The following is a 71,224-nucleotide window of genomic DNA, read 5'->3' as shown; positions in this document are numbered from 1 at the left end:
CTTCTCATGGATGTTGACTTGGGGACGTGGTGAGACAAAGGTCACTGCAGTGTCTCTGCAGCCTGGTGTGCCATTTGAGAGATGAAATATCAGTGTGGCTGGATACCTTTGGGCTCTCTGTTTCTTCTGCTTGGACCTTTGTGGGATTAAACTCTCTAAACTGCTGCAGTTCACAGACTTCAAGCCCAGTATCAGAAGAAAAAATAAATCAAGTGCCTTGTATTAAATCCTGAGCACATGGCTCCTGCTGCACCCAGGGCTGTGGTAACTCACTGCAGTGCCTGCCTTGAAGCTGGGGAGAAGGGTTTGCTGGCAAAGTGAAAACAGGTTGTGCCCACTCTACAAAAGGACACCCCTTCTTCTTCCTGCCCTGTGGTTATTTTTTCCTGGTGTGTTTGCTGCTGTTGCACTGAAGGCAGAGCAGCCCTCCCAGCAGGGAGGTGGAGAATGGAGCACTTGTTGGAGGAGCTCTTTGCCACAGGAAGCATTTCCCTCTTGCAGCAGCAGCAGCAGCAGCAGCAGCAGCAGCAGCAGCAGCAGCAGCAGCAGCAGCAGCAGCAGCAGCAGCAGCAGGTGCAGCAGGTGCAGCAGCAGCAGCAGCAGCAGCAGCAGGTGCAGCAGCAGCAGCAGCAGCAGCAGTGCCCCCATCAGAGGCCCTGTATTTCCCCCTGGAGCCCTCCTGTCACCCCTCCTTCCCTGAGATCCCTCCTCCCCAGGCTCCTCGCTGGCTTCCACCTTCAATTCCATCACTTCCAGACTTCCCAGGGGACCCAGGCACCTCATGGGAGGGCCACGCTGTGCCCTGTGTGTGACAGACACCCCTCCTGTCCTTGTGGCTCCCCTGCACGGGAGGGATGAGGTTTGGTGTGTGTTGAGCAGGCTCAGCTCTGGGCATGAGGCTGGGCCCCTGGTGTGCCACCACCATCATCATCGTCACCTTGGCTGCCATGGAGGGTGGGTGGCAGTCACAGGGACCTGCTCTGGCACTGCCATGCCCTGCCTGTCCCCATGGCCCTGCCTGTCCCAGGGGCTCGCCTGCCCCTCCTTTCCTCTTGCTGCAGGAGCTGCAGGAGAAGCCAAGTGGATTGGGCAGGCGGTGTGAGGAGGGAGCCCAGCCCAGCCTCCCCCACAGGGTGCCTCTGTTTGAATAGCAGCATTCAGAGCACTCAGCACCCACTGATCAGCTGGGAGAACATAAATCCCAGTGCCACAGGAGAGCCCTGGCTCAGGGAAAAGGGCCAGTTGTGAGCGCCGTCCAGCCCAGTGTCCAAATGGAATGGTGCTTTCACATCTCTTATCAAGGGTTACTTAGTGGAGAGCCCCTTCCTTGTGAGGCTTTGTTCTCTGCTAGCTGTGGATAGAATCACAGGAGGAGGGATTGGATTCTGGCATCATTTTAAAAACGTTTTCATTCTATTTGCTGAGGGGAACAAATTACAGAGAAGACCTCTCAGCACTGTGACAAAAGAGTGGCTCTAAAACCCTTTTCAGCCTAACAAGTGTTTGAGCTGAAGGCTGATGGATGGTGCTTAAAGATGTGGTTACTGCAGCAAGGTTGGCATTAAAAATCACTGGGTGCAAGAAAGTTCTCCCAAGGTTACTGTGGAGGTTGTCTCCCTGTAATCGTGGTGTGAGCAGCCCTTAACACCCTGAGTCCACCCAGTGAGCTCTGTGGCATCAGCCACGGGAGAGCAGCAGCACAGCAAGCACCAGTGGGTCACTTGTCTCTTGCTAAATGAGAAACTGCAATGGGATCAGCCCTTTTGGGGTGGCATCACTGTGGCAGGAGGGCTGGAACTGGATGATCTTTAAGGTCCCTTCCAACCAAACCGTTCCACAGTTCTTTCCCTGTCCCTGTCCAAGTGGGGTTCAAGCAGAAAGCAGTGCTGCTGCTTTGGGACCTGTGAGGAGCCTGGGCAGGAGCACACCTGCTGTTGGGATGTACCAGAACAGGGTGGCTTTGGGGCTTTCTCAGGAGTGCCTTTGCTGCCAGCAGCTGTGCTGGATGTTGGACAGGGGACAGATTCACCCTTGGCAAGCTTGAAAGCATTTCAGATGGCTTCTGTCCCTGCTCCAGTGCAGCACAGAACAAAATCAGATGTTGGAGAAGATGTCATACTTAGACATCACCATTCTGACAGGTTGATTTCCAGGATGTTTATTAACATAGCTTGGAATGTCACAGAAAGGTTTTTCAGATAAACTAGCCAACTGAAGTTCTTACATGAGACTTCCTTGGTTTTATTCAGGTGCTTTGAACTCTTCATTCAATCTCTCAACAATTCATTCCCTTCAGGCCTTTCTGGAAGAGCCTCTACAAGGTGTGTGGCTGGGGGATCAGGCCCTGCCTGCTCCCTGTGTGTCTGGGTGTGGAATCCTTTGAATCCCTCAGGGCAATCCCCAGGGCCTTGCCCTAAATTATGCTATAGAGTCTCCACCTAGGCTGCAAGAGAAAACTTCCCCATGGAGCCTTGCACAACACTATGAACCACTCCAGTTCCTTTCCCATATGTCCCAAACTCTGGTAGTTTCTCCTTTCCCTGTTCCCTCATTGGCTGTGGTATCCCTGGTGGCTGGCTCTGCGTCTCCCCTGTAGGGCAGTGCCCTTTGCCCTGCCCTTTGTGCCACCCCAGTGCCTTTGGACCATTGGCCACTGAGCCCTAATTAACCCTGTGCACACCACATGGCCAGCTCTTTTATCTCTGATTCCCCTTTGGTGTGCTGGAATAAACCTTTGCTGGAATTTGTCATACAAAAGGCCCTTCTGCCTCTCGTGGCTGAACTGGCCATGTTGAGTGTGGTGTGTGGGCTTGGCTGCTCTCCCTGAATGTTCACCCAAGCAGCTTTTCCAAGGAGATGCTTATTGGGAAATAGGCAACAGCACCCACCATCTAAACCACTGTGTTGCTCCATCGGGGTGCCCTGGGAGGCAGAAGGAAGCAGCAGTGCCAATTGTTTGCTCATGCTGTAAGGACAGAACTCCTCTCTTAGGGTTTCCTCTGCAACCCCAGGAAGAGAAGGACATCTCTGTCCTTGTCAGCCCTCTGGGCAATGATCAGACAGAACAGTGCTGAAACCAGGCTGGCAGCACCAGGGCTGGTCGCTCGCAGGCAGAGGCAGCCCAGCTCCTCCAGCCTGAGCTGGGCAGCGCCTGGGAGAGGTGGCACCGTGGCACTGGGCATGGTGCATCACCCCAGGGGTTCCTCCTGCATCCCATCCCCTGCAGAGCCCCTGCTGTCCCTGGTTACCTGAGCAGTGGAGAGGCAGTGCCCAGGCTGGTGCTGCTCTGAGGAGATGCTGCACTCAGCAGGCAGCTCTAGCTCCCCAGCAGTACCGTGGGAGGAGGAGCTGCCCAGGGAGTGCATTTGTAAAGCATTTCTTCCCCAGGAAGAGGAGTTTGTCACAGGAGTTTGTACTTGGGATGTGCACACAGGTGTCTGAGCTTCCTCCCTGCCTGAGGTGGGGAATGCTGGGGGTGCTGGGGCAGCTGCTGGGAGAGCTTCCAGGCCTGGTGCTGTGAAACCTCCCCACCAGCTATCAGGAGGAGGTGACACAGAGCATATTAATGACATTTTCCAGTGGCACTTAATTGGGAGGAGCAGTGAGTATCAGACAGTGAACTAATGCAAAAGGCTATAGCTGAGTGAAGAAGGGAAAGAAAAAGAAAGGAAAGAAAGAAAGAAAAGATAGGAAAGAAAGGGAAGAAAGGAAGAAAGGAAGAAAGATAAAGAAAGAGAGAGAGAAAGAGATAAAGAGAGAGAAAGAAAGAGATAAAGAGAGAGAAAGAAAGAGAGAAAGAGAGAAAAGAAAGAAAGAAAGAGAGAAAGAAAGAGAGAAAGAGAGAAAGAGAGAAAGAGAGAAAGAGAGAAAGAGAGAAAGAGAGAAAGAAAGAAAGAAAGAAAGAAAGAAAGAAAGAAAGAAAGAAAGAAAGAAAGAAAGAAAGAAAGAAAGAAAGAAAGAAAGAAAGAAAGAAAGAAAGAAAGAAAGAAAGAAAGAAAGAAAGAAAGAAAGAAAGAAAGAAAGAAAGAAAGAAAGAAAGAAAGAAGAGAGAGAGAAAAATATATTAATGAGATTCAGGCTCTGGGCCTCTTCTTCCCATGAGTAATCCATCTCATCCTTACCTGTGTCTGTTACATGTCTTCCTTTTGTGTGTAAAAATGTTCTGTTTTGAAGTAACAAACAATCTGGAGAGTGGTAGACTTGCCTTTGTAGGAAAGAAAGGAAAGAAAAACTGAGGCAGGCTTTGCTGCTTCCTTGCTCAGAGCTCTAACCAGAGCTGGGGTCAGGGTGTGAGCTGAGCCCCCAGACTGGGTCTGGCTCCTCTGTTTTCCTCTGAGCACGCTGGTGTGGGACATCCCATCCACCCAGGCACAGCTGGAGTCAAGCACAGTGTCCCCATGTGTCACCAGCACAGGATGCCCCAGCCTCAGCCGGGTCCCCAGCCCTGGCACTGGTGGCTCCTGGAGCTGGGGACGCAGCTGTGGGGAGCTCTGCTGCTCACTGGGATTTGTTTCCTGGTGGTTTTTTAATCATTATTTTATTAAGGGGGAAGTGTGGTGCCATCAGATAACTTATTATGGATGCTCTGGCAGTGTGATTATTTCAGTACTGCAGCACTGCCAGTGTGTTTTGCTGAAACATTCACATATTGATTCCAGATTCCTTTGTTGCCTGTACTAGAAAGAAAGTCCCTTTTCCCTCACTCCTGCGTGGAGAGAAACAAAGAGTAAAGGAAGGGAGATGTTATCTGAGGCTTGCTCACACACCGAGGTAATTTTTGAGAGCTCCAGAGCCACTTACTGACTCATAACTGGGGTTTGTTTTCAAACCCTTGATAGATTTTGAATTCTCTTACAATGGCAAACAAGGATGCTCACTTGGGGACTAGCCAGGAATCTTCCTCAGTGAGCTGGATCACCTTTGTTCTGCTTGCTCCAGCCTTCCCAGGGGACATTCCTGTGCCAAGGGGGCGGGGTGGTGCTGCAGGGGGAGAGTCTCCTGTCCCTCTTGGGCTCCTCTTGATGGGCAGTCAGTGGCTGTCAGCTTTGTCCAAGGGGTGGGGATGGGATGGGATGGGATGGGATGGGATGGGATGGGATGGGATGGGATGGGATGGGATGGATGGGATGGGATGGGGTGGGGTGGGGTGGGGTGGGGTGGGGTGGATGGGATGGGATGGGATGGGGTGGGGTGGGATGGGATGGGATGGGATGGGATGGGATGGGATGGGATGGGATGGGGTGGGGTGGGGTGGGGTGGGGTGGGTGGATGGGATGGGATGGGATGGGGTGGGGTGGGGTGGGGTGGGATGGGATGGGATGGGATGGGATGGGGTGGGGTGGGGTGGGATGGGATGGGATGGGATGGGGTGGGGTGGGGTGGGGTGGGGTGGGATGGGATGGGATGGGATGGGATGGGGAAGCCACTGCCAGGAGTGCAGTGAGTTTCTGCACAACCTTGGTGGGAGGTTTTCAGGTCAGTGTGTGATGTACAACTTGCCAGCCTGTAGCTGTGCAGTGAGCTGGGGCTCAGCCCTGTCCCCATGCTGGAACACAAACCCACTTGTGGAATGTGGAATGATGTGCTGGAAAGGAGCCCAGGATGAGACCTTTCTCCTTTAGTGAGGAAAACACAGCTGGTCATTTGGTTGCTCTAGAAGAAGAGAGATGGGGTTCTTTGGTTATCACTGCGTGCTGCATATTCCACCAGCAGCCCTCTGCTTTTACTAATGCGGTGCACAACGTGCCTGATCCTCCCTCAGTTGTGAGCCTGGTGGAAGCATGTCCTGTTTTCCATTTGTTTATTAATTTATCATGTTTTTAGCCTCTGCAAAGCTTGGTATAGAGCTAAAGATTGGTATAGAGTAAAGATTGGTATAGAGCCTGGGAAAGGTGCACAGAGCAGAGTAACAGATAGTTGTGATTTGGTTACAAGGCAATAATTTAAGTGGACAGGTTTAGCTGATAACATAAAGCACACGAGAGAAATCGCTTTGGTTTATAAATGTCAGCAGAGCCCCTGCGAGGGAGCTGCTGCCTGGTGCTGCTGCTCCAGCCAATATATTATAAGGAGATATAAAGAGATGTCTGAAAAAGTCTGGCTGACCAAGATTAAAAGAATGGGGCTATAAATTAAAGTCTTCCTCGGCATCTCTTTAAGCATCTTTATGGACAGAGTGCATCCAAATGGAGGAGTGCCAGTGCTCAGAGGGACCTGCAGGTGCTTTGGGCTGCAGAGGCAGCACCCAGGGGTGGGACAGCTCGTGGGGACAGCAGTGTGCGTCAGAGCTGGCATGGGAGACCAAAGCCTGTCCTGGTGCTTCTGCAGCTGATAAAGGGATTAAAGCAGGAACAGGAATAACACCATCCCTGCAGTGTCGCCACAGGATCAGTGTCTCCTGTTTGGAAAATAAACGCTGTTGCTCTGCTTTGACATTTATTCCCAATAAAGACCTGTCATTTGTGCAGTGACAAGGGTTTTATCCTTTGGGAGTACTTTTCCCGTTGGACACTGTCTTTTTGGCTGTGAGGCAGCTGAGTGACTGAGGGACAGATGGGAGGCACGTCCCCAGCAGCGGCATTGGGAGCTCTGCTCACACCCTGGGGCTTTCTCCTGATCCATCATCCCAAGGCAATGCAATAACACCTATTCCAACTGAGAGCAGGTTCAGATTGGATATTAGGGAGGAATTTTTCCCTGTGAGGGTGGGCAGGCCCTGGCACAGGGTGCCCAGAGCAGCTGGGGCTGCCCCTGGATCCCTGGCAGTGCCCAAGGCCAGGCTGGACATTGGGACAGTGGGAGGTGTCCCTGCCATGGCAGGGGGTGGCCCTGGATGAGCTTTAAGGTTCATTTCCACCCAAGCCATTCTGTGAGTCTGTGATCTTATTTTTAATTGATTTTTATTTATTTTAGTTGTGGTTAAAAAAATCCCAAGAGTGGGATATTTTTTAATTGGTAAGGGTTCCAAACCAATTGTGGAAGCAGGAATTTGCTGCTTCCCCCTCCACAGCTGGAACCCTTCTGGCAGGTTTGTGGAGGGGATTTCACAGCTATTTCTGCTCACTGGGCAGTTTATTTAGAGCTGGGAAATTAACTAGAATGGAAAATCTTCTTTCCCTTTATGAGGAGCAAGGGATGAGGTCTGGCAGCTCTCAGGGAAGAGGGACAATTCAGTAACACATCTATGCAGTGCCTACCTGTGGATACACATATTTTATTTGTCTGAGGTGTCAAGGAGAAAAAATGTTACGAAATGGCTTAAATGAAAGCGTGGTTTTGTATTTTTTAAATTGAGTTTCATTTCCCAAATGCAACTTAATGCAAACAATAAGTAAAAATTATTTTCTCTCGGGAAAAAGCTATTAACCGAATGGTTCTGTTTTAGCAGCATGTGAAGCTGTGTAATTGCTTACACATGTATTGCTCCAGTGTGTGTTCCCAGTTGTTAAATAGTATCACATTATAGGAATCAAAGAGAATCAACTATTTTTAAGAGAAATGTCTAGAAGCTACATACTGAAACATGATTAAAATTCAGTATTTCCAACTTACTTGTCTAAATCAGCAATTTTAATCACATTATTCAAGCCAACCCACCCTCAAACACACTTTTGACTTCAAAATACCCCAAACTAAATAAGACAGAAGACCTTCCTTGAGCAGCTGTAACATTTTTATGTGTCAGTGTCAATCTTTTTGTTGAAAACAGAGATGTTTTTTGTGGTTTATTTATTAAAGCAGCACATTTGTCCTGTTGTGCCATAAGCCTGGGTCGCTGTGCTGGGTGGGGAGGGGAAATCTCTGGAGCACCAAGAGCTGCTTAAACACATCAGGGCTGTGAGTTTTGCTCTGGGGTTCGGATGCTCCTGGTTAAATCCCATTTAGTGTGCAAAGGAGGAGCAGGAAGGGTTTGTGCCTTGGCTGATGCAGCCTTGGGGATTTGGCTGTGCCGGGGGTGCAGCTCATGAGCACCAGGCTTGGGTTTGGTTTTGTTTTCTGCTTGCTGATTAGACAGATGAGTAATGCCATGGTTGACTCTCACATTTAAAAGGGAAATGTTAACAGAAGTTTAATAGTTGTGTTTTACCCCCTTGTGTTGTTATCAGGGATGCCCTGGGTTTCGGACATTTGGGAGGGTCACTCGTTCATGTGGCAGCACCTGAGCCCCACTCAAGGTGTCAGGAAGGGATTTCCACCCCTGGGCAGGGAAGGAGGAGTCGATGGACAGAACTTTGGGGGGGCTAAAGGGTTAAAAGGTGAAACCTCCCTGGTGTGGGTGAGCACATGGTGGGGAAATCCTCTGCTCCCAGCGCTGTAATATTGTCTCTATTCAGTCTTCTGTTTTATTTTTGATAGGGTTTTAATAAACCTTTTAGATTTTTTGGAAGTGAGTAGCATTTCTCACACTGAGAATAGAGGGCTGGGCCCCCCAGTCCCCCACCCTTCTGGAGCCTGCTCCTGTGCTTTCCCTTTGGGTGATTCCCTCGATGGGATTCCATCCACCTCCTTCCCCTCCCTGGCAGGCTGCTGTGGCTGGATGCAGCTGGAGCTGTGCTGTGCTCCCTGTCAGGGGCCATTCCCGGCTGTGTGACAGCCCAGAGCTGCCACAGCCACTGCTGGGGCTGTGACCTGGCCTGCCCAGCGCTGGTGGCACGGTCAGGAACGCTTTGGGCTTTGGGGGGAGGCAGCCGGGCCCTGGCTGTGTCTGCGGAGGAGGGGATCGTCCTCCCGCCTCCCGTTCAGCCCGCGATGGCATTTCATCCTTCAGAGCCTGGCCTGGAAGGGACCTCACAGCTCACCTTGTTCCACCTCCCTGCTGTGGGCAGGGACGTCTCCCACTAGAGCAGGTCAGCATTGGCTGTGTTTTCCTTGCTGGCAGAGCCCTGTCCTGGTGTTGCCCGAGCCCGGGACAGGAGATGTGATGTTGCCCTTTTCATGGAGATCCTACAAACTCCTTTCTGACCAGCACTCCACCGCCAGCAAGGGGCACACATTGGTGAGGGCACCAAATTCCTGCAGAGCCCGATTTCTCAGCGTGGGAGGATGCTCCCATAGATAGACAGAGATTAAAGGTCCTGTGTATCACAAATTTAAGGAGCAGGAGAAGGTTGGTATCTGTCCATGGAAAGCATTCCAAGTGTGGAGGAGGAACATGTAGCCTATCCTCCCCTAAAATGGGGAGATAATCACACCTGTCCTCTCACATATGCAACCAATGCAGCTTCCAGTGGACAGGACTGATGGAGAGAGAATCTACCAGAAATACAAACCTTGTTTTAATAGGAAATCCTCCAAAATGGATTTTCCTGCATTTTCTAAAAGCATTTATACCTATTGGATGACTACAGGCTTTGAAATGTTTCTGTCTGAATTGTGACAAACATCCCAGTCTTACACAGGAGGGACCAGGTCCTTTGATCAGGGAAATGTCTCTTTGGTCTTGAACAGGGAGGGATCAATCCAGTTGTTCCCAAGACCAGAGCTTTTTGTCTGTGAGTACATGCATTTATTCTACAAAATAATTACCCTTGCCTTCACTTCCCTTTGGTAGGAGATGCTCCCTGTCTCCTGCAAGCTGTTACTCTATCCCAAGTATCTTTTTAGGTAAAAGGAAGAGAGAAAGGAAAGGCTGAATAAGAAATCCTCCTCAGAAGGGGGAAGATGAGAAGCTTTGGTCTGTCTGTCCATCTGTGAGCAGCTCTGTGGCTGTTCACCTGCATCCTTGCTGTCCTGGGCAGGCAGAATTCCTGCATTAGGAGAAGAAGAAATGCCATCAAGAGGTAGCAACAAAATATTGCCTCCCTTGACCCCAAAGGGGCTGGGCTGGCCATTGAGATGTGTTTGTGGTGAAAACCACTCTGAATTTCGTATCTTTTCTGCATTTAAAACTGAAGCTTAATGTATTCTGTGTATTTTTGTTGGCAGATAGTAGTGATCATAAATTCCGTTTAATACAGTATTTCTACACCAGCACAGCCTTGATGTGCAGCGTACCTGGCTGTACTCTGCGGGATGCTTTGATTTCCCTTTGGCAGCTGCATTTTATTCTGTCTGCCCCAATCAGACACAATATCCCTATCTCCATGTAGCCTCCAAATCCACTCCTGGTGTGGAGTTTTAGTGCTCTGCTAGGACCTGGGCTAGAAGGGAGGGAATCAGTGTCTGCTGGGCTCAGGGTTCCACCTCCACTGTGGATCAGAGCCAGCCTGGCAGCGGAGGGACACCTTGGGTGGCTCAGGGTGGCAATTCTGGGAGGGAAAAGCAGCACTTCAGGGCTGCTGCTGCATGGGAGGAGGTCAGTGGTAGATATCCCACTCCTCACTGTGTGGGATGGGGAGGAGCTGCTCCCAAGGAGGAGCACATGTCTCCAGTTCCCAGTTCCTCCCCAAGCTGGAGCCGTGCAGTGCTCTGAAATAACGTGACCTTTGCTTGCAGGTCAGGCTGTTCCTGCAGGGTCACACGTGCGGCTGAACCTGCAGACAGGAGAGAGAGAAGCCAAACTCCCAGACAGAGAATATGGGGAAGGTGACACGAGAGAAGAGAGAAGAAGAAAAAGGTACAGATATACAAGGCTTTGGGTTGGGAGGGCTGTGGGATTCATGCCTTTTATTAGAGGCCAGGTTCCCTGGTACACTCAATTCCTGCATCTTCCAGAGACTTCATTGCTGGGTGAGGAGCTCAGCAGTGCTGAAAGCAGAGGCCTGTCCTTTGTGTTCCATTTGGGATGGCAGTGGAAGTGCCTTGAGTGCACTTTCAGAGCACTTCATGGCTTCTCATGCCACGACATCAAAACAGCTTCCAGACAGCCTGTGGAGTTCGGGCAAAGTCTTTGGGTTGTCCTTGATTCGCTGTGTTTGGAGTGTGATGGTTCTCTCTGCGCTTTTTAGGCCGGGCTACTTCCAGGAGTCTGTCTTTTGGAATTTATCTGCTGCAATCTAAAAACCTTTCTCCCGTACTGCGGTGATGACATCTTGTACTGCAACATGCAAAATGATTTGAGCTTCTGCTCAAACTAATGTTGCCTTAGCTAGGCTGGCATCATGGTGTAAGGATATCCTAATGGTTGATGCTTCGGCCATTTGTGCAGTGGTAGGTTTTGGGGACAGTGACATGAGAGATGAGAGAAAGAGGAAAAAGAAACATGCAGGTCATTGGGTTAGATAGCCTGTGGAATTTATGCCATTTATTGGAGACAAGAATCTCTGGAGCACATAATTCCTGCCTCTTCCCGAGATTTCATTGGTGGGTGAGGAGCTCAGCAGTGCTGAAAGCTGATGCCTGTCCTTTGTGATCCCTTTGGGATGGCAGTGGAAGTGACCTGAGTGCACAATCAGAGGCAACTTCATGGCTTCTCATACCATGACACCAAAACTAAATGTGCAAGGTGACTTCCTTGAATGACATGTAGTCCTTTGAAATATCTACAGGAAGTGGTCCGGAAATGCTTTCTGAGCCTGCTCCTTGGGATCAGCTGTGAGGGGCTGAGGGCTGGCCTGAGCCCGGTGCTGTGTCCCACTGGGAGCAGCCGCACAGGCTCACGTGCAGGGCAGGCACTGCCAGAGGCCCTGGAGATCTCACCTGCCCTGCATCCACCTTTGTCAAGGGTCTGTAAACATCAGCTGGTGCTGACTTTCCCCTTGGACCCTTTGGTTTAGTCACTATGGGGAATTTCTTTCCTGAAGCCCGTGGTATTTCCCCCTGGCAGGAGTGATGGGGATGCTCGGGGAGTGTGGGGCTTTGGGGGCAGCTGCCCGGGCAGGGGCTGAGCTCGGGGCCCTGTTGGGCCCATGGCCCCCAGCAGCAGCAGCAGCAGCAGCAGCAGCCCCAGGGCCCAAAGCCCCGTGCCCCTTGCCCAGCACAGGCTGCCCTGTCCCTGCAGCTGTGACCCGAGTGGGGCCCAGGGGCCAGTGGCCGCTGGCAGCAGCAGGAATGTGGGCAGGGTGAGGATGCCCTGGCCTGGCTTTTGTCTCTGGAACAATGTGGGCTCAGGGCAGTGCAGAGCAGGCTGGGAAGCAGAGCCCAGGGCCTTTGGAGCCTGCAAGGCTTAAAGATCAGCCCCTGCAGCAGCCCAGATGCAGGTGGCCCAGTTGCCAAGGCTTTGGTGGCCTAGAGAGCGTGCAGGTGGATTTTGCAGGGCTGTGGCCTGCTGGCAGCTCTGGGCCCAGGAGTGCCTGTAGCTGCAGCAGGAAGGGTGGCTGAAGGTTTGCTGCCTGCTTTGGTGGCATGGCTGCAGGGGCCAGTGCTGTGAGAGCCCCCTGTGTGAGAGCTGGTGAGAGCTGAGCTCTTGGGGACAGCGCTGTGCCCCAGGCCAGGAAGAGCAGCAGTGCCCAGTGCCAGGAGTGGTGTCAGTGGGAGCCCCTGTGCACAGGGACCCCCAGTCCCGGTGTGGCCGTGCCAGCACCCCCAGGGACCTCCATCCCTGGGAACGCGGAACAAGTGGAACCCACAAGTGTGCAAAGGCTGCCTGTGCCCAAAGGAATGGCCAAGAGAAGTCAGGTTTTAAAAAGAAACAGGATTTATTTGCCGAAGATCGGCAAATCTAGGATTTACCGAACATGTTTCGTTATAACAATTGTTATAACAACAACAACAACAATGTACAGAGCATATTTACATGGGATCCGACGACTAACAATCTTCAAAAAATATTTCCTGAAAACTTCAAACGTAGTGAACGTATTTACAGAAATCTTCAAAACTTTCAAACGTATTTACAATGGCGTGGCATCTGTGCCATCATGTGCATGAGTCCTGGAAGAAAGGAAGCAGCAGAGCTGGACTCAGCTGGCAGCACTGGGCCCAGCAGGGCTGGCAGCTGGGCCCCAGGGGCTGGGCTGGGGCTGGCAGGGCTGGCGTGGCCCCAGGCAAGCGCAGGGCAGGCCGGGGCTGGTGCTTGTGGCAGCACAATCCAGGCCCCCTGCGGGCACCGTGTCCCTGAGCGGGGCCATCCAGCCCAGCCCCAGCCTGGCGTCAGGGGACCCAGTGTGTGTGTGGGCAGGGCGTGGGAAGCATCTGCCTGTCTTACCTGTGGGGCTGCATCTTCATCCAAGGACCATGGGCTCCTCCTCATCATCCTCATCGACTTCCATGTCCTTGATGTTGTCCTCCTCATCCACCTCCATCTCCTCGATGGTCTCCTCCTCGTCTACTTCCATGTCCTCAACAGTGGAGGACATGGAAGTAGAGGAGGAGTCCACCTCCATCATCTCTTCCTCTTCCAGCCCCTGGTCCACATCCATCTCCTCCACAGTGTCTCTGGCAGCCTGCAAGGGGCAGCACAATCTCCCAGTGGGCTTCCTGTCCCACACCATCCATTCCCACATGGCTGCAGCCTGCCCAAGCCGGGTGCCCCCTGCCTGGAATGGCACTGTACCTCCATGGGCACAGCAGAGCACATCCTGCTGGGATCGGTGCTCCAGAGCCGGCGGCAGGGAAAGCCCAGGCAGCAGCAGCACCTCCGCGCTGAGGGTCAGAGTGCAGAGTGAGTGGCAACTGACCCTTGGCAGCCGGTGAGGTGTCTGCTGTTCTCGTTTCCAGGTCCTGGACGTTCCACCTGGAACCCTCTGTGAGCTTTGATGTCACTGAAGTTTCAGGGCCGCTGTGCAGCAGGAGATGGGGATGGCAGAATGATCAAATCCTTGAATGGTTTGGCTTGGAAGGGACCCTCAAGATGATGTGGTTCCAAGCTGAGCAAGCTCCCAGCAGAGCAGGTTGCTGCGGCCCCTGTCCCACCTGGCCTTGGATGTTGCTGGGGATGGGGCATCCACAGCCTCTGTGCACTGGTCCCTGTGTCAGGGACAAGCACCCTTAGAATAAAGAACTTTTTCCCATCATCAAATCTGTTCTGCCTCTTACAGTTTGATCACATTCCTCCGCGTCCTGTCACTACATTTCCTGACCATAAGTCCTCTCCCACTTCTCTGGGTCAGGCTCTTCCTGCAGCGTCACATGTGTAGTTGAACCTGCAGAGAGGAGAGAGAGAAGCCAAGTACCCAGTCAGATAAAGTGGGGAAAATTGCATGAGGACTGAGAGAAGAACGGTAAAGAAGAAACATACAAGGCTTTGCGTTGAGTGTTCTGTGGGATTCATGCCATTTATTAGAGGCCAGGTTCCCTTGTGCACTCAGTTCCTGTGTTCCAGCCTTTCCACAGCCAGCCGCTTTGAGCGACCTGCACTTCCAGAGCTGGGAGCTTGCTTGCTTAAGCTGCTAGTGAACGAGGTGAGAGAGGGATCTTTGTGTGGAACTGCAAACACTTCAGTGGATTACACTGAAGAGGGTCCAGGAAGGGAGATAAAATGGGGCTGCGCACACAGTGGGAAAATGGGGGGGCGAAATCGGGGTAGCATTGCAGTAAGCCAGGTCCAAAATGGTATAAGAGAGGGGAGAACATTCTCGAGTGAGTACATATAAGAAAAATACTGCAGTTGAACTGGGTGATACCAACAAAACGGGCTGCATCACCATGAGCCTGCAAATGCCCATGGGCGAGACCGTTGCATTCAGAGTGATGTCTCTCTTTTACCTTGGTCACTTTACCCAGAGGTATTACAGCTCCAATGGTCAGCCCCTCGGCCACCAGAACTTCCCCTTTTTGTTGTCTATAAAGAAGGCTTCATCCATAGAGTTTTGCAGGCATTTAGCATAATGGATAAAATAACCAACACAATGAATACAATAAACAAAGTCCACAAAACAGTCTTTACTAAACATGAAAGTAAGCCTTTTATCCCCCAGTGTTTGAAAAGTCCAGTGAACCAGTCGTAGTTGCCTTCCATCTGGATCTTGTTTCCTTGCTCTTTTAGGAGCTGGATGCCCTGATATACGGACTCCCTATGTGACAGCAGGTTGAAAAAACACATGCCTTCAAATGCCTGACAGCCATGGCCATGGCCATGAAATTGTGGCGTGTCTGTGGAAGCACCCAGCTGAAGGCATGTGGCTCAGTGAGGAGCATCCAGATTCCTGCTGCAGTGGCAACCAACGGCAGCATCCTCTGACTTTAGCTAATTTAGTATCTGGAGGCTTGGGTGTCCTAAAAGTAAACAGATAAAGTGAGTCGAAGATGAAACATAAGTTCAGGTCCCACTAAACTTTCTCTTCTGTAAGGCAAGGGTGTGAACACAGCTTATTAGAAGAATCATGTATCAATACTAAAATATAATTTTTACAAATGTTAAGACACAGATCCTGGTTAGTGGTGTCTGAGCTATCTTGGTCTTGGTGTGTGTGGTCAACGCTGCTTAGGAGATCTTCTTCTGTCCTTCTCCTTGTTCTTTTCCAGGCTGCTGCTGTCTCTCTTAGGCTTCCATTCTGTTATTCTGATGGTAGCTCTGGTGTTTGCCTCACTGTTCCCAGAAACAGTTTTATGTATTTTGCTGGAATCCATTTTAGGAGTGTTGCTGTAGCGACAAGGGCATCTTCCCTTTCCCTCGTAATTAATGGGTAGGTGCCCATAAATTGTTTAGATTCAGGGTCTTTGCTCAACACAGGTGGCTTTTCTTTTAATTGTGCTGCAGTTGAATTAGTAAAATGCCTGATGACTGGGGGAGTTGTCTCCATAAATGAGTTGTTCGAAAAGTGGAGTACGTAAAAGGACTTGGCCAGTTTGTCAATGGAAGATAATATCTGGATTACCCCTCTCAGTTGATCAAGGATCCTTTTGATGGATCAGTGGGCCCTCTCGGCTTTGGACTGTCCTGTGGCAGAGTGTGGTATGCCTGTGACATGTTTTATACCCCAGCGGTCAGAAACTTATTGGAATCAGTACAAGGTATAAGTAAGAGCATTATCAGTTTTAATTTCCTGTGGAATTCTTAAAGTGGAAAAAACGAAGAAGTAATGTTTTATAGGATCTTTTCATTTTTCAACAGCATGGACAGAGCCAAAAAACACACTGGTAAAGGCGTCGATTGAGACGTGGATGTATTATAGTCTGTCAAAAGGAGCTTAGTGTGTGATGTCTGATTGCCAGATGTGGAGACTCTCTAGTCCTCTTGGATTGACTCCAGCTCTGACAGAAGCAAGGGCATGTTCCTGGCAATTTGGGCAGGTGGCTACAATGGATCTTGCCAGGTCTGGGGTAATTTTAAACATCCTGAGCAGCACAGGAATGTTTTGATGGTAGACTTGGTGGCTGATATTTGCTTGTATAAAGACTGTCTAAGGCGTATTGCAATGTTTCAAATGTTTGAAGTAGACAATTGAGATGCTCCTGAGTGAGAAGTAAGTATATATTCATAAGGTCTGTTCCTGCAACGGAACACAGATGCACTCTAGCTTTCCTGATTAGTTGTGCAATAATTTTCTGTGAGGTTGTTATCATTTTAGTAGGTTGGTGTCATCTGAAAATGCATTCAATTTCTATGAGAGGACTTGAGATAGTTGAGTGCCCCCGAAAAAATAATGTATGGAACATTGGACTTGCACCAAGCATTGCCAGGAAGAAAGGAAAATTAGGGTGGTATCTGTGTGACTGTTAATTTGAATCACCCAGGACACCTCTTGTACAGCTGCTTCTGCCTCCGGTGTCAGTGATCAGGGGAATAGAGTCCTTCTCTGCCTTTAAGGAACAGGAACAGTGGCGTGAGATCTTCTGTGGTGATTCCCAGCAGTGAACGTACCCAACTGATGCTTCCACAGAGCGTTTGGAGTTCTTGCAGAGTCTTTGGGTTGTCCTTGATTTGTAGTGTTTGGGGTGTGATGGTTCTCTCTGTGCTCTTTAGCCCGGGGTACTTCCAGGGGGCTGTCGTATGAACTTTATCTGCATAATCTCAAAACCTTTCTGCTGTACCACAGTTATGACATCTTGTACTGCAGCGTCCAAAATGATTTGACCTTCTGCACAAATGACTGTATCGTCCATGTAATGAAAAATGATAGCATTAGGATGTTGTTTCCGTCTGGGCGAGAGAATTTGGGCTCAAAGCCATTGACAAATAGTTGAGCTACCCTTCTTTATTTGAGGCAATGCAGTCCACTGGTACCTCTGTCAAGTTGTTTGTCTGTTTAGGGGCGGAAAAGGCAAACCAGGGGCGTGTTATTTGGATGCATGTGGGGATCAAAAAAGTAGTTATTAACATCTATAACAACCCTCTGCCAATAACTGTGCAATAAAATTACAATTGGACTAAACCTCCCTGAACTAGCCTTCCTTCACATCTCAAGCCACCCAATCTTCAAAGCAATGCTCTTCCTATGCTCAGGCTCCATCAATCACAGCCTAAATGTCGAACAAGATATCCGAAAAAAAGGAGGACTCCAAAAACTGCTACCCACAACTACGTCATGGTGCACCATCGGCAATCTCGAGGTAACATGGAGGCTGAGCACAGGCTGGACTGGAGGGCACCCATGTCCTCAATGACCTCACTGATTTTCCTGAGGTCCTGCAGGAGCCACCTCTTGTCTTTGCCAGGCTTTCATATGATAATGACAGGTGCATTGCAGGGGCTAGTAGATGGTACTATGTGGCCCACAGACAGCTGCTCCTGCATGAGGGACTGCAGGGCCTTTAACTTTCTGCCTGGGAGGGGCCACTGATCCACCCATATGGGGTCGTTGGTCTTCCAGGTTGACTGAAGTGTGGCATGCTGCTCAGTGGCCCCGTCTAGAAATCGTGAGGTGTTGATAGGATTGCCGGCCTTGTCCCCCTTTGGGACAAGAGGTCTTCTCCTCAATTTATTATTGGTGCCTGGGTGACAAAAGATCTTACTGTTGCAACTGTGCCCTCAGGACCTTCCATGCAGATGGTATCTCGACTCCAGAAGATGGTAGTGGCTCCCCTGGTAGCTAATAATTACCCCAGCAGCTGGAACCAGGGGTCATTCTTTTAACCAATCGGAGCAGGAAATTATGGTGGCATCAGCTCTTGTATCTAATAGTCCTGAAATACATCGCTATCTCCCTTTTCCTGAGATAGCACACTTTAGAATGGGTCTATTTGGGCCCGCAATCTGTGCCCACATCACCATTGGATCAGCTGGTGTGGTGATCATGTAAACTAGGAGGTTGGCTCTGGCTATAACTGTTCCTTTTGGAATGAAAAGGGGAGAGTCTAAGCATAGAGCCTGGACAGTTATCTCCCGCAAAGATGTCAAGGCGAGTACTTCAGGTAGTAGAGTGAGTGTCTCCATCCCTTCCCTGGTGTTGGTTAAAATCAAAATGTCTCTGGCCTGTTCTTCAGGCCCGTATTTGCTGTGGGAATATGGTGAACATAAATATCGTGGATTGGAATTGAAAAGGCTCTTACCAGCTGCCTTTGGGTTCCAGGGCAGAGCTGTCTTCTGTCAAATTTTCCGCAGCGATCGAGCTGTCCCGCTGGATCTGAGAAGGTCGCTGTGCTGGTTCTCCACAGTGTTGGGGAGAGTAGGGCGGAACGGCCTCACGTTTGGTGTCATTGTGCGGGGCCTTTCTGTGTCTGTGTGGGGTTTCCCGCAGGCCACCGGTTTTGCTGGTGTTGGAAAGCATGTGGACGAGGGGGGCAGTGAGGACAGTGGCTGTGACACCTAGAAGGTCGCCGGTAATAGTCTGTATTTTTGCAATTGTGTTGAAAATGCCCCATCTCCCTACACTTAAAGCCAGGTCCTTTTTCATGTCTATGTCAGGGAATAACTTGGGAGGCTACTAGCACCTCTACTACACCCTGAATGGTAGCCTTAGCTTGGCTGGCGTAACAGTGTAGGGATGCCCTAAGTGTGCATGCCTCAACCATTTGTGCAATGGTAGGCTTTGGGTTAAGGGGTAGCGAAGGAAAAATGTCTTTACAGGTGTTGTTAGCATTTATTTCAGCAAGTTTAGGAGGCAGTACCTTCCTGGCTTTTGGATGTTCACCTTGCTTCTCTATTGCTTGTTTAAAGTGGTCAATAAATTTTAGAAAGGATTGCCCAGGTTCCTGAAGAATGTCTATGAAATCTAGAGTAGGTGTTTTTCCATTGGGTGTCTGCTTGAGAGCTGTGTTTACAGCACTTTTATCTCTTCTAACAAGGCTCATGGAAGGTCTATTGAATGAGGTTTAGTGAAGTCTTCCTCACTGGCTAGATGGACTAGTGTTAGGTGTGCACATATTTCTTCCCTAGTATAGTCTTTTAATAATTGTTTTATTGGTTTTTTCCCCATTCCTTCCCACCGAAGAATTTCATTGGGAGAAAGTAGGATGTGCATAAAATGGAGCAGATCGTGAGGCACCATAACATGTGCCGTGAATATGGCATTTAAGAAATTATTAAAGTACGGTGAGCCCCTCCCATGCTCTTTCGCTGCTTTAAAAAGGTCTTTGATCTCCCCGTGTGGGACAGCTTCCCATCAGGTGTTAGCCCCCCTCTGGTACTGCACCGGTGCTGCTCGTATTTTAGCTACCAATTCCCAGTCCCCCTCTTCAGCCGCCAGCTTCAGCATCCTTATCCAAGAATCCTCAGGCTCATGCTGAAGGTGGGATGAACCTTCCCTCTCCTCTCCAGAAGAGGGAACTTGTTCTTTGGCAGAGGAGCGGGGCCTTGGGGTGACTGGCCAGGCCCGGTGTTGTGGGCCTTTGGTAGCCAAGATGGCGGCCTTCCGGTTACCGCCCCTCACACTTCCGGCTCTGACAGTGTGGGATCCGCAAGGGGCTGAATTGGAGGGGGTAGAGCAGCGGGAGTAGGCAAGGAAGCGCTGGATCCCAATGCAGAGGTGGTTCCTGATGCAGGGGTAGGACCCAAACAGGGGGAAGACCCGATGAGAGAGCTGGGGGTGGGAGGGAGTTTGATATTGACAACCCCTTCCAGAGGAGGGACTCCATTTTGTGAGCTATCTGAGGGGGATCCAGTGAGGAGAGGTACTGGAGAATGGGTTAGGGTAGAATCCAGGCCTGTGTGATCAGTACAGACGTGGGCAGGGGGTAGAGAAGGAGGGGAGATGGCAGACAGCAGGTGGCTTGTCTGTGCTTTACAGCAGTTCCTGTCTCTCATCCTAATGGTGTCTGTGGGTTCAGGAATGCTGGGGGCAGAACTCCAACTCTGGGTTGAATATTAGAACTTTGAACCCTTGAGAAAACTCCATAAATCATATGAAAAATTGGGTAAAATGTTGCGACTCTTATCACTCTCTGAGTTTGCAAAAGATAGAGTCTTTCCCTAACTCAGTCTCAAAATGCTACATGACAAACAGAATCAACAGACATGTCTGGGAGCTCCTTAAAAAGCCAATGAACAAATGACTTTCAACTTCCCTTAGTAAAAGTCTTCCACTCTGAAAGGAGAGACTACCAAACTGGAAGTTATATATCCCTCTAAGGATGGGAGAATTTGTTACCCAGAGCTGCCCCTGAAATAATGGTTAGCCCACCCACAGGACTAAAATATCACCCAAGGATCCTGCACTGCAGGCCGCTGTCCCCAAGCTCACTGCTCTGGTTGCTCTGGATGCAGGTGTTTCAAAATGTCCCTGGGCTTCACCAGCTGAGCCGGCCCTGTTGCTGCTGGAGGGTGCCAACGCTGCCTTCTGCAAGCCCTGATAAAACTCACGTCCCAATCCAGGGTGCTGGCTGACCCGAGGCGTCTTCTGTCCTGTGACGGTGGAAGAGCCGGATTCTCACTGGAGTGGCTCTCAGGAATTCTCAAAGAAGGTCCCTGTTTGGGCAGCCCTTGTGACGTGCCCACAGCCAGCCTCTGTGAGAGACCTGCACTCCCAGAGGTAGGAGCAGACTTGCTGGAATGCATGATGGATGAGGCAAGAGAGGGAACTATGTGTGGAACTGCAAATACTGTGGATTGCGCTGGAGAGGGTCCAGGGAGGGAGACAAAGTGGGGGTGGGCACACAAGGATTTCCATGGGGGAAAAAAGGACCTTGTATGCAGTAATTCAGGACTAACAGGTGTTAAGAGAGGGGAGAACATCCTAGAGGAGTATATATAAGGAAAGGAGAAAGTTCATGATACCAAGAAAATGTGCTGAATCTGCATGATCCCACAAAAGACAATGAGCAAGATCATTGTATTCAGAGGGGTTATTCAACTTGCTTTAATTCCATATCATTGTCATCAGGTATTACTATTCCAGTGGTAGGCCCCCCAGCCTGCAAAACATTGCCTCTGCCTCAGACTTCATTGCTGGGTGAGGAGCTCAGCAGTGCTGAAAGCTGAGGCCTGTCCTTTGTGATCCCTTTGGGATGGCAGTGGAAGTGCCCTGAGTGCACATTCAGAGGCACCTCCATGGCTTCTCATGCCACAACACCAAAAATAAATCAGACGTTTGGGTTTTTGAATGATATTTAGTCCTTTGAAATATCTGCAGGAAGTGGTCTGAAACTGCTTTGTGAGCCTGTTCCTTGGGATCAGCTGTGAAGGGCTGAGGGCTGGCCTGAGCCTAGTACTGTGTCCCAATGGGAGGACCCCACAGGCTCACGTGCAGAGCAGGCACTGCCAGAGGCGCTGGAGATCTCACCTGCCCTGCAGCCACCATTGTCAAGGAGCTGTAAACCTCAGCTGGTGCTGACGTTCCTGGTGGACCCTTTGGTGTAGTCACTATGGGGAATTTCTTTCCTGAAGCCCGTGGTATTTCCCCCTGGCAGGTGTGATGGGGATGCTCAGGGAGTGTGGGGCTTTGGGGGCAACTGCCTGGGCAGGGGCTGAGCTCAGGGCCCTGTTGGGCCCATGGCCCCCAGCAGCAGCAGCAGCAGCAGCAGCAGCCCCAGGGCCCAAAGCCCCGTGCCCCCTGCCCAGCACAGGCTGCCCTGTGTCTGCAGCTGTCACCCGAGTGGGGCCCAGGGGCCAGTGGCCGCTGGCAGCAGCAGGAATGTGGGCAGGGTGAGGATGCCCTGGCCTGGCTTTTGTCTCTGGAACAAAGCGGGCTCAGGGCAGTGCAGAGCAGGCTGGGAAGCAGAGCCCAGGGCCTTTGGAGCCTGCAAGGCTTAAAGATCAGCCCCTGCAGCAGCCCAGATGCAGGTGGCCCAGTTGCCAAGGCTTTGGTGGCCTAGAGAGCGTGCAGGTGGATTTTGCAGGGCTGTGGCCTGCTGGCAGCTCTGGGCACAGGAGTGCCTGTGGCTGCAGCAGGAAGGGTGGCTGAAGGTTTGCTGGTTGCTTTGGTGGCATGGCTGCAGGGGCCAGTGCTGTGAGAGCCCCCTGTGTGAGAGCTGGTGAGAGCTGAGCTCTTGGGGACAGCGCTGTGCCCCAGGCCAGGAAGAGCAGCAGTGCCCAGTGCCAGGAGTGGTGTCAGTGGGAGACCCTGTGCACAGGGACCCCCAGCCCCGGGGTGGCCGTGCCAGCACCCCCAGGGACCTCCAGCCCCAGGAACACGGGACAAGTGGAACCCACAAGTGTGCAAAGGCTGCCTTTGCCCAAAGGAATGGCCAAGAGAAGTCAGGTTTTGAAAAGAAACAGTATTTATTTGCCGAAGATCAGCAAATCTGAGATATAGAGAATATGTGTCATTATAACAATCGTTATAACAACAACAACAACAACAATGTACAGAGCATATTTACATGGAATCTGGTGGACTAAAAATCTTCAAAACGTATTTACAGAAAACTTCACACCTAGTGAATGTATTTAGAAGGAACTTCTAAACTTCAAACGTATTTACAAACGCGTGGCATCTTTGCCATAATATGCATGAGCCCTGAAAGAAAGGAAGCAGCAGAGCTGGACTCAGCTGGCAGCACTGGGCTCAGCAGGGCTGGGAGCTGGGCCCCAGGGGCTGGGCCAGGGCTGGCAGGGCTGGCGTGGCCCCGGGCAAGCGCAGGGCAGGCCGGGGCTGGTGCTTGTGGCAGCACAATCCAGGCCCCCTGCAGGCACCGTGTCCCTGAGTGGGGCCATCCAGCCCAGCCCCAGCCTGGCGTCAGGGGACCCAGTGTGTGTGTGGGCAGGGCGTGGGAAGCATCTGCCTGTCTTACCTATGGGGCTGCATCTTCATCCAAGGACCATGGGCTCCTCCTCATCATCCTCATCGACTTCCATGTCCTTGATGTTGTCCTCCTCATCCACCTCCATCTCCTCGATGGTCTCCTCCTCATCTACTTCCATGTCCTCAACAGTGGAGGACATGGAAGTAGAGGAGGAGTCCACCTCCATCATCTCTTCCTCTTCCAGCCCCTGGTCCACATCCATCTCCTCCACAGTGTCTCTGGCAGCCTGCAAGGGGCAGCACAATCTCCCAGTGGGCTTCCTGTCCCACACCATCCATTCCCACATGGCTGCAGCCTGCCCAAGCCGGGTGCCCCCTGCCTGGAATGGCACTGTACCTCCATGGGCACAGCAGAGCACATCCTGCTGGGATCGGTGCTCCAGAGCCGGCGGCAGGGAAAGCCCAGGCAGCAGCAGCACCTCCGCGCTGAGGGTCAGAGTGCAGGGTGAGTGGCAACTGACCCTTGGCAGCCGGTGAGGTGTCTGCTGTTCTCGTTTCCAGGTCCTGGACGTTCCACCTGGAACCCTCTGTGAGCTTTGATGTCACTGAAGTTTCAGGGCCGCTGTGCAGCAGGAGATGGAGATGGCAGAATGATCAAATCCTTGAATGGTTTGGCTTGGAAGGGACCCTCAAGATGATGTGGTTCCAAGCTGAGCAAGCTCCCAGCAGAGCAGGTTGCTGCGGCCCCTGTCCCACCTGGCCTTGGATGTTGCTGGGGATGGGGCATCCACAGCCTCTCTGCACTGGTCCCTGTGTCAGGGACAATCACCCTTAGAATAAAGAACTTTTTCCCATCATCAAATCTGTTCTACCTCTTACAGTTTGATCACATTCCTCCGCGTCCTGTCACTACATTTCCTGACCGTAAGTCCTCTCCCACTTCCCTGAGGGTCAGGCTCTTCCTGCAGGGTCACACATGTAGTTGAACCTGCAGAGAGGAGAGAGAGAAGCCAAGTACCCAGTCAGATAAAGTGGGGAAAATTGCATGAGGACTGAGAGAAGAACGATAAAGAAGAAACATACAAGGCTTTGCGTTGAGTGTTCTGTGGGATTCATGCCATTTATTAGAGGCCAGGTTCCCTTGTGCACTCAGTTCCTGTGTTCCAGCCTTTCCACAGCCAGCCGCTTTGAGCGACCGGCACTCCCAGAGCTGGGAGCTTGCTTGCTTAAGCTGCTAGTGAACGAGGTGAGAGAGGGATCTTTGTGTGGAACTGCAAACACTTCAGTGGATTACACTGAAGAGGGTCCAGGAAGGGAGATAAAATGGAGCTGCGCACACAGTGGGAAAATGGGGGGGCGAAATCGGGGTAGCATTGCAGTAAGCCAGGTCCAAAATGGTATAAGAGAGGGGAGAACATTCTCAAGTGAGTACATATAAGAAAAATATAGCAGTTGAACTGGGTGATACCAACAAAACGGGCTGCATCACCATGAGCCAGCAAATGCCCATGGGCGTCATCGTTGCATTCAGAATGATGTCTCTCTTTTATCTTGGTCACTTTACCCAGAGGTATTACAGCTCCAATGGTTGGCCCCTCAGCCCTCAGAACTTTCCCTTTTTGTTGTCCATAAAAAAGGCTTCAGCCATAGTGTTTCGCAGGCATTTAGCATAATGGATAAAATAACCAACACAATGAATACACTAAACAAAGTCTTAACTAAACATGAAAGTCAGCCTTTTATCCCCCAGTGTTTGAAAAATCCAGTGAACCAGTCGTAGTTGCCTTCCATCTGGATCTTGTTTCCTTGATCTTTTAGCAGCTGGATGCCCTGATATACTGACTCCCTATGTGACAGCAGGTTGAAAAAACACATGCCTTCAAGTTCCTGACATCCACGGCCATGGCCATGAAATTGTGGCTTGTCTGTGGAAGCGTCCTTGATTTGCAGTGTTTGGGGTGTGATGGTTCTCTCTGTGCTCTTTAGCCCGGGGTACTTCCAGGGGGCTGTCGCATGAACTTTATCTGCTGCCATCTCAAAACCTTTCTGCTGTACCACAGTTATGACATCTTGTACTGCAGCGTCCAAAATGATTTGACCTTCTGCACAAATGACTGTATCGTCCATGTAATGAAAAATGATAGCATTAGGATGTTTTTTCCGTCTGGGCGAGAGAATTTGGGCTCAAAGCCATTGACAAATAGTTGAGCTACCCTTCTTTATTTGAGGCAATGCAGTCCACTGGTACCTCTGTAAAGGTGTTTGTCTGTTTAGGGGCGGAAAAGCCCCTAAAAACCAGGGGGGTGTCATTTGGATGCATGTGGGCATCAAAAAAGTAGTTATTAACATCTATAACAACCCTCTGACAATAACTGTGCAATAAAATTACAGTTGGACTAAACCTCCCTGAACTAGCCTTCCTTCACATCTCAAGCCACACAATCTTCAAAGCAATGCTCTTCCTATGCTCAGGCTCCATCAATCACAGCCTAAATGTCGAACAAGATATCCGAAAAAAAGGAGGACTCCAAAAACTGCTACCCACAACAACGGCATGGCGCACCATCGGCAATCTCGAGGTAACATGGAGGCTGAGCGCAGGCTGGACTGGAGGGAGCCCCCTGTCCTTGATGACCTCATTGATTTTCCTGAGGTCCTGCAGGAGCCGCCTCTTGTCTTTGCCAGGCTTTCATATGATAATGAAAGATGCATTGCAGGGGCTAGTAGAGGGTACAATGTGGCCCACAGACAGCTGCTCCTGCATGAGGGACTGCAGGGCCTTTAACTTTCTGCCTGGGAGGGGCCACTGATCCACCCATATGGGGTCGTTAAACTTCCAGGTTGACTGAAGGGTGGCACGCTTCTCAGTGGCCCCGTCTAGAAATCGTGAGGTGTTGATAGGATTGCCGGCCTTGTTCCCCTTTGGGACAAGAGGTCTTCTCCTCAAATTATTATTGGTGCCTGGGTGACAAAAGATCTTACTGTAGCAACTGTGCCCTCAGGACCTTCCATGCAGATGTTACTGTGACTCCAGAAGCTGGTAGTGGCTCCCCTGGTAGCTAATAATTACCCCAGCAGCTGGAACCAGGGGCCATTCTTTTAGCCAATCAGAGCAGGAAATTATGGTGGCATCAGCTCTTGTATCTAATAGTCCTGAAATACATTGCTATCTCCCTTTTCCTGAGAAAGCACACTTTGGAATGGGTCTATTTCTGCCTGTTGTCTGTGCCCACATCAGCATTGGATGAGCTGGTGTGGTGATCATGTCCAGTAGGAGGTAGGCACTGGCTATAACTGTTCCTTTTGCAATGAAAAGGGGAGAGTCTAAGCATAGAGCCTGGACAGTTATCTCCTGCAAAGATGTCAAGGCGAGTACCTCAGGTAGTAGAGTGAGTGTCTCCATCCCTTCCCTGGTGTTGGTTAAAATCAAAATGTCTCTGGCCTGTTCTTCAGGCCCGTATTTGCTGTGGGAATATGGTGAACATAAATATCGTGGATTGGAATTGAAAAGGCCCCTACTAGCTGCCTTTAGGTTTCAGGGCAGAGCTGTCTTCTGTCGAGTTTTCTGCAGCAATCGAGCTGTCCCGCTGGATCTGAGAAGGTCGCTGTGCTGGTTCTCCATGGTGTTGGGGAGAGTAGGGCGGAACGGCCTCGCGTTTGGTGTCATCATGCGGGGCCTTTCTGTGTCTGTGTGGGGTTTCCCGCAGGCCACCGGTTTTGCTGGTGTTGGAAAGCGTGTGGACGAGGGGGGCAGTGAGGACAGTGGCTGTGACACATAGAAGGTCCCCGGTAATAGTCTGTATTTTTACAATGGTGTTGAAAATGCCCCATCTCCCTACACTTAAAGCCAGGTCCTTTTTCATGCGTATGTCAGGGAATAACTTGGGAGGCTACTAGCACCTCTACTACACCCTGACTGGTAGCCTTAGCTTGGCTGGCGTGACAGTGTAGGGATGCCCTAAGTGTGCATGCCTCAACCATTTGTGCAATGGTAGGCTTTGAGTTAAGGGGTAGCGAAGGAAAAATGTCTTTACAGGTGTTGTTAGCATTTGTTTCAGCAAGTTTAGGAGGCAGTACCTTCCTGGCTTTTGGATGTTCACCTTGCTTCTCTATTGCTTGTTTAAAGTGGACAATAAATTTTAGAAGGCATTCCACAGGTCCCTGGAGAATGTCTGTGAAATCTAGAGTAGGTGTTTCTCCATTGGGTGTCTGCATGAGACCTGTCTTTGCAGCACTTTTATCTCTTCTAACCGAGCTCAGGGAAGGTCTATTGAATGAGATTTATTGAAATCTTCCTCCCTAGATGGACTAGTGTTAGGTGTGCCTGCCTGTCTCCTCTAGCATAGTCTTTTAATAGCTGTTATATTAGTTTTTCCCCCATTCTTTCCCACAGAATAATTTTAGTGGGAGATAGTAGGATGTGCATAAAATGGAGCAGATTGTGAGGTACCATAACATGTGTAGTGAAGGTGGCATTTAACAAATTATTAAAATATGGTGACCCCCGACCATGGTGTTTGGCTGCTTTATAAAGATCTTTCATCTTCCGTGTGTGAAAGTTTCCCATCGAGGGTTAGCCCCCTTCTGGTACTACACCGGTGCTGCTTGTATTTTAGCTACCAATTCCCAATCTCCCTCTTCTGCTGCCAGCTTCTGCATCCTTATCCAAGAATCCTCAGGCTCATGCTGAAGGTGGGATGAACCTTCCCTCTCCTCTCCAGAAGAGGGAACTTGTTCTTTGGCAGAGGAGCGGGGCCTTGGGGTGACTGGCCAGGCCCGGTGTTGTGGGCCTTTGGTAGCCAAGATGGCGGCCTTCCGGTTACCGCCCCTCACACTTCCAGCTCCGACAGTGTGGGATCCGCAAGGGGCTGAGTTGGAGGGGGTAGGACAGCGGGAGTAGGCAAGGAAGCGCTGGATCCCAATGCAGCGGTGGTACCTGACCCAGAGCTGGAACCAAAATAGGGGGAGGACCTGATGAGAGAGCTGGGGGTGGGAGGGAGTTTTACATTGATGACCCCCTCCAGAGGAGGGACTCCATTTTGTGAGCTATCTGAGGGGGATCCAGTGAGGAGAGGTACTGGAGAATGGGTGAGGGTCGCATCCAGGCCTGTGTGATCACTACAGACGTGGCTAGCGGGTAGAGAAGGAGGGGAGATGGCAGACAGCAGGTGGCTTGTCTGTGCTTTACAGCAGTTCCTGTCTCTCATCCTAATGGTGTCTGTGGGTTCAGGAATGCTGGGGGCAGAACTCCAACTCTGGGTTGAATATTAGAACTTTGAACCCTTGAGAAAACTCCATAAATCATATGAAAAATTGGGTAAAATGTTGCGACTCTTATCACTCTCTGAGTTTGCAAAAGATAGAGTCTTTCCCTAACTCAGTCTCAAAATGCTACATGACAAACAGAATCAACAGACATGTCTGGGAGCTCCTTAAAAAGCCAATGAACAAATGACTTTCAACTTCCCTTAGTAAAAGTCTTCCACTCTGAAAGGAGAGACTACCTAACTGGAAGTTATATATCCCTCTAAGGATCGGATAATTTGTTACCCAGAGCTGCCCCTGATGTAAAGGGTGGCCCACCCACAGGACTAAAATATCACCCAAGGATCCTGCACTGCAGGCCGCTGTCCCCCAGCTCACTGCTCTGGTTGCTCTGGATGCAGGTGTTTCAAAATGTCCCTGGGCTTCACCAGCTGAGCCGGCCCTGTTGCTGCTGCATGGTGCCAACGCTGCCTTCAGCAAGCCCATATAAAACTCAGGTCCCAATCCAGGGTGCTAGCTGAGCCGAGGCGTCTTCTGTCCCGTGACGGTGGAAGAGCCGGATTCTCACTGGAGTGGCTCTCAGGAATTCTCAAAGAAGGTCCCTGTTTGGGCAGCCCTTGAGAGGTGCCCACAGCCAGACACTGTGAGAGACCTGCACTCCCAGAGGTAGGAGCAGACTTGCTGGAATGCATGATGGATGAGGCAAGAGAGGGATCTATGTGTGGAACTGCAAATACTGTGGATTGCGCTGGAGAGGGTCCAGGGAGGGAGACAAAGTGGGGGTGGGCACACAAGGATTTCCATGGGGGAAAAAAGGACCTTGTATGCAGTAATTCAGGACTAACAGGTGTTAAGAGAGGGGAGAACATCCTAGAGGAGTATATATAAGGAAAGGAGAAAGTTCATGATACCAAGAAAATGTGCTGAATCTGCATGATCCCACAAAAGACAATGAGCAAGATCATTGTATTCAGAGGGGTTATTCACCTTGCTTTAATTCCATATCATTGTCATCAGGTATTACTATTCCAGTGGTAGGCCCCCCGGCCTGCAAAACATTGCATCTCCCTCAGACTTCATTGCTGGGTGAGGAGCTCAGCAGTGCTGAAAGCTGAGGCCTGTCCTTTGTGATCCCTTTGGGATGGCAATGGAACTGCCCTGAGTGCACATTCAGAGGCACCTTCATGGCTTCTCATGCCACAACACCAAAAATAAATCATCAGTTTGGGTTTTTGAATGCCATTTAGTCCTTTGAAATATCTGCAGGAAGTGGTCTGAAACTGCTTTGTGAGCCTGCTCCTTGGGATCAGCTGTGAGGGGAAGAGGGCTGGCCTGAGCCCAGTGCTGTGTCCCAATGGGAGCAGCCCCACAGGCTCACGTGCAGAGCAGGCGCTGCCAGAGGCCTGGAGATCTCACCTGCCCTGCAGCCACCATTGTCAAGGTGCTGTAAACATCAGCTGGTGCTGACTTTCCCCTTGGACCCTTTGGTTTAGTCACTATGGGGAATTTCTTTCCTGAAGCCCGTGGTATTTCCCCCTGGCAGGAGTGATGGGGATGCTCGGGGAGTGTGGGGCTTTGGGGGCAGCTGCCCGGGCAGGGGCTGAGCTCGGGGCCCTGTTGGGCCCATGGCCCCCAGCAGCAGCAGCAGCAGCAGCAGCAGCAGCCCCAGGGCCCAAAGCCCCGTGCCCCCTGCCCAGCACAGGCTGCCCTGTGTCTGCAGCTGTCACCCGAGTGGGGCCCAGGGGCCAGTGGCCGCTGGCAGCAGCAGGAATGCAGGCAGGGTGAGGATGTCCTGGCTTGGCTTTTGTCTCTGGAACAATGCGGGCTCAGGGCAGTGCAGAGCAGGCTGGGAAGCAGAGCCCAGGGCCTTTGGAGCCTGCAAGGCTTAAAGATCAGCCCCTGCAGCAGCCCAGATGCAGGTGGCCCAGTTGCCAAGGCTGTGGTCGCCTTGAGAGCGTGCAGGTGGATTTTGCAGGGCTGTGGCCTGCTGGCGGCTCTGGGCACAGGAGTGCCTGTGGCTGCAGCAGGAAGGGTGGCTGAAGGTTTGCTGGTTGCTTTGGTGGCATGGCTGCAGGGGCCAGTGCTGTGAGAGCCCCCTGTGTGAGAGCTGGTGAGAGCTGAGCTCTTGGGGACAGCGCTGTGCCCCAGGCCAGGAAGAGCAGCAGTGCCCAGTGCCAGGAGTGGTGTCAGTGGGAGCCCCTGTGCACACGGACCCCCAGCCTCAGGGTGGCCGTGCCAACACCCCCAGGGACCTCCATCCCTGGGAACGTGGAACAAGTGGAACCCACAAGTGGACAAAAGCTGCCTGTGCCCAAAGGAATGGCCAAGAGAAGTCAGGCTTTAAAAAGAAACAGTATTTATTTGCCGAAAATCAGCAAATCTCAGATTTACAGAAGAAGTTTTGTTGTGACAATCGTTATTACAACAACAGGAATAACGTACAGAACATATTTACATGGGATCTGATGGGCTAACAATCTTCGGAACATATTTACAAAGAACTTCCAACACAGTCAATATATTTACAAGCAACTTCTGAATTCTCAAACGTATTTACAAAGGCATCGGAGCAGTGCCATCATGTGCATGAGTCCTGGAAGAAAGGAAGCAGCAGAGCTGGACTCAGCCGCCAGCAAAGGGCCCAGCAGGGCTGGCAGCTGGGCCCCAGGGTCTGGGCCAGGGCTGGCAGGGCTGGCGTGGCCCCGGGCAAGCACAGGGCAGGCCAAGGCTGGTGCTTGTGGCAGCACAATCCAGGCCCCCTGCGGGCACCGTGTCCCTGAGTGGGGCCATCCAGCCCAGCCCCAGCCTGGCGTCAGGGGACCCAGTGTGTGTGTGGGCAGGGCGTGGGAAGCATCTGCCTGTCTTACCTGTGGGGCTGCATCTTCATCCAAGGACCATGGGCTCCTCCTCATTCTCCTCGTCCACTTCCATGTCCTCGTTGTCATCCTCCTCATCCACCTCCATTTCTTCGATGTTGTCCTCCTCGTCTAATTCCATGTCCTCAACAGTGGAGGACATGGAAGCAGAGGAGGAGTCCACCTCCATCATTTCTACCTCATCCAGCCCCTGGTCCACATCCATCTCCTCCACAGTGTCTCTGGCAGCCTGCAAGGGGCAGCACAATCTCCCAGTGGGCTTCCTGTCCCACACCATCCATTCCCACATGGCTGCAGCCTGCCCAAGCCGGGTGCCCCCTGCTGGCATGGCACTGTACCTCCATGGGCACAGCAGAGCACATTGTGCTGGGATCGGCACTCCAGATCAGGCGGCAGGAAAGCCAAGGCAGCAGCAGCAGCTCTGTGCTGAGTGTCAGAGTGCAGGGTGAGCGGTAACTGACCCTTGGCAGCCGGTGAAGTGTCTGCTGTTCTCGTTTCCAGGTCCTGGATGTTCCACCTGGAACCGTCTGTGAGCTGTGATGTCACTGAAGTTTCAGGGCCGCTGCGCAGTGGGAGGTGGGGATGTCAGAATGATCAAATGCTTGAATGGTTTGGCATGGAAGGGACCCTCAAGATGATGTGGTTCCAAGCTGAGCAAGCTCCCAGCAAAGCAGGTTGCTGCGGCCCCTGTCCCACCTGGCCTTGGATGTTGGTGGGGATGGGGCATCCACAGCCTCTGTGCACTGGTCCCTGTGTCAGGGACAAGCACCCTGAGAGTAAAGAACTTCTTCCCATTATCTAATCCCTTCTGCCTCTTGCGGAAGTTTGATCCCATTTTTCCTTGTCCTGTCTCTAAATTTCCTGACAAAATGTGCTCCTCCACTTCTCTGTGGGTCAGGCTGTTCCTGCAGGGTCATACGTGTGGCTGGACCTGCAGACAGGAGAGAGAGAAGCCAAATTCCCAGTCAGAAAAAATGGGGAAAGTGGCATGAGGACTGAGAGGATAAGGAAAAAGTAGAGACATGCATGTCTTTTCTTTGGTGGGTTGCGGTATTCGTGCCTTTTATTAGAAGCCAGATTCTCTGTTGCACTCAGTCCCTGCTTTGCAGCCTGCCCACAGCAACGTCTGTGTGTGACCTGCACACGCAGAGCTGGGAGCACGCTTGCTTAAACTGCTGGTGAACGAGGCGAGTGAGGGATCTTTGTGTGGAACTGCAAACACATCAGTGGATTGCCCTGAAGAGGGTCCAGAACGGAGACAAAATGGGGCTTGGAACTCAGAGGGAAAATTGGGGGGAAAAGCTGGGGAGCAGTGGAAAGAGCCAGGACTGAAACGGTACAGGAGAGGCGAGGACATCCTAGGGGAAATACATATAAGGAAAATACAGCAGTTGAACCGGGTGATACCAATAAAACACCATGAGCCTGCAAATGCCCATGGGTGACATCATTGCATTCAGAGCGGTGTCTCTCCTTTACCTTGGTCACTTTGCCCTGAGGTATTACAGTTCCAGTGGTTGGCCCCTGGGCCCTCACATCTCCCCCTTTTTGTTATCTATAAGAAAGGCTTCTGCTATCGAGTTTTGCAGGCATTTAGCAAAAAAGGACAAAACAACCAACACAATGAATACAAAAACAAAGCCCACACTACAGTCTTAACTAAAGATGGAAGCCAGCCTCGCAAACCCCTGTGTTTGGAAAGTCTAGGGAACCAGTTGTTGTTGCCTTCTATCTGGATCTTGTTTCCTTGATCTTTTAGCAGCTGGATGCCCTGGTACTCTGACTCCCTATGTGACAGCAGGTTGAAAAAACACATGCTTTCAAATGCCTGACAGGCATGGCCATGGACAAGAATTTGTGGCTTGTCTGTGGTGGCACCCAGCTGAAGGCATGTGGCTCAGTGAGGAGCATCCAGATTCTTGCTGCAGCAGCAACCAATGGCAGCATCCTCTGACTTTGGTAATTTAGTATCTGGAGGCTTGGGTGTCCTTAAAGTAAACAGATGAAGAGATTAGAAGGTGGAACTTAAGTTGTGGTCCCACTAAACTTTCTCTACTGTAAGGCAAGGGTGTGAACAAAGCTTATTAGAAGAACCATATATCGATGTTAAAATATAATTTTTACAAATGTTAAGTCATATATCCTGGTTAATGATGTCTGAGCCATCTTGGTCTTGGTGTGTGTGGTCAGCGCTGCTTAGGAGATCTTCTTCTGTCCTTCTCCTTGTTCTTTCCCAGGCTGCTGCTGGCTCTCTTAGGCTTCCATTCTGTTCTTCGATGGTGGCTCTGGTGTTTGCCTCGTGGTTCCCAGAAACAGTTTTATGTATTTTGCTGGGATCCATCTTGCCAGTGTTTCTATAGAGACAAAGGCATCTTCTCTTCCCCAAGTAATCAATGGGAAGGTGCCAATAATTTGTTTAGATTCAGGGTCTTTGATCAACACAGGTGGCTGTTCTTTTATTTGGGCTGCAGCTGAATTAGTAAACTGCCTGATGACTGGGGGAGTTGGCTCCATAAATGAGTGTTGTGGTGTGCTGTAATGTCCCATTTTGGCCTTCCAGGTCATCCCCCCAGGTGTGGCTATGTCTCTCTCCCTTCCCCCTTGCCCCCATGCTGAGTGAGTCCTGTCAATCAGGCTTAACATTGCAGCAAGGCGTCGTGTGATTGGTCAAGTTCAAAGGATGCCCCTATGCCCAGAGGTCATTGGCCTTTCTGGGTGTCATCTTCCCCTGAGACCCTGCCCCTCTCACCTGGTTGGTGGCTCACCTGTACCTCCCCTCCCCCTGTCCCTGAGCTTAAAAAGGTGATCAGACCATGCGGCTGAGGTTCTGTTGGAGCAGTTGCTCACGTTCGGACCTCTGTAACCATGGAATAAACCTCTGGACATTAAACCCTCCAGCAGAATCCTCTCCTTTTTCTCTTCACCATCGCCTGAAGCTATTCCTCCTGAGGTAAACGGGGTTCCTAACAAGCCTGGACTTGTTCAGTGCCCAGCTGCAACCACCAGCAAGCCAAGGTATCTCTGGGGTGATACACCGCAGTTGCTGCCTTTGGCCTAGCAGCGAGGGTCAGACTGGCCCAGGCACAATCTAACTGGTAATATTGGGAGCCTTTTTCCAATATTTGGCGTCTCTGGGTGGGCTAAGCGACTCTGCAGCCCGAGACAGACCCGCAGCACCTCGGAGAAGCTTCTGGCAGCCGTGCATCCAGCTGAAAGAGGCTTTGGTTGCATCGCCCTCAGCTAGAGACTTTGGGAATATTCCCAGAAGAAGTTTCGTGGACTGTTCGGCACCTGTGGAAAGCCCAGCTCCTTTCTGGTGAGCAGATTTTCCAGAGGGAGGAGAGGGTAGCCTCTCTCGCCCACAGAGAGGTCCTGTCCTAGTGAAGAGACCTGCCTGAACCCAGCCAGCTACAGCTTCCATTTCGGGTGAGTATCTCTGCTCTCGGTAGAGCCGGAGCTCAAAAACAGACTCTGCCGTGAGTTCTGTTCCTTTTTGCCTTTGCATTTTTGGCTGCGCAGCCCCACAGACGGGAATTCATTGCATTCTCACTTTTAGCTTTCTGCTGCGTGTGTTACTCTCTTTTGAAATTCGCGCCGGAGTGGGAGCTCTCTGCCCTTCCCCCCGGCTTTGCAGCGCAGCGTTCTCGGCTCTCTCCACGTGGTCGGGAGATCTTTCTCTCTCTCTCTCTCTGTGCGGAGGTGGGGGGGCTCTCGGCTCTCTTGCCGCGGGGGACTCTCTTTCTCTCTCTCTGTGCGGGGGAGGGGGGTTCTCTGCACACGCGGCGCGGGGGGCCCCGGTTTCGGCTTGCCACGTGGCGTGGCTGCTCTCTCTGCTCCGCGGGGAGGCTGCATTCCACGGCGGGGGAGGCTTTGTTTCCACCTCAGCTCGGCAGGGCATGCCCTGCTGCTGCTGCCCGGGAATTTTAAAAGCAGTATATACAGCTGCATTGTGAAGCTTTTGTCGGCTCGTTATCGCTTTCCTATCTGTGTTTTTTTTTTTAGAAATCGGTAGCTGATTTTAGCTTTGTTTTTGGTCAGGCGGGATTTAGTACTTTGCTTTTTACATCTAACATGGGTTTGAAACTCAGCATTGTACAAAAAGGAGTGTTTTATAATATTGTTAGCATTTTAGACAGTGGTAATGTGAAGTTCTCAAAGGGATAATTGAAACAGTTTATAAGATGGCTTTTCCTCCACTTCCCACAAATCTCCCCTGAAGAAATCCACATTATTCAATTCTGGGATAAAGTTGGGAATGAATTGATAACCTTAGGACAATCTGGCAATGCACCCTCAGCTAAATTTGTGTTTTGGAGTTTACAAATTCGAACAGCATTGCTCAAAAAAAAGGAAATGGAGAAAAAGCCAAATTTAAAGCCATGTACCTCTGCTCTCCCTGTTTCTCCCTCTCCTAGCTCTAAAACCCCTAAACCTCTTTCCCCAAAACTTGGTATTTTAAACAGATCAAACTCATTGGGAAGTCGACTCCCGGAGTCTGTTGAAATGCCTGAGCTGCCCTGTCCACAAGGCCCTGGCCAGGCTGCGTGGAACCTTTCCCAATCCCCTGTGTCCCCTCCTCTGAAACCCACAGCACGTGTTAGCTTTCCAGAGAGCAGTGATGCCCAAAATGGCCCCCAGTCCCTAGGGGGTCCACAAGATGGTGGATGCCACGTGGCATCTTCCCAAACCTGGTCTTCTTCTTCCCAAAATCCTCTTAAGCATCCCGAAACTCCAGCCCCATCCCCCTCTCCTCCTGTTCCTCGTGACACTTTCCCCCCTCCCCCTCCCTTTCCTGCAGTACCCTCAGCTCCACCCCTCTACTCCTCCCAGGGGGCGTCTGCTGACATGATGTCACCAGGTGTCCCCGCCTCCTGCCTGCCCCCTGACCCCGCCCCCTGTTCCCATGGTTTCCCTGCCCCCTGCTTGCCCCCTGACCCCGCCCCCTGTTCCCATGGTTTCCCCCCCCCTTGCTGGCCCCCTGTCCCCGCCCCCTCCCCGGGTTCCCACGGTGGGGACACACCCACTGCCATTCCCCAAACCTGTATCTGTTATCCCAATGCTTCCAATTCAAGGGACACAGAGCAGGGAACAGCAGATTCAATGCATAGTCCCATGCTGTCACTGGCTCCTGTTACCTTTCAGCCTGCTGCTCAGGGGGGAGCAGCTCCAACTGCTAATTGGAGTTCTTTTGGACGACAATTGATTAAAGAGATCTGTAAATCTCATCAAGAATATGGTCCACACAGTCCATATTTCCGTGGCCTTTTAAATTCTGAACTGAGTAGGACTGTAGTGATCCCACATGATTTAAAACAGCTTTTTTCCTGTCTCATGACCTCCACGGAATTCAAATTATGGGAAATAGCATGGAAACAAATGCTAAAAGATGCTCTCCCAGGCTTGCATGCTGATCCAAACACAGCCAAAGACAACAGTGGTAACCCTATCACCAATGAGCACCTCTGTGGTGAGGGCCAATGGTCTTCTCCCTCAATCCAAGCTACTGCAATTGCTGCAGAAACACTCGAGAAAGTAAAAGAAGCAGCTGAAAAAGCATTCTTTTCCCTACAACCTGAGGGGCCTTTTGAGCCCTATAGTAAAATTAAACAGCTACCATCAGAGCCTTTTTTGAAATTTGTAGAAAGGTTAACTAGAGCTATTGAAATACAAGTTAAAAAAGAGAAGGCTAGGGAAGCAATTTTAGAGGAAATGGCATTTACAAATGCAAATGAACAGTGTCAAGCGGCAATCCTAAGCCTTCCTTTAGAACCTTCGCCAACCATCAAAGATATGCTTCTAGTGTGTAACAGGAAAGTGCCTCCGATGAGTGTGGCTGAAGACACCAGACCAAGGCTGCTGCCAAGACCACCTCAGCGTGTCGCCGTTGCCAGCCCTGCGCCTTTCCCCTCAGCACATCAGTACCCTGGGCAGCAGCGGAGACCAGCAATGGCTGAGCCCACAAAACCATGCCTGCTTTGTAACAACCTAGGGCACTGGAGTAACCAGTGCCCCCTGAAAAGGGAATTTGATGAATTTAGAAATGGCAGGGGAGGAGAACTACAAGCCCTCCCTGGGGGTCAACAACAACAAAAAAACTGAAAGGGGAGCGCCGGCCTGCCAGGCGCACAGACACAAAAAGAGCAGGCCAAGGGAATAAGGGTAGCAAAACAAATCAAGCGCGCGATAATATTAATGTTTGTGTAAGTGAAGCAGGTGCTTCAAAGACTGTGTATGATTTAAGTGATCCTGTGTTAACCATGTCTTCTGTCAATGAGCCTTACAGGTTGCAGCTGACTGAGTCACTCCATCTGGAGGACACTGATTGGCATTTTGTGTCTGTAAATCCTGAACAGAAAGGTACTTGGAACCGGATTCGTTGTAAGTACATCGTCATTGGGGACACCAAACACACACCACAAGACATCAGAATTGCTCCGGGAATGACAACATCAGATCCTGAGCAATTCGTTCTTGTCCTGCATTGTTTCCACCCACTCCTGTTTCTTCCCAAGGGACAAATTGTTGCACGAGCTATCCCTGTGCCATCTTTACCTGAAAATATCAAAAAACAAGGGCCCACAGTCACCCGAGTACAAGTTATTGGGAAAGACAAACCCAAATTATGGTGTAATGTCAGTGGAGGTGGGGAGTCTAAATGCTTTGAAATGCTTGTAGACACTGGTGCAGACTGCACAGTGATTCCAGTACAAGACTGGCCAGCACATTGGCCTTTGCAAAATGTTGCTGGTCATCTTCGAGGTGTAGGAGGCCTGCAATTGGCAAGATAATCCAAAAGCATTATTCAATTTGAGGGACCAAACGGACAATTGGCAAATATCCGTCTATTTGTGTTAGATTATTCAGAACCTTTGTTAGGGAGAGATTTAATGGCCCAGTGGGGTGTCACAATTGATATTCCAGACTCTCCGCAGCATATTTGTACAGCAGTCATTGAACAACAGCGCCCCACCCAAAAACTGAAGTGGAAAACAGACAAACCAGTTGATGTGAAACAGTGGCCGCTCAGTAAACAAAAAATAAAGGTGCTTGAGGAACTAGTGGAAGAGCAACTAAAAAAGGGCCACATTGTGGAGACCATGTCCCCATGGAACTCCCCAGTGTTCGTCATCCAAAAAGCTGACAAAAAGACATGGCGACTCCTCTGCGACCTCCGACAAATTAATAATGTAATTGAAGATATGGGTTCTCCCCAACCTGGTATGCCATCCCCAGCAATGCTTCCCCAAGATTGGAAATTAGCTGTTATTGATATGAAAGATTGTTTTTTCCAAATCCCCTTGCACCCTGATGATGCACCGCGTTTTGCATTCTCAGTTCCTTCTATTAATATGGAATCCCCTATGAAAAGGTACCATTGGACCGTTCTTCCTCAGGGATTAAAGGTATCACCAGCTATCTGCCAGTGGTATGTGTCTTCCCTGCTTTCCCCAGTACGTGCAGCCGCAGAGAAGGCCATTATCTATCATTATATGGATGATATCCTTGTGTGTGCCCCCAATGATGATTTACTCACGCATGCGCTTGACCTAACGATCGATGCATTGATTGTTGCAGGGTTCAAGCTCCAGGAAAAGAAAATTCAAAAGATGCCACCTTGGAAGTATTTGGGTTTAGAAATTGGAAATAGGACCATTGTTCCTCAAAAACTAGAAATCAATCCAAGGATCAAGACCCTTGTGGATGTCCACAAGTTGTGTGGGTCTTTGAATTGGGTAAGACCATGGCTTGGTCTGACTAACGAAGACCTTGCCCCTCTTTTCAATTTATTGAAAGGGGGAGAGGATCCAGGTGCTCCTAGGTCCATTACCCCAGAGGCACAGAAAGCTCTAGAAAAGGTTCAGATTGCAATGTCCACAAGACAGGCCAACCGATGTCGGCCTGACCTGCCATTCAAATTTATCATCCTAGGTAAGTTGCCACACCTCCATGGAATTATTTTCCAGTGGGAGGAAAAACAAACACCTAAGGCAAAGAACACACCAAAAAAGGACCGGGACCAGAGGGACCCTCTCTTGATCATAGAATGGGTTTTCCTCAGTCACAAAAGGTCCAAGAGACTGACAAAGCCTCAGGAGCTGGTAGCAGAACTGATTCGAAAAGCAAGGACCCGGATCAGGGAGTTAGCAGGATGTGATTTTAAGTGCATTCACATTCCAGTTGAGTTAAAATCAGGTCAAAATACTATGAAAATACTGGAACAATTGTTTCAAGAAAATGAAGTGTTGCAGTTTGCTCTGGATTCCTACTCAGGACAAATTTCGGTAGCGCGGCCCGCTCACAAATTGTTTGAACAAGATGTTCAATTTACCTTAAAACTGAGAAGTGCTCTAAGTAGGAGACCTTTAAAAAGGGCTCTAACTGTCTTCACAGATGCATCCGGGAGGTCCCACAAGTCCGTTATGACTTGGAAGGATCCTCAAACCCAGCAGTGGGAGACAGACATTGCTGAGGTGGAAGGTTCACCTCAGGTTGCTGAATTGGCTGCGGTTGTTAGGGCCTTTGAAAGGTTCTCAGAATCATTTAATCTGATTACAGACTCTACATACGTGGCAGGAGTAGTATCCAGGGCAGATCAAGCAATACCGCAAGATGTGTCTAACATCGCACTTTTCGAATTGCTCTCAAAACCGGTAAAGTTAGTCACTCACCGAGAGCAACCATTTTATGTGATGCATGTCAGGTCACACACTGACTTGCCAGGGTTTATCGCTGAAGGCAACAGAAGGGCAGATGCTCTTGCTGCACCTGCAGTGATGGCCACTCTCCCAAATGTTTTTGAACAGGCAAAAATCAGCCACCAGCTTTTCCACCAAAATGCACCTGGCCTGGTTCGTCAGTTTAACATCACTTGAGAACAGGCCAAAGCAATTGTGGCCACATGCCCAAATTGCCAACAACATGCACTCCCTACAGTGAGTGAGGGAGAAAACCCAAGGGCACTGAACAGTTGTGAACTGTGGCAAACAGATGTAACACACATACAGTCTTTTGGACGGCAGAAATATGTTCATGTTAGTGTAGATACCTTTTCTGGAGCGGTCTATGCTTCTGCCCACACAGGAGAATCATCTATTGATGCAATTAAGCACCTCTTACAGGCTTTTTCTTTTATGGGCATCCCCAAGGAGCTGAAAACTGATAATGGGCCTGCTTACAAATCCAAGGAATTAGGGAGCTTCCTGCAGCAATGGGGAGTAGAGCACAAAACTGGCATCTCCTACTCCCCTACAGGTCAAGCCATTGTAGAAAGAACTCACCGTGATATTAAAAGGGTCCTGGACCAGCAACAACAGGTTCTGAAGGTGGAACCTCCCCACATCCGGTTATCCAGGGCACTATTCACAATCAATTTTCTGAATTGTTCTTTTGACAGCCTAAACCCACCCATCCTACGCCACTTTGGGGGGAGCAATCGTAGGTTAATGAAAGAAAAACCTCCAGTTTTAGTAAAGGACCCTGAGACTTGGAAAATGGTGGGACCCTACAAATTGGTTACTTGGGGACGTGGATATGCCTGTGTGTCCACCCCCTCTGGTTTAAGGTGGGTTCCTTTCAAATGGGTAAAGCCCTATGTTCCCAAGGTCTCAGAGAAATCTACAGAAGCGCCCCAGGTTGCTCATGCTGCCTGGAGAAGAAAACGCCGCACACGTTCTCTGGAGGAAATTCCATTTAAGCCTCCTATCTGGAATAGTTTATAATATATGTTTGTTTCAAGTTTTTGTACCAGTTTAGATCCCACTGTTCGTGTGTAGCCTCGAGACGCCATGAGACCGAGCCTGCTTCTCGTCCTACTCGTGATCATCCCACCTGTGACCTCCTGCATAGTGCCTCCGCCCAAACCACATATGGACTACCTTGACAAAGGCTCCTGGACATCAACAGAGAAACTGACAACTGGCTGAATGGACTGTTCAAAGGCTGGGGACTCTCGGGGTGGTTGGGACCTATTCTGAAAACTGTGTTTTTAGTGCTGTTTATTTTAGTTATTGTAGTTGTTAGCATTGTTTTTGGACTAATCAAACGCATGGTCCTCAAGTTAATTTCAAGCTCATCTCCCCCTCCTGAGGTCTACCATTTGGAAGCCCTCAGTGCTCCAATGGATGACCTGGAAGCCTCAGTGGAAAACACTGACCCTCCTGTAGAGGAAGAACTGATTTACCAACCATGGTTTGGCAATCATTCTGCACCACAAACACAGTCCTCTTCTTTTTAAACAAAACTAGGGGGAGATGTTGTGGCGTGCTGTAATGTCCAATTTTGGCCTTCCAGGTCACTTCCCCAGGTGTGCCTATACCTCTCTCCCTTCCCCCTTGCCCCCATGCTGAGTGAGTCCTGTCAATCAGGCTTACCATTGCAGCAAGGCGTCGTGTGATTGGTCAAGTTCAAAGGATGCCCCTATGCCCAGAGGTCATTGGCCTTTCTGGGTGTCATCTTCCCCTGAGACCCTGCCCCTCTCACCTGGTTGGTGGCTCACCTGTACCTCCCCTCCCCCTGTCCCTGAGCTTACAAAGGTGATCAGACCATGCGGCCGAGGTTCTGTTGGAGCAGTTGCTCACGTTCGGACCTCTGTAACCATGGAATAAACCTCTGGACATTAAACCCTCCAGCAGAATCCTCTCCTTTTTCTCTTCACCATCGCCTGAAGTTATTCCTCCTGAGGTAAACCAGCAGAATCCTCTCCTTTTTCTCTTCACAATCGCCTGAAGCTATTCCTCCTGAGGTAAATGGAGTTCCTAACAAGCCTGGACTTGTTCAGTGCCCAGCTGCAACCACCAGCAAGCCAAGGTATCTCTGGGGTGATACACCGCAGTGGCTGCCTTTGGCCCAGCAGCGAGGGTCAGACTGGCCCAGGCACAATCTAACTGGTAATATTGGGAGCCTTTTTCCAATAAATGAGTTGTTCAAAAAGTTGAGTACGTAAAAGGCCTTGGCCAGTGTCTCAATGGGAGATAATATCTGGACTCCCCCTCTCAGTTGATCAAGGATCCTTTTGATGGATCAGTGGGCCTTCTCAGCTTTGGACTGTCCTGTGGTGGAGTGTGGTATGCCTGTGATATGTTTTATACCCCAGTGGTGAGAAACTTGTTGGAATCAGTGCAAGGTATAAGCAAGAGCATTATCAGTTTTAAGTTCCTGTGGATATGCTTAGGTGGAAAAACTTAAAAATTAATGTTTATAGCGTCTTTTTCACCAGCATGGGCAGAGGCAAAAATCCCAGTGGAAAAGGTTTTGATTGAGAGGTGGATGTACTTTAGTCTGGCAGAAGGGGCTTGGTGTGTGGTGTCTGATTGCCAGATGTGGAGACTCTCTAGTCCTCTTGGACTGACTCCAGCTCTGGCAGAAGCAAGGGCATGTTCCTGACAATTTGGCCAGGTGGCTACAATGGATCTTGCTGGGTCTCGGGTAATTTTAAACATCCTGAGCAGCGCAGGAATGTTTTGATGGTAGAATTGGTGGCTGATCCTTGCCTGTCCAAAATCTATCTAAGGCATATTGCAGTGGTTCAGATGTTTGAAGTAGGCAATTGAGGTGCTCTTGAGTGAGAAGTAAGTATATATTCACAAGGTCTGTTCCTGCAAGGGAGCACAGACGCTCTCTAGGTTTCCTGCAATAGTTCTGCAATAACTTTCTGTTGGGTTGTTATCATTTTAGTAGGTTGGTGTGCTCTGAAAACGCATTCAATTTCTATGAGGGGATCTGAGATAGTTGATTCCCCTTGAAAGAATAATGCATGAAATATTGGACTTACACCAAGGATTGCCAGGGAGAAAGGAAAATTAGGGTGGTATCTGTGTGCCTGTTTAGTTTGAATCACCCAGGATACTTTTGTACAGCTGCTTCTGCCTCTGGTGTCAGTGGTCGCAGTTGAGTCCTTCACTGCCTTTAAGGAGCAGCAGGAACAGTGGCGTGAGATCTTCTATGGTGGATCCCAACAGTGAACATGGCCAACTGATGCTTCCACAGAGTGTTTGGAGTTCTGGCAGAGTCTTTGGGTTGTCCTGGAATTGCAGTGTTTGTGGTGTGATGGTTCTCTCTGCAGTTTTTAGGCCGAGACACTTCCAAGGGGCTGTCCTTTGAACTTTATCTGCTGCAATCTTAAAACCTTTCTCCTGTACCACAGTGATGACATCTTGTACTGCAACATCCAAAATGATTTGAGCTTCTGCACAAACAACTGTGTTGTCCATGTAATGAGAAATGATAGCATTAGGATGTTCATTTAATGGTCCATATAGCGAAAAGCGATTAGCATTAGGGCAAGCGAATTTGGACATCAAGCTATTGACAAATATTTGGTCTCCTCTTCATTCGTTGAGGCAATACAGTCCACTGGTACCTCTGTAAAGGTGCTTGTCGATTTAGTGACGGAAAAGGCAGCCCAGGAGGGTGTCATTGGGTTGCATGTGGGCATCAAAAAAGTAGTTATTAAGATCTATATCAACCATCTGCCAATAACAGTGTAATCATAGGTACAATTGGACTAAACCTCCCTGAACTAGCCTTCCTTCACATCTCAACCCATGCAATCTTCAAAGCAATGCTCTTTCTATGCTCAGGCTCCATCAATCACAGCCTAAATGGCAAAGAAGATATCCGAAAAATAGGAGGACTCCAAAAACTGCTACCCACAACTACGGCATGGCGCACCATCGGCAATCTCGAGGTAACATGGAGGCTGAGCGCAGGCTGGACTGGAGGGAACCCCCTGTCCTTGATGACCTCATTGATTTTCCTGAGGTCCTGCAGGAGCCGCCTCTTGTCCTTGCCAGGCTTTCATATGATAATGAAAGGTGCATTGCAGGGGCTAGTAGAGGGTACAATGTGGCCAACAGACAGCTGCTCCTGCATGAGGGACTGCAGGGCCTTTAACTTTCTGCCTGGGAGGGGCCACTGATCCACCCATATGGGGTCGTTGGTCTTCCAGGTTGACTGAAGGGTGGCACGCTACTCGGTTTCCCCATCTGGAAATCTTGAGGTGTTGATATGATCTCTAGCCCTGTCCCTCTTTGGGACAAGAGGCCTTTCCTCAAATTGTTATTGGTGCCCGGGTGACAGAAGATCTTACGGTACCACTGTGCCCTCAGGACCTTCCATGCAGATGGTACCTTGACTCCAGAAGCTAGTAGTGGCTCTCCCGATGCCAATTATCACTTCAACCCCTGGAACTAGGGGCCATTCTTTTAACCAGTCAGAGAGGGAAATTACAGTGACATCAGCTCTTGTATCTAATAGTGCTGAATGACATCTCTTTCTCGCTTTACATGACCAAGCACACTTTAGAATGGGTCTATTTCTGCCCGTAATCTGTGCCCACATCAGCATTGGATGAGCTGGTGTGGTGATCATATCCCGTGGGAGGTAGGCTCTGGCTATAGCTGTTCCTTTTGGAATGAAAAGGGGAGAGTCTAAGCATAGAGCCTGGACAGTTATCTCCTGCAAAGATGTCAAGGCGACTATCTCAGGTAGTACAGTGAGTGTCTCCATACCTTCCCTGGTGTTGGTTTAAATCAAAATGTCTCTGGGCCATCCTTCAGGCCTGTATTTGCCTTTTGGAATATGGTGAACATAAATATCGTGGATTGGAATAGAAAAGGCGCTTACCAGCTGCCTTTAGGTTCCGGGGCTGAGCTGTCTTTTGTCGAGCATTCTGCAGTGATCAAGCTGTCCTGATGGATCTGAGAAGGTCGCTGTGCTGGTTCTCCACAATGTTGGGGAGAGTAGGGCAGAACGGCCTCGCATTTGGTGTCATCGTGCGGGGCCTTTCTATGTCTGTGTGGGGTTTCCTGCAGGCCAGCGGTTTTGCTGATGTTGGAAAGCATGTGGACGAGGGGGACAGTGAGGAAAGTGGCTGTGACACCTAGAAGGTCCCTGGTAATAGTCTGTATTTTTACAATTCTATTGAGAATGCATCACCTCCCCACCTTTAAAGCAAGGTCCTTTTTCATGTGTGTGCCAGGGAATAACCTGGGAGGCTACCAGCACCTCTACTACACCGTGACAAGAAGCATTACCTCGGCTAGCATCACAGTGTAAGGATGCCCTAATGGTGCATGCCACGACCATTTGTGCAATGGTAGGCTTTCTGTATAGGGGTAGAGAAGGTAAAATGTCTTTAAAGGTGTTGTTAGCATTTGTTTCAGCAAGTTTTGTAAGCAGTACCTTCCTGGCTTTTGGATGTTCAAGTTTCTTCTCTATTGCTTGTGTAAGGTGATCAATAAATTTTAGAAGGGATTTCCCAGGTCCCTGCAGGTCTCTTCTAACAGAGCTCAGGGAAGGTCTATTGAATTAGGATTACTGAAATCTTCCTCCCTGGCTAGATGGTCTAGTGTTAGGTTTACCCGCCTGTCTTCTCTAGCATAGTCTTTTAATAGATGTTGTAGTAGTTTTTTCCCCATTCCTTCCCACAGAATAATTTCAGTGGGAGAAAGTAGGATGCGCATAAAATGGTGCAAATTGTGGGGCACCAACACATGTATTGGATAGATGTTATTTAACAAATGATTAATATAGTGCAAGCCCCTCCCATGGTCTTTCGCTGCTTTATAAATGTCTTTCATCTGCTATGTATGAGAGCTTCCAATTGGGGCTTAGCCCCACTCTGCTACTGCACCGGTGGGTCCTGTAATTTAGCTACCAATTCCCAGTCCCCTTCTTCTGCCGCCAGCTTCAACATCCTTGTCCAAGAATCCTCAGGCTCATGCTGAACGTCAGATGAACCTTCCCTCTCCTCTCCAGAAGACAGAACTTGATCTTTGGCAGAGGAGCGGGGCCTTGGGGTGAGTGGCCAGGCCCGGTGTTGTGGGCCTTTGGTAGCCAAGATGGCAGCCTTCCGGTTACCGCCCCTCACACTTCCAGCTCCGACAGTGTGGGATCCGCAAGGGGCTGAGTTGGAGGGGGTAGGGCAGCGGGATTAGGCAAGGAAGCGCTGGATATCCCAATGCAGGGGTGGTACCTGACGCAGGGGTGGGATCCAACACAGGGGGAAGATTTAATGAGAGAGCTGAGGGTGGGAGGGAGTTTGACATTGACAACCCCCTCCAGAGGAGGGACTCCAATTTGTGAGCTATCTGAGGAGTATCCAGGGAGGAGAGGTACTGGAGAATGGGTTAGGGTAGAATCCAGGCCTGTGTGATCTGTGCAGGCGTGCCAGGGGGTAGAGAAGGAGTGGAGATGTCAGACAGCAGGTGGCTTGTCTGTGCTTTACAGCAGTTTCTGTCTTTCATCCTAATGGTGTGAGTGGGTTGAGGAATGCTGGGGGCAGAACAGAAAGTCTGGGTTGAATATTAGAACTTTGAACCCTTGAGAAAACTCCATAAAACATGTGAAAAATTGTGGAAAATGTTGTGACTCTTATCACTCCGTGAGTTTGCAAAAGATACTCTTTCCCTAACTCAGTCCCAAAATGCTACATGATGAACTGAATCAACAGAAATGTCTGATAACTCCGTAAACAGCCAATGAACAAACGACTTAAAACTTCCCTTAGTAAAAGTCTTCCATTCTGAAAGGAGAACTCCCTAACTCGAACATATATGTCCCTCTCATCTTTGGATAATTTGTTACACAGAGCTGCCCCTGATATAAAGGGTGGCCCACCCACAGGACTAAAATATCCCCCAAACATCCTGCACTGCTGGTGGCTGTCCCCCAATTCACTGCTCTGGTGGCTCTGGATGCAGATGTTTCAAAATATCCCCTGGGCTTTGTCCATCGAATCGGCCCTCTTGCTGCTGGAGGGTGCCAACGCTGCCTTCAGCAAGCCCTGATAAAACTCAGCTCTCACTCCAGGGCAGAGGCTGACCCAAGGCATCTTCTGTCCCGTGACGGTGGAACAGTCGAATCGTCACTGGAATCGCTCTCAGGAATTCTCAAAGAAGGTCCCTGTTTGGGCACCCCTTGTTGTGGCATGTCCACAGCCAGCCTCTGTGAGAGACGTGCACTCCCAGAGCTGGGAGCAGGCTAGCTTGAATGGATGATGGATGAGGCAAGAGAGGAGCATTTGTGTGGAACTCCAAACAGTGTGGTTTGTGCTGGAGAGGGTCCAGGGAGGGAGACAAAATGAGGCTGGGCACACAAGGTTTTATATGGGGGAAAAAAAGGACCTTGTATGCAGTAACTTAGGACCAATAGAGGATAAGAAAGTGTTTTGCGGAGAAAAGAAGAAACCTCACAACTTTATAAAAGTTGTAAAGCCCGGTATGTTTATTTACGGCGCGCGCTGGACGCAAGTCCCCCAACAAGGCATGCGTACCTCTGAAGACCTGGAGTCTTCTTTTATCCCCCTTCCAAATGCATATGCATACAGTTTCACAATAAGTTCATACATATTCATTCCGTGTGACATTTAGCACCAGTTCTTCTTTATCAAAGGAATTTCTAAGTCGGGGGCAAATCGACCTTGTGGTCTTTTCTGTTTTTCTTTCTCTGTCTCCTTGCTGTCTCGGCATGCGAGTTCTTCCTTCAGCTTTGGCCTCACATACTTTTCACCTCTCTTAGACACTTCACATAATTCAGAATGGATCTTTAACCTGTCTCATTCCCCCCTTTCCTAGGAAATAGGTAAATTCTTTTACTTAATGAAAACCTTCACAACAGTAAGTGTCTTTTAGTGCTTCACCATGTGCTTTTGACAAAGATGTTAGTACAGCTATTCGTTGTAGCATTCTCCAGTTCCAAATTAACAATATAATAGATAATCCTAAGCTTACCCCAACTAATAGTAGTAAAACTACAATGAGGTGGCACAACTTATTAAAGATTCCATTTGCAGTTGGTGACCACCCAAAGATCACATCCAATAATCTTAACAAAATTACATATACAGAGATTAGAACGGTTTCTACTAGACAGAATAACATCATTGCTATCAATTTGTACAGCAGCACAAGCAGTTTTCAAGCATACACCCTTTTCCAGTATATACGAGCACAGTTTTCTGGTCAGTGACTGGATGAATTTCAAAGTGACAAATACTCTGTTCAGTGTCCAAACACACATCCTGAGCATTAATAGTATTGCTTTCACAAATGAATCCCATCTGTTCTCTAGTAATGCAGGATTCCAAGTTTACTGTCTGCCACTTTCCATTCATCTTTCGTGCTCACACTCTATGTACTGAAGGATAGAGTATTGTTTTTTCATGGTTTAATCCTAGGGCAATGATGGGATGGATAACATAAACAGTGGCATTATGTATGGAAGCACAAAGGCAGTTGCCACATTAGAAACAGGATCACAGGTGAAATTCACCATAGTCTGCCAGGATTGAAAGTTCCTTTCAAAATCAATTGCATTATCCAACACAATTTCTTGAATTTCAGCTGGAAAATTACCTTTACCCCTTTCCCATATGATCAGAGCTGCTGTTGCTTGTATCCATAACTGTGCTTGTATACAACTGAAAGCTAAAGACACATTATCTTGAACTATACTAAGTGCTTCTACTATCAACTTGTGGTCTTGGTCCCCGGCCTTTTCATACTTCCTTACTTTGGCAGTACTTTTGAAATCTGTCACTGGCTAGTTCCTAATGCCAATAGAGATTACTATAAAGGCTGCTTCAATTTTGTTAGGATACTTGCTGCAGTGGCCAGTTTATTCACCAGTATTTCTAAATCAATTCTATTTAAAACTCTTAATCTTGTCTCTAATATGCCAGTTAGATGTTTGTTATGGGGAACAGGAACTGCTTTCTGTTTATGACCATCCCTCCCTGCCAGAGGGATGTGCTGGGCTCACACTGCAAATTCAGACACACTTCACAAGTGTATCTGACAGAGGTTTAGGTCATATTTGAGGCAGATGTTTGTTCTGAAATGTAGAGACCTCAGGAATCTCCTTCCCCCTCCAGAGCACCTGATTTCTCAGATGTGTGGCAAGCAGGAATGTCTCTCCTGGTCTACGAAACCTCACCCAACTTGCCCTTAGCTTCAGGTCCAAGCTTTAAGTAAATAATGAAGGGGAAGTCTGAGAGAAGAGCCTAAATTCATTGCAGTGCCTCAGAAGAAACTGGGATCAGGTTTCTGTACTTGAAACACTCAGCACAAAAGTGATGCTCAAAATCCTACAGCCTGCTGCTGAGCTCTGAGGGGGGGTCTCTCTCTACCTCTTTTAAGCAGAATCCAACTGCCTCAGACTGGGACAATCACTGATCCAAACCTCAGTAGGAAAAGGGATAGCTATAAATAAAGAAAATCACCTTTCTTGCTTGGGTTAATTTACCACTTGCAGTTCAGCACCCTTTACCAGTCATTGCCTGAGTGTTCAGCCAACCGGCTTGGAATATGACCTAAGGAGCTGTTGTTCACTCACATTCTTTACTACATTAGGTTCAAGTTTGGAGTTTGGGTAGGGTCTGAACTAGTATGGGGTGTATAAGGCCCTGCTGTGGTAAAAAGTGTAGAGTCCACTTTGAATTCAAATGAAATTCTGATAGTAATTCGAGCTCAAAGGCAGGTCACTTCTACAGGCTGTATCAAGGTGAAATTACACCAACAGTCTGATTCACTTAGGCTATCACAGACTTCCTGGTGTTCATATACACCAGGGGAGGTTCAGACACTAATTACATCTGGTCTCTCATAAGCTACCCTATTGATGACCTGGCACCCTACTTTGATTTTTTCTCCTCTGATTCCTTGGAGAGTCCACAGTTCCTGCTCTTGCCATTCTTGCTCCTCACATACCTGATTCTCGTGGATTACTACAGTAGATATGTTTAAATCTTTTATCTCACAAGGTTTTCTTATGGATCTAGTATACTAATTAAATGCCCGGGACCAAGGCCATTTAGCATTACTTTGAACAGAGGTACTCTCAAGTTCTGAAACTTCAGTTATGATTACACACAATACAATTCTACAAACTAAAATATGAGCTACTCCCGACCGCAATATACTCAGTTTGCCTGAGTAAGTTTTAATCTCAGTTCATTGTCTCCTGGTGTCACTCCTTAAGGGGTTTCTGGGCCTTCTTCACCCGAGAGTGATGGATACAGGCATTCTGCTCCTTGATTTTGATTGCAGTGAAGGTGGTGAGAAGTACTCGCAGTGGTCTGTCCCACTGTGGTTCCGAAGTCTTCTCTGTAAGAGACTTAACACATACATCATCCCCAGGCTATCTAACTCCCTGCTCCGAGTTCCAGCCACATGTTTCTCAATTTCTCTGAGCTGTTTGCTTCAAGCCACTATGTAGGTGGACATACTGGACATTCCCTTTGTATTCTATATGGTCTTCGATAAGGCATTCTTAAAGGATTCAGCATTCCTTTAGCTCAAGGTTTAGTTTGAATTTGCAATAGTGCTAGTGGAAGAGCTTGGGCTAGGGTAGAATAACTTCTTGCCCCAGTCTTATGATTTGCTGCCTAATCAAATGATTCATTCTCTCCACCTGGCCGCTTGATTGGGGGTGGTATGGGGTGTGAAGTTCCTGATCTATGCCCAGATGGCTACTAATCTGTTGCACTATTTTGGAAATGAAATGTGATTCTTTATCTGAGGATATCGTGGCTGAAACTCTGAAGCGTGGTATTATTTCTTGTAAAAATAATCTGGTCACCTCTTGAGCTTTGACAGTTCTGGTGGGGAATGTTTCTGGCCACCCTGAAAATGTATCTATCAATACCAGTAAATACTGATACCCCCCTTTCCTTGGGAGTTCTGAAAAGTTAATTTGCCACTGCTGTACAGGCCCATGGCCTCTCCCAGTCTGACCGAGTTTTGGCCGGGGGGTATTTTGGGGTTAGTCTGGAGGCAAGGATCACATTGTCGGCTTACCTGAGTGATAGTGCCATATAAATTCCTGACAACGATACAACGATTGTTTCAATCAGATGTGTGTTCTAGAAAGCCTGTGGAAATTACTGCTTCAAAGTCAACACTTCATTTTAATGCACTCTGTATCACTCGCAGCCTTGGTCATTTCGAAAAGGAGCCACACTCTATAAAAGGCTTCTAAATTGTTAGGCCCTAGTGTGTTTTCTAGTGCCCTTCCTTCACTAGTAACCACGAAAATGGGAAGGGATTACTAGCTCTCTTTCAATGGTAGCCCACCCCTTGCAGTTGCACGTCTCTTTTGGTTAGTATTATTGTATTATGGCTTACCTTCGAGGAAAATCTGTACCTCACTCTTTGCTGCTTTCTTTGCCTCTCCATCCGCCAGCTCATTTCTTTCCTCCAATTTTAAGCTCACTCTCTAGTGTGCCTTTTCAGGCAGATGAACTGCTTCCAGCAGCTGGATTGTCTCTTCTTTCCCTGTGAGGTCAGCAGTCCCCTCTCTTTCCAGATGGCTCCATGTGCATGTGTGACTCCAAATGCATTCCTTGGGTCTATGTAGATGGTTATTCTCCTCCCTTTTGCCCTTTCCAGGGCACGGGTCAGGGCAATTATCTCAGCCTTCTGCGCAGAGGTACCTGTTGGTAAGGGTCTAGACTCGATTACCTCTCTGCAGGTAGTCACCGTGAACTTTGCAATGTCGCTTTCCTGTCAGTGAACCAGGTCTCTGCATCGTCCGGAGGAGCGTCCCTTAAGTCTGGGCGGCGGGAGTAGGTAGCTTCGGTGGTCTCTAGGCAATCATGGTGTACTGCTTCTCCTTGATTCCACTGAGAAAAGAAGCTGGGTTTTGACAATATTAGTCACCACTATCTCTACATCGTCTTGCTCTACCATGATGGCCTGGTATTTCAGAAACCTCTGTGGTGAAAGCCAGTGGCCACCCTTTACTTCCAGTGCTGTGGACACTGTGTGGGACACTAGCACAGTCATTTTTGTCCCAGGGTAAACTTGCATGCCTCTTGAATATTCAGCACGACTGCTGCTACAGCTCTGAGGCAACCTGGCCATCCTTTGGCTGTTGCATCTAATTGCTTAGAGAAGTAAGCAACTGCCCTTCAGTAAGGGTCCAAGTCCTGAGCCAATATTCCCTGGGCAATTCCTTGCGTGGGAAAAATAGAAAGAATGGTTTACTTACATCTGGAAGTTTCAAAGCTGGAGCTGACATGAGGGCACTCTCTCTAGCTGGCGAAAGGCCCGTGTGGTGTCTTGTGTCCACTGGAGATCTCTGTTTCCATTGGCAATAAGAGCATAGAGGGGTCTGGCGGGCAGTCCATAATTATAAACCCACAGCTGGCACTACCCTACCATGCCTAAGAGGGTTCGGAGTTCTTTCAGGGTTTGGCATACGGCTTCTTTGCTTTAAAGTCTGCTGCTCCGCACTCACTTCTTACCCCAGGTAGATTACCTTCTGTTTCACTACCTGTGCCTTTTATTTGAGACTCTGCATCCTTGGAGTCCTAGGAAATTCAAAAGGCTTACTGTCCAGGCTTCTCTTGCTTCCCTCGTCCGAGTGGCTACTAGAAGATCGTTGCAAGCTGTTCTCCAATTGGAGTGGGGAATCTTGAAGCCTTCAGGCACCTGGACTATGTGAGCTTGAGTTTGAATGCAAAAATTTTCTGGCTGGCTTCGTGGATAGGGAGGCAAAAGAAGGCATCTCTTAGGCCTAAAACAGTGAACCAGGTTAGCTCAGGTGTTAAACAAGTCAGTAAGGTATATGGATTTGCTACCACAGGGTATAAATTCTGTGTTATCTTATTGACAGCCCTTAATCCAGTACTATCAATTATTGGGCTGATTCCTTCCTTATTTTCCTTTTGAGGGTGCTACTCAGTTCTCACTAGTTGTGTTCTTTCCTTAAACTTGATGCTCATGGGGGAGCATCTTTCACTCTCCCTGGTACAGCAGAGGCCCATACTCTTGAAAACACTTGTTTACTTATTCTAATATCTCCCTACTAATGTCTTTCTTAATTTCAGTGTCTGTTAATGTTAAGCCTAACATCTTTATATCATTTGCCTCCAGAGTAACCTTTCTCATTTGAGAATGTTTAGCAAATTGAGCGAATTGTACAAAAGCTATTAGGTACACATAGTACACATATTACTTTAAAGGTTTGCACAAGGATGCCTTCTCAGACTGGCCAGTTGTTCAGTTGTTCCCCACACTGCAACATAAACATTCTCCACAGGTACTAAAGCTTAATTTAAAACTGAATATATGGCACTTGTGTCAACAAAAATTCTTCCCTTTGGGGGAGGTCATCTTTACCCTTCCTCCCTTACCTTGGGAGGAGCCTTTAGCAAATCATATGTACTCATTTTGCGAACTGTGATTGCTTTGCATTTCAGCACGATAATCTTTGCCTGATTTCATACGTCGCTATCTTATGCTGCATGCTGAACAACATGTTTGATTTGCTTTCTCTTTGCCTTGTTTTCCCTCTTCAAGAAATCTGGGTGATTTCTTAAAACACAAAGACATTTCAGCATACAAAACTCTATCCCATTTATCCTCCTATTTTAAAACAGTACTAACAGCAATGAAGTATTATAAATCTTTTTATTTTCTGAGCTGTTCCTACTGGCAGCCTTCTCCCAGTGAGCCCCTCCCAAAAGGGGCTAATTTAGGAACCTTTTTGCTCTGGTCAGTTCTCATTATTTATTTCTCCTTGCCCTATCTCGCTTCCACTCAAATCTTTTTACAGACCTTCACAGTAGTTTCTGAACTTTCCTCCTATACACACAGCTCCAGGTGGCAGGTATCAGATGTGGTTCCCACACACAAGTTCTAAGACCTTAGGTTCTGAATCTGCTTGACCAGAAACCTCTAATTTACATGTGCCCTGACACTTATTAGAACAGCAAAACCAGTGTTTCTCATAAACACCGCACTGCAATAATAACTGCACATCCAGCTTTCGCTCACAGGCCATTCCCGTGTTCCCTGGGGAGACGGGGCAGCCAGAGCTGTCCCTGTGCCCAGGGGACAGCCACTGTCACCTCACACAACATGCTAATCAAAAACGTGACATAGACACTATATTCTGAGCAAACAAAATATCAGTCTTTTCTAGTTCTCTTCTTGCACAATCTAATTAAGCCTTGTGTCTACTTACACTTGTTTTACTGCTTTGCAAAAAGGCTGTGCTAGTCACAGCCAAAACTCTGATATGCCCTCAGACACAAACACTCGCACTCGCACCCCCCCTTTATCTCAAATTCGCTAGAGCCAAGGCTTAAATTGCGGTGAGGGGGCGGATTTCTTGGAATTCCTTTAACTCTATCGTAATTAAGCATAAATCACCGTACTATAGTTCTCCTATGTAAAATGCCACTCTTGTTGCAACAAAATCTTAAAATCTCTACAAACACTACTATACAATCTGAGAATCAAATTACCACAATGCAGAGGAAGAAAATCACCACACAAAACCACTGGGAAAGGGCATATCTCTCAAAGTGCTCGCTTTTCTCAACACAACATAGCATACCATAATTCAGCATTTACTCACATCAATTTTCTTGGACACAATCAAAATCAAACATCCAAGGCAAAGGAACTCTCTGAGCTCATACTCATACTCACGGTTAAAATGTACCAAATCTACACAAATCACTACATTTAAACACGATAAATACCATCACTGACATTCTTCCACTCGCTTCTCTGCGGGGCACTTCTGTCCCTGCCCCCGCAGCCTGCTGCAGCCGGCGCCTCAGGCCTCACTCGGGTGCTTCAAACATGGGTAGTACTGACCCCCCCGCACTGTAGATTTATTCTCTTTTATACACCATACACTTATACACTTGCACGATTAGAAACACAGTGCACTGACCACACAATGCACACATTAACTATACAGCAACACAGTGTCCGGACATCACACACACACAAACAAAGCACACACGGGCTCAACAGTTCTGCTCTATCAGAACTATGAACCCCCAACACACATACACGGGTTCACTCGGCTCACCCCTAGAACCGCTTGCGGTCTGCTCTATCAGAACGATGAACCCCATCTCTAATACAGCTGCTCTATCAGCTGAACTCAGATGTCTCTGGGTGGTTTACTCCCTTGGTCTCCTTTCCCTCCCCCGGGGGCCCCTCAGTACATACCGTATCTTCTTCCGCAGGCCTGCAGGTCCTTGTCTGTCCTTGCAGGTGGCAAGTTGAGACGAGCGGAGCCCCACCAGGAAAAGATCCTAGGGCGCGCCTTGGAGGTCTGTCTATCCCCCCTGCCCCTGCGGGGACAGAGAACTCCTACCTGGCTCGCCATAATGTTTTGCGGAGAAAAGAAGAAACTTCACAACTTTATAAAAGTTGTAAAGCTCAGTATGTTTATTTACGACGCGCACTGGACGCAAGTCCCTCAACAAGGCATGTGAGTTTTTCTTTCAGCTTTGGCCTCACAGACTTTTCACTTCTCTTAGACACTTCGCCTAATTCAGAATGGATCTTTACTCTGTCTCACCAGGCCAAATGCCAGGCATCCATGTGGGCTGCTCACTCACTCCCCTCTGCAGCTGGACAAAGAGAATTTAATAAAGGGCTCATGGGTTGAGATAAGGACTGGGTGAGATCACTCATCAAATACTGTCCTGGGAGAAACAGGCTTAGCTTAGAGATGTGAAATTCATTTATTACTAAAAAGGCAGAGCAGGAAAAGGGGAAATAAAATAAGCTCCTCACCTCCCTCCTTCCAGCTCTACCTCCTACCCCAGCAGTGCATGGAGACAAGGAATGGGGGTTATGGCCAATTCATCACCCATGGCTTCTGGCCATGCTCAGGGAGAGGAGTGGTTCCCCTGCTGCACTGTGGGTCCCTCCCCAGGGAGACAGTTCTGCAGGAGCTTCTCCCATGTGAGTCCATTTCAGGGGCAGCAGCCCTCTGCAAACTGCTGCAGTGTGAGTCCATGCCAAGGACAACAGTCCTTCCCAAACTGCTGCAGCATGGGTCACTCTTCCAGGGGGTGCATTCCTCCAGGGACAGGCTGCTCCAGCCTGGGAGCAGGGCCCCTCTCTCCATGGCTCTCCTGCAGGGTGCCTGCCTCTCCAGTGCCTGGACCACCTCCTGCCCCTCCTTCTGCACTGACCTGGATGTCTGCAGAGTTGTTCTTCTCACATGTTCTCCCTCTGCTCTCCTCTGACTGGAGTTAAAACTGTGTCACAATCTCTATTTTGATTTCTTTTCCAATCTGTTATCGCAGAGGCATTGCCACCATTTGTAACTGGCCCAGCCTTTGCCAGCAGCAGGTCCATCTTTGAAGCCACCAGGAATTGGCTGTGCCAGACTATCGAAGTGAAGGGGAGACGACCATCCTTTAATGCATCGAACTCCGATTTATTGATCGATCAGTCACTTTAAATAACAGTGTTAATTAACTTCATGCATATTCCAAAATCCAGGTTCATGATAGGCTAACAGAGAAAACTCTATCCACTCCTTTTGTTTTACAATACCTATAATTGTTTATTAAAAACAAAACCAGTGTTCTCACTGTGATATGAAATGTTCCCAAAACTTCCATATCTGTTCCCAGGGTGCCATCTTTTCCCAGTGAGGGTGTTTTGCTTGTTATGGGAAGACTGTCTGAGAACCTTATTGTTTATAAAGTGATACATGAGAGAGTCTAATTGTTTATAGTAATCAGCCTGGGAACTGCTTTTGGAACTGCTTCGCAACTACCTTTTACTGTTCTCTCAACTGTATGCCTTCATGGCCTTTTTCTTTAAGCCATACTTGAACTAAACTCTCCGCATCAGACACGGTGGAAGCTTCCAGCAGCTTCTCAAAGGAGCCGTCCCTGTGCCCCCCTGTGAAATACAAAGCTGTGTTTCGTGTCAGGTACATACTGGCAACATGGTATTTGTGATTGTAATATGGGTGGAAACCGACCATGGGACAGTTATAAAGACAAATTTTAATAATTACTGAGGCAAGTAAAGCATGAAAGAAGGCCTTTGAACCTATCTTTTGTTCGTAATTAGCCTTTATAAGTCTTAAGTTGACTTAGGAGCATTTGAATTAAAGCGTTAAGGATGTTGCTTTTTGACAGGAACTTTCTGCTTGTAGCTAAGCCTTAAAGAGTTTTGCAGTAATAACCTTTTGAAGTATAATTTTAGAATATTGCTTGTAGTAAGGGTGTTTGAAACTATAGCTTTAGAATATATGAAAAGAAACATGCTTATCTCACATCCTAACAAAACAGTGAAAAGCAGCTTGAGAAAGGAAGATGAACATCAACTCAAGGAATAATAGTTTCGACCAAGGGAAGCTGGACATCACTGTTTTGAGATTTATAGTCTCTGCAATTAAAAGGTGGATCCACATCTGGAATCTGGACCACACCATCTGGGAGATTAATTCCTTCTTTCGGAAACCGAACCACCACCATCTGGGGATACTCCTTTCTGGGATACATCCTGAGAAAAAATACATCACAATAGGTATAGAATTGTGACATAAAAATTGGGAATAGAAACTGCTGAGAAAGCTGAGTACCCCTATAAATACCTGTAAGCCTCAGCTATCAGTGTGCAGTTGGAGGGAAAGCATCCCCCACTGTACCCAGCGCTGTATTGCTCTTACTTTACCATATTAATTAATTAATTAATTAATTGCTGCTTGAATATTGGCCTTGTCAAGGTTCTCATTTATAACACCCCTGTGGTGGAAGCTGGGAGAGAAGAAGGGGACGCTGGCCTGTCCCTCAGGGGAGGCAGGGCTCATTTGTTAACTGCCCGTGCCTCCCAGCTGAAAACTTTCAAACTCAGTGTTTTTCTGGGACACAACATTTTTCACAGGCTGATTCACGTTTGGTCAGGGGCTTCTCGCTGAGATTTGGGGTGCCTGACTCCCCTCACGTGCACCAGCGGCGTGGGGGATGTGGCTCCCAGAGGTGCTGCCTCTGGCCACAAGCCCGGAGGGGATGGGGGTGATGTTGAGGAGCAGAAAACAGGAACACGGGAATTTGAATCATGGGGTTCGGTGGGGGGGTGGACAGCGAGCATCGCTCACTTGTTCTGGGGAAAGAAGACCTGCAGATCCGGGATGGAGATGCCTGGGAAAGCTTCTCCTTCCCAGCCGCCAGTGTGCACTGGTGGTTCTGGGGGGAGAGGGAAAAAGCGTTCGGTCACTCCTGCTGCCGAGGCACTGGCAGCACGGTGGTGGTGGGCTGTGAGAACAAAGACCCCGCCCTGCAGGCCAGGTCTGGGCTGTTTGGCCTGCCCACCACCAGGTTTGGGGGCTTTGATCCCCCTACTCAGGCCTGGGGCTCTGTTCTGTGGGCCAGGCCTTGGGTCCTTGGTCTGCCCACTCGGACTGGGGCCAGGGACTCTGTCCCACCCAGTGGTGCAGGTCCAAAAAAATCCTCTGCTGCTGCTGCTGATCATTCTGGGAAAAAAAAATAAAAGAAAGAAAAAAAAAAAAAGAAAATAAAGAAAGAATAGAAAGGTGGTCAGAGCTACCAGCTCAAAGTACTGGAAAGCCACGAGTCAGACTCAGCCTAAGTGATTCAAGTAAGGGCTGTGGCCAAGGCATTCCAGAAATTTTCTCAATATTGTTTCATAAATATCAATGGATTTTTATTTTATTTTATTTTATTTTTAGTTATTGGTGATTTTTCTTTAGCAGTTCTTTGTTTCAGGATTCTGCAAGTCTGTTTCAGGACCAAAAGGGATCATTCAGGGATGTCAAAGATCTACACCTTCAGTGACTCAGATTGTACTGGGATGCTACAGGGATCATACTGGGAGCAGCTGGGCCCATGCTGGGGGCAGACTGCGATCACACTGAGGGAGACTGGATCATACTGGGATCATACTGGGATGGAGTAGGAGCCTGCAGGGGGCAATTGAGACCATATTGGGGACAGATGGGATATACTGGGAGTGACTGGTGTGGGATCTCAGCACCTCAGGATGGAGGTGCAGAGTGACCGAGACCACCCTTGGGGGGCTCGGGAGTCCTGGAATGTTGCCAGAAGTGTCTGGTGGCTGGACTTTGATCCTACACAGGAGATGACACCTGTATGAGGACTGGGAGGATTTTACTGGGTGAATGGTGAAGGGATAAGTTAGTTAGAGTATAAAACACAGGGTTTAGGATTTCTGTACAAGGGGGGTCTAGAGAAGTAAGATGGAGGAATTGGGGCGTGTCCTGTCCTTCTTCTTCTTCTTCTTGGCCTCCATTTTCTGTGGTGATGGTGGCACTTTGGGATTGGTCTTACTAGAAGTGCACCGGTTAATAAGAGTAGAAGGTATTGGGGAAAAATTATAAATATTGTACACGTAACTTCGGGTATAAAGATAAGTGACCGCCCCAGGGGCTGCGGAGTGTGCCCATGGCTGACTTGCTGTGCAGACCTCTGTCGGGCTGAAAGAAAATCTTTTAGATAAACAATTAATAAACACTGAGACCGAAACAGGATCAGAAGTCTCTCCTCGTCCTTTGAAGCGCGGGCTGTCCAAGGCCACTCTGGGCCTTTCCAGGTCTTTGAAACAGCCGAGAAACCGACAAGTGGCATCCCTGAACTAAACTGGTCATAAATCAGCCAGCAGGAGAAACAGAAAACCAAAAAGCATAAATCAACCTAAATAGGCCGGGAAGAGAAAAATGAAAACCGACAACTGGGATCATTCTGAGGGTGACCAGGAGCAGCTCTGAGCAACTGGGATCATGCAAGGAGCAACTGGGAGGAACTGGTAGTGACTGGGTGCATGTTGGGGGTGATTGAAAGCAACTGGACTTACACTGGGATGAACTGGGATCATGCTGGAGGTGACTGGGATCATACTGGTAGTGTGAGTGCAGCTACACTGAGGCTGACTGGGAGTGGTTGTGAGCAAATGGGATCATGCTGGAAGGAACTGGGAGTGACTGGGAACCTGCTGGGAGTAACTGGAATATGCTGGGAGAGATTGAAACCACAGTGGGGGGAAATGGGAGCAACTGGAACCACATTGGATGATGATGGGAGGAGCTGTGCCCGTGCTGGGGTCATACTGGAACTGACTGCGATCATACTTGGAGTGACTTGAAAAGTATTAGGGATATCTGAGAATGACTGGGATCCTACTGGAATCTGACTGGGAGTATCTAGAAAGGTGCTGGCTGTAACCGGAACCATGGTGGAGGTGAGTGGCAGCAACTGGGCGCATACTGGGAATGACAGAGGGTCACTGGGCAGGACTGGAATCATACTGGGAGGATCTGGGAGTGACTGGAGTCATACTGGGGGGGACTGGGTGCAACTGGGATCATCCTGAGAGCCGCTGGGATCCTGACTGGAGGGTACTGGGAGCTACTGGGCCCATGTTAGGAGGAAAATGTGGACATAATTTCAAAAGTGGGAGCAACTGGGATCAACTGGAAGGTACTGGAACCATGTTAAGGGGACTAAGGACACAACTGGGGCAACTGGGTTTGTACTGGGAGCAACTGGGACTACACTTTGGGCAACTGCCAGAAACTGGGATCATGCTGGAGGCAACTGGGAGGAACTGGGAGTAACTGGGATCATTCTGAGCTAACCAAAACCTCACTTGGCCATCTGGGATATACTGGGAGACTCTGTGACCATACTGGGAGCACTGGAGCCACAGTGGGAACAGCTGGGACCATGCTGGGGGCAACTGGGAGTGAGTGGGACCATGCTGAGAGGGACTAGGACTATTCGAGGGACAACTGGGATCATACTGGCAGGAACTGGGAACAACTGGAACTATTCTGGCAGCAGCTGGGGTCATACTGGGATCACAGTGGGAACAGCTGGGTGCATGCTGGGTGAGACTGGGATCAAAATGAGGGCAACTGGAATCGTACTGGGATTGACTGGTAGTGGCTGTGGGCAACTGGAATCAGGTTGAAAGCAACTGGGGGAAGTGGGAGTGACTGGGAGCATGCTGGGGGTGACTGGGATATACTGGGAGAGACTGGGAGGCATGAGGATCATACTGGACACTACTGGGGTCCTGCTGGCATTGACAGGGAGCAACTGGGATCCCACTGGGGGCCACTGGCATCATTCTGGGAGTGACTGGGATCATACTGGGATTGTAGTGGGTGTCAATAGACCCTGACTGGGGTTACTGGGAGCTACCAGGCCCATGTTGGAAGCTTCCTGTGCACACACTGGGAGGAACTGGGAGCAACTGGGAATGACAGAATGCATGCTGGTGACAACTGGGATGTCCTGGCAGTGACTGGGATAAAACTGGGGCCAGCTGAACCACGCTGAGGTAACTGGGAGTGCCTGGCAATGACTACGAGTATGTTCAGGCAACTGGGATATACTGGGAGTGCCTGAGACCATGCAGGTGGTGACTGGGACTGGACTGGGAGCCACTGGGAATGTGCTGGGGGGAACTGGGACCACACGGCGGGCAACTGGGGGCAATTGTGAGTGACTGGGGCTCTGCTGGGAGAGACTGGCATCATACTGGGATCTTACTGGGATCATACTGGGAGTGAGTGGGAGCAGCGTGATGGCTCCATTGCTGGGTCTGGAGGCGCTCCTGGGAGGCCAGGGGGCAGTGGGACCCCCAGCACCGGGACCCTGAACCACCATTGCCAGGACCGGGAATCCCCTGCTCCCCTTATCCTGCACAGGGACCCCCTGAATCCCCCATTCCTGGACATCAGGACCCCCTGCTCCCCTTTTCCTGGCCATCCCATGGCTCCCAGCCTCCAGACTGGCCATGGGCTTGACCCTGGGATGCCTGGAATGCCTTGGACCCCCATTCCTGCCTTTCCCAGCCCCCAGCCCCAGCTTTGTGCAAAACCAGAGACCCCCTGAACTGCCTGGGTGTCCCCACCCTGGCACCCCCTTTTTGGGAAACCCTGGACTCCCCTTTCCTGGGCTCAAGGATCCCCTGGAACTCGCTTTTACCTCTCCACACCCCTAGCCCCCATTTCCATGACCCAGAGACCCCCCTGCACCCCCATTCCTGAGAACCCAGACACCCTTTTACCCCTTTGCCCAGTACTGAGACACCCCCGTCCCTCGGCTGCGCCCTGTCCCTCGGCTGTGCCCTGTCCCTCAGTTGTCCCCTGTCCCTCAACTGTCCTCTGTCCCTCGGCTGTCACCCCCAGGCTGGTCCCAGTCACTTCCAGTTGCACTCAGTATGATCCAGTATCATCCTGGTCACTCCCAGTATGACCCCAGGTGAGGCTCTCACCTGCCTTCCAAACACTGGGGCTCTCTGCTTTCCTTCCCATGGAAAACAACTGTTCTCTTCAGCCAGGTGTCCATGCCCAGAATTGGGAGTTCCGCCTCCAACATTGCCTGTTGTGACAAACGGGAGGAGATTGTTGGCTGGAAATATTTCATGTGTGGCGAGAGGAAGGGGCAGGTCCAGCCTTGCCCTGCCCTGGAACTCCAGCCCTGCCCTGGAACCCCAATCCCCCCAGAGCCTCTGTCCCAGCCCAGCAGTGGCTGCCAGTCCCTGGCACAGCACAGGCAATGCTCCACAGCCACCTCTGCAGCCCCAGCCCAGCTCCTGAGGGACCAAATGAGCCCAAGGCCCACCTGGGGGAAGGACCCAGGGAGACCAAGGGGAATTTGAGACTGACCACAAGGCAAGCACACATCTTGACCCTACCTCCTCTTGGAATTTCCATCTGAACACTGCTGGAATCCAGGAGTTGGTAGCTGTGTGTGTGCTCCTCTGTATTTTCTTTTATTACTTTCTCTCTTTCTGTGTTTTCTTTTCCTTCTTCTAATTCCCTCTTCTTGCAAATTTTAAGTAACTTAAAATTGAACACGCTTACAGTTTGTGAAGGTGAAGGGGCCAAGTTAATGCTTTGAGAAGTGTTTTGTGTTGATTGAATGTCATATTAAACCTTTTGCCAAAGTTTCTCTGATTTTCTAAAGTTTCCAGTAAAAGCTGTTTTGTTGTTTGGAGCTCCTAAGAATCTTTTGTTGGTATTTCTCCAGTGAGTCCAACTCAGAGTACGCAGAGAATTGTAATTAATTTTAAATTGCTCCTTGAGAGAGTTGTTTAGTGGATGGGGGTCAGGGCTTGTGTATCCTGCTTGGCACAGCCCAGGCAGGGCGTTCCCAGCCACATTCCACACTCCATTTCCCAGCTGGAGCTGCTGGTGCCTCTGAGTTGTGCTGCCCCAGCCCCAGGGACGCTCTCCTTGTCTGCCCATTCCCCCACGGTCTCTGGGCAGGGATGGCCTCAGTGGGGGCTGCTGACATCCTCAGCAACTTGGAGGCTGCTGCAGAATTTTCCTGCTCCAGAGGCTTGTTCAGCCTTCAGCTCTTCAGTGCAGGAATTCAGTGTCCCAGGGCTCATTACCATTCCGAACACCTTAAAAACCAAAGCCTCTGGGAATAAATTGCTTTTAATTTTCCAAATCACTTGTTCAGCCTTCAGCTCTTCAGTTCAAGAATTCAGTGGCCCAGGGCTCGTTGACATTCAGAACACCTTAACAAGCCAAGCCTCTGGGAATAATTTGATTTCAGTTTTCAAATCATCTGTGGTTAATTTGACCCATTTCAGTAGTGTGTTCAAGCAGAATATATTCTATTTACAAAGATATTGAGAAAACTTTTTTTAGGTCCTGCTTAGGTTTTTTTTCCTGTTCATAAATCAATACGTGTGATCTCCAATTGACATTGAATCCAAGTACCTCCTCACCTCCTCATGCAATTTGAACAGAGATGAAAATCAAGACCCTTCATGGCTGACAATCAATCAGACTCTGTCCCTACCCCCACCGCACCATTTCCCCCATCCCAGCCCTGGCATTCAGAGCAGCCTTGTGCAAATCTGATCTCCCTCCAGCCCAGGCTGCACCTGCAGCTTTCAGCTCCTTGGCTCCAGCTCCCACCTGCTTTCCTTGGAGAAGGAGCTGCCCGAGACACAGAGGAATGTTCATCTCTTGTCAGCCAACAAAGCCAGGGGAAGGCACGGCTCTATCAAATGCAAAAGTCATTCATCTGCTGGATATTAAATCCACTTTGCACAGCAGAAAGCCTCAGAACAATGGAAAGCACCTTCTGGGAGTGACTGGGAGTGACTGCCCAGCACAGATCCTAAAGTCCCCCCAAACCCTCCCTGCCCCAATTCTGCCCAGATTTGCTCTTTGCGCACTAGTCACAGGCTGAAGTCAGGAGCTCCCTCCATGCCCAGAGGGAGGAAAAGAGAGAAATGGGATGAAGAGCTCTCCTGCGCAGAGCCAAGGTCCAAGTGCCCCTGCAGTGGGAACCACAACTCATCAGGTTTGTGTCCTTTGGGCTCAGGGCCTGGTGACACTCAGAGGCACAGGAAGGTTTCTTGCCAACAAACACAAGTTTTACATTTGAACAGTTTAATAACCATCACAGCTCTTCTCTCAGCTCTCTGGAATGTCCCAGCAGCATCTGACATGTCCACCATCCCCAATAGATTTTTATGCAGGAACAGTTTTAGACATAGATATAAGAAAAGGTAATTCTGTGATAGATATAAAGACAATTAAGATGTCGCCTTATGTGACATTTAATTAAATTTCAGAAAGTTTGGGCAACTCCCTGAAGCTCAAAGCATGAAACCAGTCAGTTATGAGGCACTTGAATGACCACAGAGCATCTGGTGGAGGAAATCTGGGACTAGCTGCTCTGGTGAAGAGACGTCCTTAGACATGGCCATTTAACCAAGAGAGATGGAAGCACTTGATGGAAAAGAGAGGGATTAAATAATAGACTGATTATTGGTGACACAAGTAGATGGGAAGATCAGTATTTCTTCTCCTGCCATCAGTAGGCTTCCAGGAAATCCCCGTTTTTGGTGGGAAAAGGTTGCCATTCCTTAAGAGTACTCAAATTGCACAGATAATCAATATTTGCTTGTATATTATGGAACAAACAGGTTTTTAAACCTGAGCCCCTTTCCAGGCAGACATCAGTTGTGTGCCCATGAAAAGGCAGGGCCACTTGTGCCCTGAGGTGCCCAGCTTCGATTGGATCACTCCGAGAGCACCTGAGAGAGAGCAGAGCACCTTGCAAGTTGCAGGTCCCTGACAGCCTCGCAGGGCTCCTGTCCCATCAACATCTGCTTTGCTCCAGTCTGAAAAAGCGCCCAGCATGGTGCCGGGATCATCAGAGAGCTGAGCTGTGTGCTGGAATTCAATGCCCTCCCCTTCCCACAGCAGCCCTGCATTTCCCTCCTGCAGCCTTGGTCTCCAGCACAGCCGTGGAGGCTCTTTGGGCTCTGGACTGTTCCTGCAGCCCCCAAGGGCAGCTGAGCTCTGCCTTTGGCACAGTCAGGCCTGGCCAGCGCAGGCCATGCTCAGCAATTGCTTGTGTGTGCCTGGCCTTGCTGTCAGCCCCGGCAGTGGCTGCGTGGCCCCTTTGTGGCCCTGTGCTGGCCCGGCCATGGTGGCCCAGCCCCTGTGCAGGCCCAGCCCAGGGCAGAAGCATTGCGGCTGGGAACAGCCCCTGTGCTGTGGTGCCCACAGCAGCCTTGGGGCTCTGTGCCCCATGGCCTCCCTGCTGGGCAGCCTCTGCCAGCTCCTGCAGAGCCCATGGCCCCTCTGGGGCTGCACAGACAGCCCTGCCCCGGGCTCTGCCAGCCTCTGGGCCAGCAGAGAGGCAGCCAGGGCCGGCCATGGCCAGGAACAGGCCCTGAACCCCGCAGGAGGATGGAGCTGGGCCACAGCCAAACTCAGCCCAGGCCAAAGCTGAGCTCAGCAGCCAGGGCTGCCAATGCATGGGGACAGAGGCTGGTGCTGGCAAATGTCCTGGGCCCCCTCCCGGCTCCGCTCATGCCACCAAGGACACCGAGCAGCCTCCTCTCTGGGCCACTTGCCTGTTTGCAATGCCTTGCACAGGTGCTGGCCCTGCCCCACAATGCCTGGCCTGAGTCCTGCCCCTGCACGCTCAGCCAGGCTGAGATGGACACTGATGGTTTCTGGGCCAGGCTCTCTGAGCCCAGACCAGCTCCCTGCAAGCTCTGCCAGCTGACCTGAGCTCTGGGCAGCACCAAGGGCCTCTCCTCAGCCCAGCCCAGCTGGCTCTGGCCCCACAGCTCTGCTCTGGCCAGGCTGCTCTCTGCACCGCCCCACGGCCTCAGCCCCTTGCAAGGGCACAGCAGCAGCTGCAGCTGCCACAGGACTCAGCCCCAGCCATGGGGGAAGGTGCTTGGCCAAGGCCAAAGGAGGCTCCCTGGTTGCCCTGCTCCCCTCGGGCTGAGGTGCTGAGGGCTCTGCAGCCCCTGCTGCCATCGCATCTGCCCAGGGCAGCACAAGAGCCCCGGCCTTGGGGCCCTCAAGAGCTGCTCCTGCTCCAGGCCCAGGGCCCATGCCAAAGTTGGGGCAGCCACAAAGCTGTGCCCATTTCTGTTCATTGCTGCTCTGATGGGGATGGATCCTCAGCCACTTGGAGGTTGCTGATGAATTTTAATCCTCGGGAGGTCTCTTCTTTCTTGAGCTCTTCAGTTCTTTAATTGAGAGAGAAAAGCTCATAAACATTTGTTCAAAGCACTCAAACAACAAAAGGCTCTGGCACTTATGTAATTTTTCAATTCTTCTGTGGTTAATTGAATATTTCAGAAATGTATTCAAAATAAATGCACTGTACTGAAAACAGAGAAAACCGGAGAGAACTGTTTGATCCAGTTTTTTTTTCCTGTTTATAGTTTGATATCAACAATGTCCAATATATATTGACACCCAGCACCTTCTAATTCAGTCTCAATAGATATGAAAATCAAGTCTCTTTAAGGCTGACAGTCAATAGTTCTTTGTCCCCACACCTCCTGACCATTTTCCTCATCCTACCCCTTGGACTCCTATGCATCAGGAACAAGGGACTCGCTGACCCTGGTAGTGTTTAAGCAAAGGCTGGATGTAGCACGCTGTGCCATGGTCTGGGTGAAAAAGTGGTGTTGCGTCCCAGGTTGGATTTGATGCTCTCCAAGGTCTTTTGCAGCCTGGTTGATTCTCTGATGATTGTGACACTGCAGGACCCTGGGGATGCAAGGGGCCATTGTGACACTGCGGGGCCTGGTGGCACTAAGGGAACAATGGTGACACTGTGTGTGACATGGCAGCACAGAGCCAAGGGGCCATTGTGACACGGTGGGGCTGAATGGAAGCAAAGAGTCCATGGTGACAGTTTGGGTCCTCCTGGAACCACAGAGGCCACTGTGACACTGCGGGGCCTTGTGGAACCAAGGGGCCATTGTGCCACTGTGGAACCAAGGAGACCCTTAGTAGAGCATGGGGACAATGGAATCAAGTGGGCATTGCAGCATTGCAAGGACTCTGGGAACTGAGGGAACAATTGTGACACTGTGGTGCCCTGTGGAACGAAAGCGTCCCTGGTGACACGGCAGGATCTTGTGTCGCCAGGGCTCCATTGTGACACTGCAGCACCTAGGAATTCATTGTGGCAATCTGAGGCCTCATGGAACCAAGAGGCCACTGTGACCCTGCAGGGCCTTGTGGAACCATGCAGAGCTTTGTGACAGAGCAGGACCTGGTGTCATGATGGGGCTATTGTGACACTGCAGGGCCCCATAGAACCAAGGGCCAGTGCAGCTCCTCAGGGACTCCTGGAATGAAGGAAACATGTTTGACACCGTGGTGACCCTTGGGACCAGGAGGCCATTGTGACACTATGGAACCAAGGAGAGCATTGCTGCACTGCCAGACCTCATGGAACCAAGGATCCATTGTGACACTACAGGGCCTGGGGGACATGGTGATATTGTGACACCAAGGGATGGCAGGGAACCAAAAGGAACATTGTGACACTGGGAGGCCTCATGGAATCATGGACACCATTGGGACACTCTGGGGCCTCATGGAACTGTGGTGACACCAAGTTGTCTGGGAGTGCAGATCTGCTGGAGGGTAGGAATGCTCTGCACAGGGCCCTGGACAGGCTGGATCCAGGGCTCAAATCCAACAAGGTGAGGTTTAACAAGTCCAAGTCCTGCACTTTGGCCACAACAACCCCTGCAGTGCTGCAGGCTGGGAACAGAGTGGCTGGAGAGCAGCCAGGCAAGAAAGGGACCTGCAGGGACTGATGGACAGCAGGCTGGGCATGAGGCAGCAGTGTGCCCAGGTGGGCAAGAAGGCCAATGGCTCCTGGCTGGATCAGGAATGGTGTGGCCAGCAGGAGCAGGGCAGGGATTCTTCCCCTGTGCTCAGCGCTGGTTGAGCAGCTCCTTAAATGCTGTGTCCAGTTCTGGGCTCCCCAATTTAGGATGGACATGTAGGGGCTGGAGCATTTCCAGAGAAGGCCAACAAGGTTGGGGAGGGGTCTGGAACACAAGAGCTTTGAGGAGTGGCTAAGGGAGCTGGGGTTGTCATGGAGAAGAGGAGGTTCAGGGGAGACAAGGCAGTTTCAAGGCACAGGTTGGACTTGATGATCTCCAAGGTCTTTTCCCACCTTGCTGACGCTAGGATTCTCTGAAACCACCCTTTGAGCAGTTGCAGGATGAGCCCTGGGCCTCCCCTTGAGAAGCTCCAGCAGCCCAGGTCCCTCAGATTCTTCTGCCAGCCCCAAAGCCCATCCTGTCAGTCCTGCAGATCCTCTGCAGCTCCTCCTCACTGCCCAGAACAGGGAGCCCCAGAGCCAGACACAGCAGCCCAGATGTGCCCTCCTGGCCTGGGGTGCCTCTGGCAAGGGAGCAGCACGAGGCACTGCAGGAGCCTGCAGACAATTCCTGCAGCACTTGTAGGATGATCCTGCTGCCCAAGGGACGTTCCCATGGTGCAAAGTCAGGAACTGCAATGGGGAGTGGGGCCAGAGAGGAAAGGGCAAACAGAGATGGGATGTTTGCAGGGCGGGGAACGGGGCTGGGCAACAAGAAGAAATCTGGACCAAGGAAGAGTAAAGAAAGCCAAGATGAAGCCAAGGAAATGCTCAGGGCAGTTTGGGGGTGGATGCCAGGCAGTCCTGGCTCTGAGCAACAGCGTCTGCAGTGGGACAGCAAACTCCCAGCTGATGGGAACAAACTTACTGGCTGACTGCAGAGGCCAGGACAAAGCTGAGTGGTTTCCCTGGTGTCCCCCCAACCCTTGCTGGCCCCAGGGGCTGATTTGTGCCTCTCGAGCATGTCCCCATACCAACAGCCTGGGGCTGCTCATGGGGCTTTCTGTTCTGAGCATTGGCCTGGCTGTGTTCTTGAGAGAGCCTGGGCAAGGAGCCTGGAGCCCCCAGGCCCTGGCCTGAAGCGTCAGCGCTGCCCCAGCAGTGCCCATGGCCTGTCCCTGCTGCAGCCCCGGCACAGCCCCACGGCTGTGCCCGGCCCCGAGAGCACTCAGGCCCTGCAGCAACACCAGGGCCACCAGGGCAGCGGGGCAGGGCCATGGCAGCAGCACTGGCAACACCAAGTGCTGCTGCTGCTGGGCACAGCTGCTGTGCCAGCACTGACGTGCCCCAGCTCTGCACACAGACATTGCTGCTGCAGCTCCAGAGAAGACAACAAAAGTGGGATCTCCAGGGAAATCTTTGCTGGACTGTGGCAGTGAGGAGCTATGTTCTTGATAGCTTCATATGAAATACATCCTTTTTTTCATTTAAAGGTATCAAGAGCACAGCTCCTCACTGACACAGTCTACAGGTCACAGTAGACCTGTGGAGATACAAAATGAGATATGGCAAAATTGATTGCTTTCATTTGGGGACAACATTAAAAAGGTAAACAACGAAAAAGAAGCTCCAAAATGAAACCAACAAGAAGTATCAAAGACAACATTTACTACAAATTATTTTCAGAAACTGTCCAGCAGTTTAATGTTTCTTACATTGTCTAGTCATCAGTCTCCAGACTGCAGCCTTCAGCTCCTGGTTCCTCAGGCTGTAGATGAGAGGGTTCAGGGCTGGAGGCACCACCGAGTACAGAACTGTCACTGCCACATCCAGGGATGGGGAGGACATGGAGGGGGGCTTCAGGTAGGCAAAAATGCCAGTGCTGACAAACAGGGAGACCACGGCCAGGTGAGGGAGGCAGGTGGAAAAGGCTTTGTGCCGTCCCTGCTCAGAGGGGATCCTCAGCACGGCCCTGAAGATCTGCACATAGGAGAAAACAATGAACACAAAACAACCAAATATTAAAAAGACAGTAACAGCAAGAAGACCAAGTTCCCTGAGATTAGAGTGTGAGCAGGAGAGCTTTAGGATATGTGGGATTTCACAGAAGAACTGGCCCAGGGCATTCCCATGGCACAGGGGCAAGGAAAATGTAGTGGCTGTATGCAGCAGAGCAAGGAGAAAGCCACTGGCCCAGGCAGCTGCTGCCATGTGGGCACAAGCTCTGCTGCCCAGGAGGGTCCCGTAGTGCAGGGGTTTGCAGATGGACACGTAGCGGTCATAGCACATGACGGTCAGCAGATAAAACTCTGCTCCAATGAAGAACAGAAAGAAAAAGAGCTGTGTGGCACATCCAGTGTAGGAGATGTTCCTGGTGTCCCAGAGGGAATTGTGCATGGCTTTGGGGACAGTGGTGCAGATGGAGCCCAGGTCGCTGAGGGCCAGGTTGAGCAGGAAGAAGAACATGGGCGTATGCAGGTGGTGGCCGCAGGCTACGGCGCTGATGATGAGGCCGTTGCCCAGGAGGGCAGCCAGGGAGATGCCCAGCAAGAGGCAGAAGTGCAGGAGCTGCAGCTGCCGCGTGTCTGCCAATGCCAGCAGGAGGAAGTGGCTGATGGAGCTGCTGTTGGACATTTGCTGGGGCTGAACATGGAGACCTGTTCATGGAGAAAGGACAGTGACAAGTCAGGAGAAGCTGCTTTGAGCCAAACCTGGGCCATTCCCTGCAGACTGTCTTGCTGGGACTCACCCACCCTTCTTCCTTCTCTGGGAAAACCTTCACCTGGGTCCCTGCCTGAGCTCCAGTTGTGCAGGCTGAGTTTGCCAGGAGCAGCCAGGCCTGTGCATGGGGGCCCTCAAGGAGCCATCCCTGCCCCACTGCTCTGGGTTTGTGGCCATGGGGCAGAGGGACAAAGCTGGATATTCAGGATTTGTCAGAGGAACCACTCCTAATGCAGAAAGGCTTGGTAGTGTCTGCACTCCCATTTCTAAAGGAAATAGAGGGCAGGAGTTTGTTTTAGGAATTGTTTTCCTCCCCACACATCATTCCTGTCTCTCTGAGGTCAGAAATCCCCAGCATTTCGGCTGCACTCAGAGTTTCCCACTTAGAGATGTGAGAGGGAAAGTATTCCCTGTGGCTAAAGGAAGGTGAGGGGCTGGATGGGCTTGTTCCCAACTGCCCTGGCTTTGCACCTTAGGCTGCAATCAGAGCACAATCACACTCCTGGGTCAGCCTGGGATAAACCAGACCCTGCCCAGAGCAGAGGGATCCCTGAATTTCTCACTCTCTCTCAAGGTCTCTGGGCAAGGTCTCAGCACCCCCTTGTGCCAAGGACACTCATGGCTCCCTTGGCAAACCCAACAGCATTTCCTCAGCTGTG

The 71,224-nt window shown here is 50.0% G+C and overlaps 1 protein-coding gene across 1 annotated transcript; it reads right to left on the bottom strand.

Moving 5' to 3' along the window:
- Positions 1–13,924: 13,924 nt before the first annotated feature.
- On the bottom strand, positions 13,925–70,097 carry LOC134434772 (olfactory receptor 14J1-like; the record flags this gene model as incomplete). Its single annotated transcript, XM_063183385.1, has 2 exons — positions 13,925–13,961; positions 69,550–70,097. Coding segments are annotated over 2 exons (585 nt in total), but the record flags the coding sequence as incomplete, so codon positions are not given.
- Between the last annotated feature and the right edge of the window lie 1,127 nt (positions 70,098–71,224).

This window comes from Melospiza melodia, unplaced genomic scaffold (genome assembly GCF_035770615.1).
Source record: "Melospiza melodia melodia isolate bMelMel2 unplaced genomic scaffold, bMelMel2.pri scaffold_47, whole genome shotgun sequence".
Taxonomy (NCBI): Eukaryota; Metazoa; Chordata; class Aves; order Passeriformes; family Passerellidae; genus Melospiza; species Melospiza melodia.
The sequence above is the reverse complement of the archived record's forward strand: the minus strand, read 5'-3'. Positions and strand labels throughout refer to the sequence as shown.